Source organism: Chenopodium quinoa, unplaced genomic scaffold (assembly GCF_001683475.1).
Source record: "Chenopodium quinoa cultivar QQ74 unplaced genomic scaffold, ASM168347v1, whole genome shotgun sequence".
Taxonomy (NCBI): Eukaryota; Viridiplantae; Streptophyta; class Magnoliopsida; order Caryophyllales; family Amaranthaceae; genus Chenopodium; species Chenopodium quinoa.
In genome coordinates, this window is record NW_018742931.1 from 97,474 (window position 1) to 166,608 (window position 69,135).

General features: G+C 35.5%; 4 protein-coding genes and 1 non-coding gene across 8 annotated transcripts; 2 read left to right on the forward strand and 3 right to left on the reverse strand.

Annotated features, from left to right (window-relative positions):
* Positions 1-12,100: 12,100 nt before the first annotated feature.
* LOC110728353 (transcription factor Sox-1-like) lies at positions 12,101-12,973 on the forward strand. The gene has a single exon (XM_021908002.1). The coding sequence runs from the start codon at positions 12,101-12,103 to the stop codon at positions 12,971-12,973; it is 873 nt and encodes a 290-aa protein (XP_021763694.1).
* Positions 12,974-32,422: 19,449 nt separating this feature from the next.
* Positions 32,423-35,373, reverse strand: LOC110728370 (disease resistance protein RPP13-like). Its single transcript, XM_021908015.1, is given in 2 exon segments — positions 32,423-32,836; positions 32,868-35,373. Coding segments are annotated over 2 exon segments (2,601 nt in total). The 5' UTR covers positions 35,268-35,373; the 3' UTR covers positions 32,423-32,635.
* Positions 35,374-37,475: 2,102 nt separating this feature from the next.
* Positions 37,476-39,501, reverse strand: LOC110728371 (protein OPI10 homolog). 4 transcript variants are annotated; one of them, XM_021908017.1, is made up of 3 exons: positions 39,278-39,501; positions 38,206-38,330; positions 37,476-38,112 (listed from the first exon to the last, which is right to left on the reverse strand). In XM_021908017.1, the coding sequence occupies exons 2-3, from the start codon at positions 38,306-38,308 to the stop codon at positions 37,649-37,651; spliced, it is 567 nt and encodes a 188-aa protein (XP_021763709.1). In that variant the 5' UTR covers positions 38,309-38,330; positions 39,278-39,501; the 3' UTR covers positions 37,476-37,648. The 4 variants fall into 4 exon arrangements, with proteins under 4 accessions (XP_021763709.1, XP_021763711.1, XP_021763712.1 ...); XM_021908019.1 differs by having other exon boundaries at positions 38,206-38,510; XM_021908020.1 differs by having other exon boundaries at positions 38,206-38,668.
* Positions 39,502-45,156: 5,655 nt separating this feature from the next.
* Positions 45,157-45,229, reverse strand: TRNAF-GAA. The gene has a single exon. It is a non-coding gene; the product is annotated as a tRNA-Phe (tRNA).
* A 9,779-nt stretch (positions 45,230-55,008) lies between these two features.
* On the forward strand, positions 55,009-56,908 carry LOC110728372. The gene has a single exon (XM_021908021.1). It carries the CDS (start codon positions 55,513-55,515, stop codon positions 56,353-56,355), a length of 843 nt encoding a protein of 280 aa, XP_021763713.1. The 5' UTR covers positions 55,009-55,512; the 3' UTR covers positions 56,356-56,908.
* Positions 56,909-69,135: the final 12,227 nt, after the last annotated feature.

A 69,135-nucleotide genomic window follows, 5' to 3' on the forward strand; every position in this document is an offset into this window, starting at 1 on the left:
AGATTCTCCGATCAGCCGGTTGTCCGTTGGTGGAGCGTACGCAGCATTCTCACCGTCTGTTTCTGGTGCAGATAACTCACCACGCTCGCCGGACGCTGCTCAATACGCCCGGGCCATGCTAAAAGCCGTCCCCCGGGACGAGAAGGAGGCAATTCCTGGAATCAATACCTTCAATGCCGACCGGGTTATGGTCGACCTAGCCGATGTAAGTAACTGAGTGCCCACCCGGCATATAATTTGTTATATACCCATCCGGTCTTTCAACTAATACCGGTCGTGTTGTTGTTGCAGGCACTGCTCCGCGTGGAGGGGCTTAAGAGGGCCTACATCCGCAAAAAGGAAGAGGTAAGAAGAGCCAAACGTTCTGCGGATGACGTGCATAGCGTTGCTCACTATTCCATGATTGTGCATGACTTAGAAACTAAAGCTATAATCATGCAACAGGCGGATCAGGTCAAGTCCCTCCAACGGGCCCTCTCAGAGCAAAGGACCAAAATGGACAACCTCCAGGAGGCCCTGGACAACGCTGAAAATGAGCTGAAAAAGCATGAAGAGCCCCTCAAGCGGCTCGACCAGGCGGAAAAGGACAGCAAACGGCTGCAATTAGAGAATGACCGCCTGGTCAAGGAGGCTGCCGCTGCTCAGCGTAATTTCCAGTCCACCCTAGAGGCTGATCAGAGCTGGCTCATAGAGGAGAATGAGCAGGACTGCCAAAACCGAATGAAGAGGGCGTTCTCCATCATCCACCCGGGTGCAGACTACAACGTCTGGGAGCTCGCCTATAAATATGCAGACCTGGCCATTCTGGTTGAAGAGGAGGGTCAGCCGGGGTCCGACCGTACGAGCAGTGGGTGGACGCCGAGTTCCAGCGTATGCAGGCGGAAGCGGCTGCTTTGGAGGCGCAGTCGAGGATGAGGATCCCGGCTCCGTCCCCAACACCGACACAGCTCATGCGGAAGGGAGCCAAGCTCAGGGCGACCGGGTTACAGTGAATGTAAAGTAGCAACGACCTCCCGGCCTGCGCGCCGTTCATTATCTTGTAATAGCGCCGGAAGGGTCGGACTACTCTGCTATTGTCTTCTACTTTGAGCATTAACATTTTCACCGGTTGTGCCGGTTTATCTTTTTTGTAAACAATTTTAACATTTTCACCGGCTATGCCGGCTATTTCTGCTATAATTCGACCAGTTGGTCCGGTTTTTGAATGAATTTGCTTCTTTTCCTTTCTGCTGTTTTGAATGTTTTGAATGTCGCTTCTTTCTTGCTTTGATAATTTTACAAGGGTAGCCAAGAAAACCCAGCCGGCATAACCGCCGTCTGTGTCTTCGCAAGCTAGGCAAAGAAATTTGTGAAGATAGGCAAAGAAATTTGCGAGGGTAGACAAGAGAACCCAGGCGGTACAATTATCGTCTGAATCTTCGCAAGCTAGGTAAAGAAATTTGTGAAGGTAAGCAAAGAAATTTGCGAGGGTAGAAAAAAGAACCCAGGCGGTACAATTACCATCTGAGTCTTCGCAAGCAACTCTATTTCAAGTAACTATTTTTTGCCTTGCATGTTTTTTGAATGAATGTGTTTCCGCATGACTTGTTGGGATTAGGGTAGGTAATTTCCCCTGGATAGGAGACTGGTATAAACAAAATGGTGCCAAGCAGCTATCCATATGCTATAGCGCAAATGCTAAGGTTTTAGCTAAATGCCAAGTATCAACCGTTTGTAACGGTTGCCGGTTGGGTTTTCGCAAGAACACCCTTCATAAATTCTTGGCCAAACCCAGATGCTTGTCCGCCTGCCTTCTCTTAGTCGATTAGGTGGGACATTAGGTACCGGCTGTCTGTTTTGAGACCAGCCTTAAATGGTACTCGATCCAATGAGGGGGCCGGATGCATGTTTGGGAATGCTAACCCGCAATTCTTTGGTGCCATGGATCAATCAGGCGGTCAGGGCCGCCTGATTTTTGATCACTAGAACAATTTTCCACCCAAATGGGAGATGTTCTCTTCGATGAATTCACCCGATTGGGCGTCACCGGTTGATTCATCAAATTTCCAGGCCTACTTGTGTTGGGCACAAGACAGGGCGCATGGGAAATAAGTAAAGGGTGCCGCTTATGTTAAGCACAAGACATGGCGCATGTAAGCACTATATGTAGTAAATTTTTCTCATTAATTATATAGAAATATACAAAAACTATACAATTTCTAGAAGTAGTACTTTTTGAGATTATCTACATTCCAAGTTCTAGGCAGCTTTCTACCGTCTGGGGTTTCCAGGCGGTATGTGCCGTCTCGTACTTCTTCAAAGATCCGGTAGGGTCCCTCCCAATTTGGGGTCAGTTTTCCTTGTTCATTGGCCCTACCGGTTGCTTCCATTTTGCGAAGCACAAAATCTCCTACTTTCAGGGGCCGTTTGTGAACCCGCTTGTTGTAGGCTCGTGTCATTCTCAGGCGGTAAATCTCATGGCGTAAAGCTGCGTTGCCCCTTCGCTCTGGGAGGGCATCCAATGCAAGCCGCATGGCTTCCCAGTTGGTTGCCTCATCATATAGCATGATGCGAAGCGTTGGCTCATAATGTTCGATGGGGAGCACCGCCTCTGTGCCGTATGTCATGAGAAATGGGGTTTCACCGGTTACCCCTTTTTCAGTAGTCTGGATGGCCCAAAGGACATGAGGTAGTTCCTCTGCCCATAGTCCACTGGCTCTTTCCACCTTCTTCTTTATACCGTCCGAGATCAGTTTATTGAAGGCCTCAACTTGGCCGTTTGCCTGAGGACGGCCAACGGATGCAAAACAATGGGAGATTCCTTGATCTCCCAACCAGCTCTTGAGGACAGGCGTTTCGAATTGAGGTCCATTATCAAAGACCATAGATATTGGAACCCCAAACCGGGTGATGACATTTCTCCAAATGAAGGAGATCACGTCTTTTGTTTTTATGCCTTTGACCGCCTCTGCTTCAACCCATTTGGTGAAGTAATCTACTGCCACCAAAATGTATCGACGACCGCCTGATGCAGGCGTACACGGACCCAAAATGTCCATGCCCCATTTTGCGAACGGAACCGGGCTATGGATGGCTGTGAAGTCAATTGTCGGTCGATGTATCAACCGGGCGAACTTTTGACATTTGTCACACCGTTTCACTAAATCCATGGCGTCTGCCTCAAGAGTGGGCCAAAAATAACCCTGCCATCTGGTTCTTCTTGCCAAGGACCTGTCGCCTATGTGTGAGGCACAAAAACCCGCGTGCAGATCCTCTACAACCTCTCTTCCCCTTTCAGGGGTTACGCACTTTAGAAACGGTTGTAGATAACCCTTCCGGAGAAGTTTTCCATGATGCATAGCAAAACTCAGAGCACGCTTCTTGAGCGCCATTTCTTCAGAAGGGTCATCCGGTAAGGTACCGTCTGCCAAGTAAGCCCGGATGGGGTCCATCCAGGTGGCGCTTCGATCCAGGATACCTATGGGGTCATGATCGATGCTTCTTTTCTCAATGACTTCCCAAAAAACCGTTATAGGTGCATCGCAGGAGGCAGATGATGCCAACTTGGAAAGAGCATCCGCCTGATTATTCTCGGACCCGGGCACCTGACTTAGATGAAATTCGTCAAGCGATACAGCCTCTTCTCTTACCGCCTGCAGATATTTGATCATAGCCGGATGGGTGGCCTCTTAGTCACCATTGTATTGGCTAACAATCAATTGAGAGTCTGAGCAGGCGGCGATCTTTGTTGCCCCTGCTGCCTTACACATGCGCATACCGGCTAGCAGGGCTTCATACTCAGCCTCATTATTAGAGGCCTGGAACCGGAACCGTAGTGCATACTCAAACTTGTCCCCTTCCGGGGAATGACATATAACGCCTGCACCACAGCCGTTCACCGTAGAGCTACCGTCTACAAATAACTTCCAAACCTGATCAGGATTTTCCGGTTGCACCGGCCTAGTCATCTCGACAATGAAGTCGGCAAACGCCTGACCTTTCACTGCCCGCCTGGGTTCAAAAGTTATTTCAAGGCTTTGTATCTCAACAGCCCACTTGATCATTCTGTCGGATGACTCGATGGTGGTCATTGGGCGCTTAAGCGGTTGGTCTGTATATACAATCACTAGGTGAGCCAAAAAGTAGGGTTTCAACCGTTTGACTGCAACGAACAGAGCCAACCCAAATTTTTCGATCATGGGGTACCGGAGTTCAGCATTCTTAAGCACATGGCTGATGAAATACACCGGTAGCTGATTACCGTCTCTCTCAGCGAGGAGAACAGCACTAAGGGCATGATTAGAGACGGCGAGGTACATGTAAAGGACCTCCCGGGGCAGGGGGCTCACTAGCCTTGGCAATGAATGCAGATGTTGCTTTAGCTTTTGGAATGCCATTTCCGCCTCTTCACCCCACTTAAATCTGGTCCTCTTCCGGATGGCCTGGAAGAAGTAGAGGCACTTGTCACCTGACCGGCTGAGAAATCTTCCCAACGCCGCCAGGCAACCGGTCAATTTCTGGGCTTCTTTCACAGTGCGAGGAGACCGCATGTCTATGACCGCCTGCACTTTTTCCGGATTAGCCTCTATGCCCCTTTGATCGATCAAAAATCCGAGAAACTTCCCAGACTCAACACCAAATACACACTTCTTTGGGTTAAGCATGACCCGGTGCCGCCTGAGTGTGGTGAATGTTTCTCGGAGGTCCAGTAGGTGATCCGTCTGCAGCTTGGATTTGACTATCATGTCATCAATGTACGCCTCTACATTCCTGCCAATCTGATTGATGAAAACGGTGTTTATCATGCGCTGGAATGTAGCCGGCGCATTCTTTTACCCAAACGACATCACCTTGTAACAAAATAACCCCTGATCAGTGACGAAGGCCGTCTTCTCTTGATCTTTTTTCCATAGGGGTATTTGGTGGAAACCTGAGTAGGCATCCATGAAACTCATCAGAGCATGACCGGCTGTAGAGTCGACCAGATTGTCGATCTTTGGAAGCGGGTAACTGTCCTTTGGGCATGCTCTGTTTAGATCTGTGTAATCTACACACATCCACCAGGTACCATTCAGATTTTTCACGAGGACAACGTTTGCTACCCAATCCGGGTAGTAGCATTGCCGGATGAACCCAGCTTCCAACAACTTTTTGACCTCAGCCGCTGCCGCCTGAGATCTCTCTTCACTGTGATCCCTCTTTTTCTGCCTAACCGGCTTGTTTTTAGGATCCACGACAAGCTTGTGAACAACTAGATCCGGGCTGACGCCTGGAATCTCCTCCACTTCAAAGGCAAAGATGTCTTTGAATTCTCTTAAAAGTTGGAGCAGGTCTGCTCCCAACCGTTCATAAGCAACCGTCCCAACCTTGACAGTTCTATCAGGACGGCTGTCGTCGAGGACGACATCAATGTAGTCACCAGCCGACTGAGGTCGTTGATCATCTGACCTTTCCCCGGCTAGTGATTGCTATTTTTCTTGTTTGACGGGGTCCGTTTGGCCCGCCTTTCTTTTCTTACCGGCTTCCCTTGGAGCCGGGACTATTGCATCACAGTTATCAAGGTCCATGGGGTTGTCGTCGCCGGCTGCCCCCATAGTAGGTTTGACGTCAGAGAGATAGCACTCCCTAGCCGTCCTCTGGCCCCCCTTGAGGGAACCGACTGTACCATCGTCCTTTTCAAATTTGACAAGCATGAGGGAGGGAACGATGATAGCCTTTGATTCATTGAGGGTCGGACGGCCGAAAATCATGTTGTAGGCGGCAAGCTCTTCTACAACCAGGAATTTGATTACATGTGGCGTCCTTCCCCCTTTTCACCCAGCAGGATAGGAAGATCTATACTCCCTACCGGATGCACTACGCCTCCCCCAAAACCAACAAGCGGGTGGGGCGCCTGGTGCATGCTACTGGATTTGTACTTGAGCTTGGTCAAGCACTGATAGCTGATTATGTCAGACGAGCTCCCGGTATCTATAAGGATCCGGCCAACTCCCTGATTGGCAACCTTGCATTCGATGACTATGGGGTCATCGTGAGGCCGTCTGACCTTGCCCCGGTCCTTTTCAGAAATAAGGACCTCAGGAAATATGTCTTTCGACGCCTAGGTCTCCTCAACTGAGTTAACCACCTTCCTGATGTTGTCTTTGGTGCCCCGGATAGTGGGACCCCCACCGGAAAAGCCGCCTGCTATTGTGAAGATAGTCTCTTCATCCGTTTCTGAATTTGCAAGAACCGCTTTTGCCACCTGCCCTTTCTTGGCCAGGGTGTTGCCCTTGGCTTTTGGCAGGTAAGACTTTAGAGCCCCTTCGTCGGCCAGACGGTCTAATAGCCGCCTGAGGCTATAGCAACCATTAGTGTCATGGCCAACATCCTCATGGTACTGGCAGTATTTGCTTTTGTCCCGGCTGCCTACGGGGCTTTTCATCACAGCCGGCTTGTCGAGAGACATCCGGTCCTTGATCTCCATGAGGATGGAGGAGCAGTCCTTTGTGAACTCGTACTTGGGGACGTACGGTTCAGATTTCCGTCTGAGCTTCTGAGCCGGCTGACCAGATCGGTCTGCCGCCCAGACCTCCTTTCTCTTCTTTTCTTCCTTTTTTGCCGGCTGATGTTGTTGTTGCCGGCTGTCTCTTCTGTCGGATTTTTTGGAATCCGACGGCTGCTTTACAGCACAAAGCTCCGTCGCCTGTATGTAGGCTTCAGCTTCCATTAACGCCTCTTGGAGAGTGGCTACCCTTTTCCGGACGAGATCAAACTTGAAATTCGACCCATCCTTCAGACCTTTAAAGAAGTCTGTGTAAGCCACCTCATCAGACAGTCCTTGAATCTGAATTCTCATCAGATTGAACCGCCTGACATACGACCGGAGTCCTTCTCTGTCACCCTGCTGTATTGCCCCCAGATCGAGGCTTGTCTTTTTAGCCGGGATGTTCATTGAGAAGTTTGACGTAAACAAGTACGCCAAGGTCTTGAAGCTGTTGATGCAGTCGGCTGGTAAGTTACCAAACCACCGTTGGGCAATGCCCTTCAGGGTAGCCGGGAAGAATCGGCACCAGACAACATCATCCAACCCCTGTAGGTACATGAGGTTGGAATAGGCCATTAAATGATCTTCTGGGTTGGAGGTACCATCATAGGCCCCTACCAACACGTTTTTTATCTTGGCCGGTTGTGCCGCCTAGGTTATCTCAGGGGAGAACGCCGAGGGTTGTTCTCCCAAGTTTAGCAGGCGCTGCTGCCAGTCCATGAGTTGGAACGGTTGCTGCACATTTCTGCCAAACGGACCCGTTTGGGTAAAAGGGGATCCACCCAGCCCATTCGGCGAACCGAACAGACCAGGCTGGATCACTTTGGGTCCAGACCGGGCGGATGGTTCGCCCGTCTGACTTCCTAGTCTTGTTCCCGTACGCATGTTAGAGGTGTCACGGAAACTATCAGGAAAGGTCGACGTTGAAGCCGACGCAGACGCCAGACTTCTCTTCTCTTGGAGAAACGTCCGGGCGTCAGAAAACACCTTTTTGGAACCATCCGGCTGCAAGTGCCGGATGGGTTTTCTGGGCTCTGCTTGGGGGAACGATTTTGATCGAACCGAAGGCCTTCCCCCTCCTTCGGTATTGGATGAGGGGTAGGGACTCGGTCTTTAATAGCCTTCTTGCTAGAAGAAGGCTTCTTGGTCGGCTGGCTTCTCTTGGGAGTAGCTGACCGGATGAGGTTCTGGATCTCGCCCTTGAAACTATTCATGAAAGTCATGAGTTCGTTCCGAGTTACGGGAGCAGAATCCTCTGCCGCCTGGGCATCCCCAACCGTGTTGCCGGCTGGGTTGCTTGGAGCAACTTGGATGCTTTCCCGTTCCTTCTTATCCTTGGAACAGGTGTGCTTTGTTCTGAAGGACCCGTTTGGGGCCACATAGGTGTTGAGTTCGTACTCATCACCGCTTTCATGGTCCGTCTGGACCTCAGGCTCAGCCGATGGCCGCCTGTCCTGATCCGGTGGTACAGGGTTAGAAGCCATCTCAGAAGTACTCTCCCCACAGACGGCGCCAAATGTTTCGGGGTTTTTTTATGTGTCCTACGGGAGAGTTACAATTCCAAGAATGCCCTTCGACCGCCTGTACCTGCAAAACCACGAAGACTCCGGTTGGGTGGGCTCCGCCTCCGACGATCAAGTCAGTGATGTACGGGAGGAAGAAAGTGCGTAAGAAGGGTAATTACTTCTCGCATAATGGGAGAAATCCGCAATTAAGATTGCTCGGTTTTAGTGTAAAATGTATTTATGATAGTCTTGAATTGGAAGAAATTGAATGCCCCATTAATGAGGATTCTCCCACTATTTATAGTGGGGAGCATTGGTTCCCCAATTAGGGTTCCTAGGACACGTGTCAGCAGGGGATTGGAGCCCTGCTGACCAATGGCAAGATGCCACGTGTCGCATTGCCATTGGGCCACGTGGCTGGGGTTAAATTACCTCAAACAATATTCAAACAAACAAGTGGGTTGTGACATTGAGAAAAAAGCCTAAAAAATTCTCTGCTCTCTCTTCAAACCTAGCCACCATAGTAAAACTTAGGGGCTGTCATCGATTTTATCGATGGTAAGCCCCAAATATTTTTTCAATTTAATGTTTTTAGCCAATAAAGATCACCAACAACATGGTGATTATAGTCAGTTCCTCTATATAGGGTTTAGTCAGTTCCATAGTGGTGGGATTTTTAGTATTGTTCGTTTATTTGTTTTTCGTGTGTACAGTGATACAAGTTTGAAAGATTTGTCTTGCAAATTTGTGAAATTGCGGGTCTGTTGGTTTAGGGGTGCAGATTTAGAAGATTAGTCTTGCAAATTTGCCGATCTTGATGACCAATTAAGTTTTATCACTTTCGCGACTATTCATCAATGGAGCTCTGTCAAAAACGATGCAAAGATATATAAAATTATTCAATAGCAGTTCAGAAGCGATGTTAGTTTAGAGGTATTTAATACTTGTATTGAGATTTTAGATCTCTTAAGGGATGATTATAAGTGTCGAATGACTATTATTATTTAATAAAATCACCCCACCCTATTCCATTCAAAAAAAAATAAAAAGTCTTTGCACACATATATCCTTAAAAGCTTACCAAAGTCTTCATATAAGCACCCATTTAAGATAATAGTAAGAGATTTTTTTTTTCGTACTCAATTTTAACACACTTATCACGCATAATGGTTGTGCCTTATACTAAGAAAAACTTATGACATGCAATAATATGGAGCTTTGCGTGAATCATTCATTAGTTTTAGATTTGTAGACAGAAGGATTTTCTAATTTTCGATCTTATAACATGTGTAGATACAAAAAGTAAATGTGTACGTATCAAAGATTGACAATTAGCCCCAAGAATTTAATACACGTCATTTCAACACATCTATACTATCAAGTATTTTAGTGAAGGAACTCCTTAAAAACAAGGTGCATTTTATTGGTATGAATAGTGTATCAAGATTTTTTTTAGGTAAAGCAATGTATCACAATTCACAACGTTAAGTTAGCCTCCTCAAGAATAGTGGAGAAATGTTTTTGTTATATGTGAAGTTTAATGATGTTTAATGGTAAATAAGCCTCACTAAGTCACTATTTAGATTTTGCATTTTTTGAAAAAACAAATGAATAATACTTCTTATCAATCAATCAAAGAATTTTCATCAAGTACCCTAAGACTTCTTATATATTACTTACTTCCGTTTTTTTTTAATTGACACGTATTCCTTTTTAGCAAGTTTATTTTTAGTTGACATGTTTCTTTTTTGGGTAAGTTTTATACCTTGCTTTTTTAGTGTACCCTACTTGCTTTATCATTCTCTTTCATTCTCTCTCCTCTCCTTAATATGTGTGCCTAAATTGAACGTGTTAGTTAAATAGAAACGGAGGAAGTATTAGGTTAAGCCTTACATGTTTAAAGCTTAAATTAAAGAACATTCAAATGTTTTCTTTATCAATCAAGGTCAGGTTTATCATGTACCCTTAATTTATTTTCATACATGCACCTTGTACTCTTGTAGCCTTATTGACAATTAGACTTGCTAAATTATTACCACGTACATTTAATGACGTACTAATAAATAGTGAAACCTTGTTAACTAGCCCCCTTTCAATTAAAGCCAATGGGCCCTATTATTACCCCATTTCTCTCCCTATCCGTTACGAACACCACATTTATAAAGGTTATAATTTTTTTAGTTTGTAGTTCTTCCATTTTATTAATATTGTAACAAGGATAAAATTACGCATCTTAAAACACATTTTATATGTTAAATATGTATAATTGTATAAGAGTAAAAATTATAAAAAAGTTGATATTTTGTAAGTATTTTACGAGACGAATCTAACAAGATCTCATATGAATATATTTTACTTAATATATAAATCATGATATGTGGTCAAACAAGCATGATAAATAGTGCAAAAGTTCAGTTGTTGCAATATTACTAGAACGGAGGAAGTATATTACATTTAAATGATTCGTATTTGTATGGGTAATGAACTAATGACATCCTTCAAAAGAAAAGGGGTCATGAATAGGGATGTCAATGGGGTGGGTCAGGGCGGATGTTGGCTTTGCCATCCCCATCCCCACCTAAAATTTTATACTCATCCCCACCCCCGCGGGAGGTCCAAAACTCATTCCCATCCCCGCCCCGGTGGGAACAATTCCAAAACCATCCCCGCCCCGCCCCGCCCCACCCCCACTTGGATATCCACGTCCACCTAATTCCCACCCAAAACTCGCTTCACATATGCACAAATCCTACATAATTAATATAGAATACAATTTTTTTTTTTTTTTAAAAAAAAAAAATCAATGTCAATACTACACATTTTTTCTTTTGTTTATATATAAGTGTATTACAAAGTTTTATATTTACAAATTTATTTTACATAATTTTTTTATAAAATAGTACAAAAGTATATAATTTTGTTTAGATGTGGGTATGAGGTGAGGATGAGGCGGGTACGAAGTAGGGCGGTTGGGGCGGGGCGGTTATGAAGTGGGGCGGGTAGGGCGGGGTGGGGATGGGGCGGGTAGGGCGGGGTGGGGATGGGGCGGGTACAACCTAAAATCTACCCCACCCTATCACCCATGACGGGTATGGTTTTCATCCCCGCCTCACTAACATCCCTAGTCATGAACTCATGATATATTACAAATTTGAACATTTATAGAGTATATTTTAAGTTATTATAAAATAAAAATAAAAAAAACTTTGTTTAGTATTGGTTTAACACAAATTCTTAAATGTGGCCAGCCATTATCGAAGTTACTACGTTAGTGTTATATTGGTTACCCAGTCAGTGTTACAAGGGTTATTTGGTCAGTGTTAGGGGTTATTCGATCAATGTTATAGGGGTTATTCGATCAGTATCACCGATTTGCAGGAGTTACTCGATCAGTGTTGTAGGGATTACTTTGTTCTTTTACAAGCGGCCACATAATGCGGCCAATCGCACACAAAATGCGCCTGTAGTTTTATTCACGTATTTATCTATTCACGTAATTATCATAAATATTTTTTTTTGTTTGTTTGTTTGAAATGAGATATAAATAACGATTTAGGAGACCTTTCTCTAAAAAAAAAATATTTTTTTTTGTTTGTTTGTTTGAAATGAGATATAAATAACGATTTAGGAGACCTTTCTCTAAAAAAAAAAAAAAACAATAGCTAAGAAATCCCAATCAATAACTAACATTGCAAATAAAGAATCAGAATGAGTATAGATGAGGAGCTTTAATTATCAACATAACTTTATTATTTCCCTAAACAAACAATAATTTAAAATTTTTCTTTCTCCCATCCCCCCTTAATTTTTTCTTTTCCCCCCTTTTTCATCACTCTCTCGGTCTCTCCCCACCAATCAAATTTCATATGACAAAAAATTTTAATTCTTTTTTTTTTTTCCAAAAAAAGTATATACACCAACAAAATAATGGCAACTTTCAACCCACTCCACTTCACTCTATTCCATCCTCCCATCTTCTCTCAATCTTCTCACACCCTCAACTCCACAACCCCCTCTCTCTCATCACTTTCTCTCTCTAAAAACTAGTGTTAAGACAACCAAAAAAAACTACCAAAAAAAAAAAAAAAAAATGTTTGAAGAAGCAATATCCTTACTTTCAATTTGGGCTTCCATGAATAGTTGGTTAACACCAACTGTGCTATTCCTTCTCCTCAACCTCATGATCGGCACGATCGCCGTCACTTCCGGCTTCACTTCCCACAAACCCTCCCATCACCACCACTCCCACCACCTCCACCACCATCACAACCACCAATCACCACCGCATCAACCACCGCAACAAATTCAACCCCAATTATCCCGCTCTTCTTCCGTCCTTCAACGCCTTAAATCGATCAATTTCTACACCTACTACGCCCCGCCACCCACCACCCACTTCCAACAACCACCACCGGCGCCGTCACCGCCGCCACCATCTCCGCCGCAACAACAACCGGATCCCACTCCGGAACCCCACCAACCTACCGTCACAACCACTTTCTCCGCCGCCGACCTCGCCGGAGAAGAAGAAGACGATGAGAGACCCACTTTGGACGAAATCTACAGCAGAATCAAGAACGACAACTCAGTTTCTCACTACAATCGACAAAATTCCGACACTAAACCTTCCGGCGGTGAAATCCCAGTAAAATTATCGAAGAAGATGAAGAAATCTGCCAGTCATAAATCTGCTTTCAACCATTTTCATGTTGAACCAGAAAACCATGAAAATGCTCGTCACACGGCCGTGCCGACTACTGTTATGGAGGATTTTGAAGAGGAGAGAGAAAATGCACCACCCGTGCCGCTGTTTAGGGAGGAGAGAGAAAGAGAAGATTATGATAATGGTGTTGATGCAAAAGCAGACGATTTCATCAACAGATTTAAGAAACAGTTGCAAATGCAGAGGAATGATTCGATTGTTCGATATAAAGAAATGATTTCTAGAACTTCTGCTCAGTAAGCAACCTTGTTCTTAATTAATCAATCGAATTTTCTTCTACTTTTTCTTTTTTTTTTTTTAAGGAAAAAAATGTTAGTCTCCCCATTTTTTGGGTTATTAAGATTTTCCATTATGGTGTTGATTACGGAGTTAGTTTTTGGATCAATGAAGTATTGATTAAGTTAGTGAAGAAGATTAGTCGCAAAGACTCTGGATTAACGCAAATTCTTGTATTAGACGGTTTGGCGGTCAGATGAGGTATTAGTTCGATTTAACTTGATGTTGTGATGGTCAGACTAGGTGTTGACGTGTTGTTAGTCAAGTTCGGGTTGACGTAAATTCTTGTATCAGACAGTGTGAAAGTCAGACTGGGTATTAGTTCGATTTAACCCGAGGGAATTAGGTGGTTGTGTAAAACTGTAAAGTGGGTTTATGGTATTATTGGTGATGAATTATGATGATGATGATAATTATGAATGATGATGATCTGTTAGAATTTATACTATAATATGGTTGCTAATTATGGACCGTTTTTCGTTGCAAAATATTTTTAAAAAAGGGAATTAATATTACTGTATTATTTTGGCTAATTATTTATTTGGATGTTTATACTTTATGTAGAAAATTACTATATTAAGTGGTAGTTATGGTTTTGTCACATTATATTCTGCTGTGTGATCTGATCTGCTGCTCACCGACATGAATGGAAGAAGAACAAGGACAACTGCAGCTTTTTTCTTACTCTGAATTTTTTTTACCAGCCATATTTTGTGAAAAAGGGTAGTTTAGTCAATTACTCAATATGGCAAGTTTTTGTGATGGTGGTGACACTTCTGGTTTCCTAAATTGCGTTAAACTCTTTCGTCTTGATTTAGTTGTGACGAATGATTTCTGACACAAATTTTTTTAAGGGAGAATGACATAACAAATTTTGTGAGAGTGTAGAAGTAGACATAAAAGAGTGAGTGTAAAGCGTTATCCAAACTTTGTGAAAAATACAGATTTTGTTTAAACCAAATTGAATTTGAAATTGTTTTGTTTTGGTCTAAGTCGGCCACAACCGCCCAGTCGACCACAAGGGTATTAGTCATATTACAAACAGGGAATAAAATTTGAACCATTAAAGACCTGTATTATTCACTTTATTTTCATTTATTTTATATATAATAAGTCTAGTTAAGTTCAAATAAGATAAATTTAGGAAAAATTGTAATAAAAGTTACCCAAGTTCAAATACGAGTAAGTTCTAAATATGATAATATTGTAAGGTCAGGTAAGTGAAAAGCACGTGAACAAAACACGTCCTAAATTATACAAGGTCCGTCAATCTTTGTCATATCGAAACTTTATTTGCGAAAACTAAAGTAGGAATAAGATATAGTTGAATGGACAATGAGGATAATTGAGCCTTTATACATAATAAGGATGGTAGATATGGTGATGGACCTGATGGTTTATTGGTGTCTTTTATCTTTGGACCATATGAGTAATGTGACAAAGTGAGATGGAAAAACTCAAAAATTTGGAATTTAATTTGTTTAAATTTGTTATTGAGTACTAACAATAAAAATTGAGGAGAAAATGGATGGTTGGCAAAGCACGTGGGATGATATTTAAGGGCATGTGGGTGTGATGTGAGTGTTGATTACATCAAATTGGTAAGAAATCACAAATTGGTCACCTGGACAACCAAATAGTAACATGTAGGAAAATCAAATGAAAATATACTGTACTATACTAGGACTACTCAGTTTTTGTATAATTGTACCATTTGTATGTACAAACAATTGCCAATTGGCAACGTGGAGTGCCAGACGCCATATTCTTTGGTCGTTTCTTATGCCATATACTACCAAGTAAGCATGGAGATGGAGTCCTATTTTGGAGATTCTCTTTTTGCAAATATTGGATCAAATAAGTTAAAAAATACAATAAATTTAGATAAAATAAATAAATAAAAATCAAGTGAATAAAATACACGTTAAGTAGAAATGTTGAATATAATTAATCTATACATTAAAAATCAAGTGAATAAGCTTGTTGGTGAAGTTGGTAGGGAAATCTCATTGTGACATTGAGTTAGGTCACAACATCGAGCCCTATCAAATACATTTACTTGGGCGTATGGGGATAGGATTCTCTTACCTCTCCCTCTATTTTCAAACGTAGACCTGCGAACCTAAGCTGATTTAACTACTAAGGGATGCTGATTCAGTAGAGTTTTTTTAAAAAAAATTAAGTAGCAATATATGTTGAAAATTGTGGGGGGTAAAACTGACTATGTTCCCTTCATGTAATATGAAGTATGAGCTAATAAGGTATTGTAGTATGGATTTTTTTAGCCCTAAGTCCTAATCTTTTTTGTTTAATTTATTGTATAATTAAATTGTTATTCTTATAATTTGTCTAAAATATGTTGAATGGTTTAATATGACCAGATCTTAATAAAATAAGGTGAAGATGACAAAGCTTAACTACTTAAAAAAGACATATAAGATACTAAAAGGCATTAATAAATTATGTAGTTCGAAATTAGTATCAAACCTTAAAAGCGTCAATATGTTCATTTCTCCAAGCACAACAAAATAATTATATCTATGAGCTTGTAAATTGTAATCATCTTGAATAGGACAATAATCACATTAGGTGAAAAATCACATTGGCTTTATCTCACCCTCAGTCCCTCACTAAACAAACCAACCAAAAAAAACTGCACAAAATATAAATGGTTGTTACCATCAGCGTGAAAAATACACTAATAAAACAGTCAGATTTTTGTTGCTTTTAAAAACCTTTGAAAAGAAGGCAACTTATTACTGCATTAGCTAACTCAACCACGATAATCGACAGTTGTTCTTCTTGTTGGAGGGGCCCCCTTTTATAGTTATATTGCTGCATGCCAGCTATTTCCTACTAATCCCAGCCTCTTATCATTTTTGTTTTTTTAAGCTGTGAATGGATTCTCTTATCAGAATTATCGATCACCTTATTTAAATGATCATACGAGTATTAATTAATCACTATAACGAGGTATAACTGTACAAGACGGTTAACTCTCGGCGCATACTAGTTATGGATTTAGAAACATATAGGATGGCAATCTTGTAATTAGTTGGAACTTTGTAACATGTATGTGGGTCATTTAGCTGCCAAGTGTGTAACGATACAGTAAAGTGTAACGGGGAGTGAAAAATAGAAGCGGGAAAATGAAAATAATTCCCACTCCATCAAAAGCAAATTTTGTCCGTAAAAAGTGAAAAAGAAAAATGGAAGAAGCTCTTCAATGACGAAGACGAATGCTCAGTAAATCCATTATTTCGTCAGTGGTAAAGTCGAAATTACAATAAATTGATGAAGAAGTAGATTATAAGAATGACATTTTGGGGGTCGATTTAGCGGAAGCATTGCGGGAAGATGGCGAAGATGGGCATGGTTGCGCAAGGGAGTTGCGATTCAACTCTGAGAATGTAATTGTCTAATTTATTGCGTTGTGGTAGATGTGTTTGGTTAATTTGTTGGTTGGTAATGAAATACCATTACAGAAATATAAAATTAAAGGTTGGGTAAGAGATTAGGGTTTGTGACTCCGTAGTACACATTGTTGTAAATATGAGTACATGTTGAGTGTTTATAATTGATTAATTATATTGGGTAATTGGTAGTGTGTAATTCAGTAATTATTGTGTATATTGCTTGAATGGTGATTGTTATGTGGGTATTGTAATGTGATTAAATGAGTGGTTTAATTTGGGATAAGTCAGTTTTTGTATCTTTAAATTTTGTTTAGTTGTTGTTTCTGATTGATGCTTGGTGAATTTAGTTTGACAATTGATGGACATCTTGGGGTCTATTTAGTTATGGCAGTGGTTTTCAAATATTGGCTTAATGGTTTGTGTAGTCATTGAAAATGGGCATAATAAATGTTATGATAGATGTTGTTCTTTATACTGTGTTGTTATGTTGTGTTGTTTGTTATTGTTTGTGCTGGTTGTTGTTGGGTTATAATGATCTATTAGATTGAGTTGTGGATGTATATGTGTTGTAGGTGGGTGTTGGTGAGGCACTTGGAGAAGATAGTGAGGATGATGTATATGTTTATGAGGAGGGGTTAGAGAGTGGGGATGGATTTACAGAAGGAGATGAGGAGGAGGATGATGAGGGAGAAATACAGGGGTTAGATTTTGAGGAAGTAGAAGTTGAGGGTGGTGTTGAAGATGAAGGGGCAGAGGCAGGAGGTTCTTCATTCATAACACCAAAGAAGGGAAGGGTATTGGTGCACACTGTATTTGGTGTGGAAGAGGAAGTATCACCCCCAACTTTAGGCATGGTATTTGGTAGTTTGGATGAGGTAGATAGTTATTTCTGAAGCTATGCTAGGTAAAAGGGGTTTGGTATAGTGAGGGCTGCTGCTGGGTGGTTGAAGGTGAAGAAGGAATTGAGGAATGGAAAGTGTTGTAAGCAGCAAAGGAATGCTAAGTGGACATGTGATTGCTATGGAAGACCTTCTAGGAAGCGTAAAGTTGGTCCACTAAAGGAAGACTTGATGCAGGATGAGGAAACGGTTGTACAACGGAAGACCAAAAAGAGTGGATGCCCTGTGGAGTTGTATGCCAGTGTTAATGCGGAAGGGAGCTGGGTTGTTCGTAGGCTAAACTTGGAGCACGCTGGCCACATAGTTACACTGGGAAAGTCCAAGGATGTTTCCATGTACCAGAAGTATGATTTGGTTGGTAAAAATAAACACTTGGTGAAACAGATGGTTACGGCGAAGAAGTCAAGGGTGAAGGTTTCCCAGATGTACAATTGTTTTGCTCAAAGCGGAATGGAGTGGATCAGATGACATTTACTCAAAAAGACTTGGAGAATGCAGTGGCTGAGGTTGAGCAAAAGGGGGCTGGAGCTTACCGAGGGTGATGCAAATGGGATGATAGAGTACTTCAACAAAATGAGTGCTGATAATCAATTTTTTTTCCATCTTTATAGGTTCGGGAAGGACGGCGCATTACAAGATGTTGTATGGGTTGATGCGAGGAGTAGAGCTGCGTATGAGGAGTTTGGCAATGTTGTTTGTTTTGATAGTACGTACTTGACAAACAATTTTCACTTGCCCTTTGTTGTATTTATTAGTGTGAACCATCATGGACAGAGTATATTATTAGGGTGTGCATTGATCTCTCAAGAGACCGCGCACACGTACGAGTGGATGATGAGAACATGGCTACATTGCATGGGTGGTAAAGCTCCTATATCGATCCTAACGGATTAAGATCCGACAATTAGGAAAGCTTTGCATGTTACTATGAGTGAAACTTGCCATAAGTGGTGCATATGGCACATCCTTCAGAAGTTTGGGAGGTACGTTAAGCATGAGGAGTACGAAGTTGTACGTAAAGGATGACTTTGAGAACATCATTTACGGGAGTTTAGATCCTGATGAATTTGAAGATCGGTGGTGTGATGCAGTGGATCATTACAAACTACAGGAAAACAGTTGGCTTGAAGGTTAGCTTATTCCACTTCATGTTTTATATTTTAGCTTCTTTGTTTAAAGTAATGATTTTAGAAATACATTTGTGGAGTATGGAGTTGATGATGTTATTAGTTTTTGATAAAAAAGCATAGCCTTTGTTAGTATTTGTATTTGAAGTGGTTGAAAATTAGCGTTGGTGTCAATGTCCATGATCGCAATTAGGAAGTAGGTTGGCCTGTTGTGCAGTATGCAGGAAATGAGAAATGTTTGTACCAATGTGTCTGTCAGTAGCATTTATTAGAACAGTGTGGTATTTTTTTTGTACCACTAGACTTAATACGTGCAGGAAATAGAAGCATTTGTAGTTGTTTGTTTGTGTGAGTGGGGTTTATTAGTAGTTGTGTATTTTGGAAGGAAACTAATAATTGAAATAGGGTTGTATGAGGAAAGACATATGTAGATTCCAGCGTATTTGAAACATATATTCTAGGCCGGGGTGAAAACGACGCAACGTTCCGAGAGTTTCAATCATTTCTTCAAAGGGTATGTCGACAAATATACAACGTTGTTCGAGTTTGTGATTAGGTACTGCGATGCTATGCAAATAAGGGCCGAGGTATAAAGAATTGCTGAGTCGAACACGCTACGTTATGTCAGGCATTTAGTGACTGATTCCGAGCAGATGAGGTGTTCCAGAAGTGCTATACAGATGACTGATACTGTATCATCAGATGACTGAGATTCCTTACTGTCAACACCCAATGCATCTTCTGCTTACAAACCCTTCTCACTCAAAGAATTATCTACAGCTACTGCTACAACTCCTTGATCTTTGGTTGAAGGGTTCACCACTTCATGCATCTTATCAGTCCCACTCGCATTAACATCACCTTCTACTGTCTTCACAATTTCCTTGGGCAAGTTGGTTTTCTTGCACTTTTGGTTGTGTCAATACACATAGACAGAATCCCAAGGAACTTTTGGAAAACTTCATCAACCATGTTGTCTATAGCAGACATCAGCTTTGGAGTAATTGTATCAATCACCTAACAAGAAACACTAAAAAAAAGGGACAAGCAATCTCTCAATTTGCAATCACAGATGAAGGATTTTCTACAAAACACCTATCTAACAGTCATATCCCAACAACTGATACATAACAAACGTTTTAACTCATACCTGCTCGGTAACCTGCTTGACAACAGTACCATGCGATGAGACATCCCGAGGCTCCAGTGGATGATCTTCACCATAAGCAATATCAAGCGACTTCAAAACATGAAATCATAAAATCAACCTCAGTAAAACCTTGCACCTGGAATATTAAATCAAAACACTCATAAGATAGAACTCACCGAAAGCCGTCCATAGTCACCAGATTCTTTTTTGTCTTCAGCAACAGCTTCATTGATTTTTTCGTGACACCAAGCCTTCAACCTCGGTCTCACACCCCATGACAAAGGGCGCGACTAAGGTGATCAAGATAAAAAATCTGTATATCATAAACAGGTAAACAAGAATTCATTCAATTCATAACACAACCTTTTAGAAATGAAAACAAAATTACATTGGCAATTAAGGACTAAAACCTCAATTTAGATTACCCACAATACTTACGAAGACGAACAAAATGCATCCGCCTAATCCAGCAACAAATCCTTCTCGAGCAAATTTCTTTTGAAAATTCCGTGCCGCAGTACAAATCCACATATATACAAAAGTGCACCAATCATACTCCTCCGTTTCATCATACACGAGTAACGCCGGTATAAGCTTCACTCCAAGGTTACTTGTATTTGTCGTAGCACACAATATGTAACCCAGAGCCACTACAAGAAAAGCTACCTTGAAATTAGCCTTCTCTGCATCTGGCAGAGGCACCACATTTCCTTTTGCATCTTTCCGAATCAAAGTAGCCAGCGCATTAGCAAGTGAAACTCTATCTCCCTTGGCATACGGGCCTCGTATTCTCTTCGACTCCACTTTCTTCTCTAAATCATCCTCAGGAATACTAGTAGGCACTACCTTGGAATCCCAAGTACACATTGGATCTGAACAACACTCAAGGGTAACACATACTCATCTCTAAATGTGATGGAACCATCTCCCATCACCCTTGTCAACAACCAATACGCAAATTTACGGGGCAAATGTGTAAGTGGTATGCTTAACAAACCTCCAAAACCCATCTCTGTGACCACCTTTTGCCTTGAAGGGTCAAACAACTTTATCGCGCTACCAAAAGCCTTCACACCATTCAGGTTAGGGGCCTACACCAGTTCCGAAAAAAACAAGTAAGAAAATCACTAACAAAGAAAACCACACACATTTAGGATTAATATTTTATTCCATACATTTTACTGCAAATTTTTAAAAACCTTTTTTTTTCATCATAAAAAACACTCTCAACATCTTCACTACTTTATACATTCATGATAGTTTACCCATGAAAACAACCATTTCAAAATCAAAGCATACAATCAATTCAAAACAACCAGTAAGTACAACCATAGCATACTAGTTACCACACACATAAATTAAGATATTACCTTCTGCGTATTTCATGATTGGGTTTTAACCACAACCCTTTTCTTGATTGCCATCTCTCCCTTCGTCTTCTTATCTTGCTCATAACATAATATTACAGATTTTTATTCATAGATAAACTCAATATCTACAAATTTAGCTAAACTTAGAATGAACCAACTATGCATACCTTTTGCTTCTCCTTCCCTTTTGTTTTGACAGAAGGACCTCCTTCCGCTTTCCACTTCCAATTTTGTCTTGCAACAACCTCAGAAGCAAATCCTCCCACCCCTATTTCCCTGGTTCTCCCTCTTGTACCTCATTTGACTCATCCTCTTCACCATCATCTGACTCACCATCACCAGAACCACTCTCAGCAGAACTACCACCACCACCAGAAGCATTTTCAACAGACTCTTCATTCTATGAATCTACTAATTCCTCTTGCTCAAAATCAGGGTCAGCCTTCAGCTTCTTCTTCCCTTTAGGAATAACTTTCTTTTTAAAGCCATCATCCTCCTGAGTTTTTGCGGCTTTTCCCCTCACCTACACACATACAAGTTCTTGTTTAATTAATTAAACTACACTAACAATTTAATCATACTCTGTTTCATTTCACAAAATAACTCACCAATTCAGATCCCTTCTTCCTCTTCATTTCAGTGATTCCTACAATGTTCCCATAACCAACATGAATCAACTTCTCTTTAGAAACACAAACCAATATTCCAACCTACCCTTAAGTCAATGCATATACTATATCCACATTCACTACTAGAAAACAGGTCATTTTCGACGGAAAAATTCCGTCGAAATCACCCTGAAATCCGTTGAAAAACCCGTTTTCGACGGAATTTCCGTCGGAACCGGTTGTCGAAAGCCCTTTTGTAGGAAAAACAACCTTTTCCGACGGAATTGTTTCGTCGGAAGAGGAATTCCGGCACCGGAAAGTCTGCCGAAAACTTCTTTAAAAAAACAAAAAAAAAACGCCACCCACCACCAGCCTACACCACCTGCTTAACCAGACCCACCTAACCTGAACCCACCACCTTAACCAACCTAGAAACCACCCATATCTATAACAAACGGCCACCCACAACTACTACCCAGACCCACGCCACCAAACCTACGAAACCACCAAAACCCTAACTAACCCTAACCCACGCCACCAAACCCAACCAGACCACCCAGAAACCTGAAACCACCCAAAAATACCGGAAACCACCCCAAAAAACCCGAAACCACCTAGATCTAAAACAAACGGCCACCCACAACCACCACCCGGACCCACGCCACCAAACCCACGAAACCACCAAAACCCTAACCAAAACCCACGAAACCACCAAAACCCTAACCAACCCTAACCCACGCCAAAAACCACGAAACCACCCAAAAATTCACAAATCGCCACCCACCACCAGCCCACACATCACACACGCACACACAACAACTCAAAACCCAAAAAAACAAAGAAAAAAACTCAGAAAAGCGAAAAATTAAAACATAAAACATACCTTGAATTGAAATGGGTTTGAATTTCACCACGAAAACGGTTTAACAAGGCCAAATTCGGCAATGAAAAGTCTAGCTCTAGGCTTTTAAAGGTTCAAATTTGGCCTAAAAAACTTTCAAAATAATCAAAACAAAACTCATGGTGGTGGTGTTGATTGCGTAGTGGCGGTGGTGGTGTTGGTTGCGCAGCGACGGTGTTGGTGTGAGAAGGAGAAGGAGAAGAGAGGAGAACTGAGAAGGAGAAGAGAAATGAAGGAAGGAGAAGGAGAAGAAAAAGAAAGAGAGGGCGGAGGAGAGAGGAGAACTGAGAAAGAGAAGAGAGGAGAACTGAGAAGGAGAAGAGAAATGAAGGAAGGAGAAGGAGAAGAGAGAGCGGAGGAGAGAGAAGGAGGAAGAGGAGAGGAGAGAGAGAAAAGATCAGAGATGAAATGAAGGGGGGGGGGGGTTGGTTTCTTTTAAATAATTAAATTCAGACAGAATATTTCGTTGGAAATTTCCGACGGATTTTAATTCCGTCGGAAAATTAAATTTCCGACGGAATATTCTGTCGAAAATCCCATATATTCCGACGGAATAAAAATCAGTCGGAATTTCTGATTTTTCCTACGGAAACATGTGTTCATCGGAAACAGTCCGTCGGAAATCGACCTATTTCTAGTAGTGATTCAAAATAGATTACATGTATACATCATCGAGGAGGATAATAACCATTAAAAATAAAAGAGTATACTCTTACTTAGTGTAGACACCTGATTGTGTCTCCCCAAAAACCAAACCCGGTGATGAGTACCTTTCACGTCATTGATTATCGAGTAAGGTGAAATGTTGAAGAGTCTCGTGAATTTCCCTTTTTCTAAAATATTTTAATTCAAAATGATTCATTTCGTATTTCCAAAAATCATTCATTTCGTGTCCTGTTTATGAAAAACGTCCAAACCAGTTTATTTTGGTCCATAATTTGGGTCCAATAATTGTGTAGTTGGATGGATCTTGAAAAGAGCTTTCCAACGATATATTATAAGCCCAATTTTGAGTTATAACGAGGAAGTTATGGCCAAAATACTAAACTGGGCCTAAAATGAGCTTTATATGCTGACCCAATGATCATGTGGAGGGTCCATTAATATTAATTATATTTCTAAAACCATTAGGATTTATCTTAATCTCTTATATATATTTCAATATATACATGAGTTTTACGTAATTTGGTAATTGACGAATAAGTTTTATGTAATTTGTTCTGGAAGGTTCTAATTTATCCTATTTTTGAAAAGATAATGATTAAGAGTTTTATTTCGGATAATACAAGTGTTTTAAATAGATTTAATTCTGAGTTAATAAGGATAAGTATGGATATTCGACTAGCCCAATTTGATTGGAAGTCAGATTCCGTACAAATCTTATCTTTCGAAAATCATTGCGCAGCGATGGGAGTATCTCGACGCGATGATTCCATCTCCCCCGCGATGAAACCAATTTTGTTCCGAGTCGAATTCTGACTCTTTTTCTAATCTTTTCGGTCGTTTTTTTCTATACATAAGGGTCGATTTCCTTCGTTTTCATTCACCAACAATCATCATCTCTTCTCTCTCTCTCTAAGCTAAAGCTTATTCTTTTTCTCTCTCTCTTGATTTCCTAAACCTTTTCCTAAACACACACCATACGTCCTTCACGAGACTCTAATACACCTATCCAATCTCAAAGTTGCCTAGACCTCGACGTGAAAGGTTGATATTTCAGAGGGTTTGGTCCCAAATTCTTATTTCAATTATTATTTGATTTATTTGTTTTATCTTTCTTAAAGTTACTAACGTGTGTATTCTTTTGATAGAAAGAGGTACGAGGCATCAAAGTGAGTAATTTGATCTCCCTAATATTTATTCCTTTGATATAGAAATCATGTTAGGATGTTTTTTTTAATTCCTAATATCATGTTAGGATGCTTAATTAATATTTCTAATGTCATTATGCTTGCTAGTATCAGTTAGGATGCTTTTAGTAATCCTAATATCATGTTGTTTCTAGTATCATGTTTAGGCTAAAGCTTTGATCTTTATTATTTAGCGACATGCTAGGGTTTGATATTAATCAGTTTAGTATCATACCTAGGATCTTGCTAATATTATTTTGGAGATATTGCTTTGATTATGATGATGATTTGTTGTGTCAATTAATTATTATGTTGCTTGATTATTCAATATTTATTGTTATTGCTTGATCACGCCTTTCTTGCAGGTTTAAAGGAAATTTGTAATTGAAATCACGCCTAACAAGATAATTAATAATTTGATTTTAGGCTAATATGATTTTAATTCAAGTGATCGCCGATAATAGATTTATTTGTGCATTAATAATCAATCAATATAGATTAAACAAGTTTAGGGTTAACTTGTTGATTATATGTTGATCGGAAAGCGCACATGAATATGAGAAGAATAAAGTAAAGGCCTATTTATGGTGGGTTCAATCTCTTTTATGTTGGATTCGTACCATCATCCCCGAATATCCAGTCATGGTTCCGGACCACTATGGAGTTAGCGATCTCTGTGATTGTGAATGGGGTGTAATCTTCACACTTGTGGATAGTTTACAAGTTCCTAAAACTTGTTGGTGACTCTTTTGCTCTAGCTTCTTTCCCTTTGGACGCCACCATGGTTAAATGCATGATCACAGTGGGGGTCAAGTTGATGTTTGAAATATTCCCTACACTTAGTTAACTCAATCATTTTCACTTACTCATAGTTATACATGCACGGAATATAATGATTAAAATTTAAGGGACTATACTTATAATCAAACGTTATCAATTCCTTCAAAATCAAACTTTCATATGTTTAACAAAGCAGAACATAGTCACAAACCAACAACACTGATAATAACTGACTTTAACAAATCTAACTTTAGACAATCATTGACCACAGTTGCATTAACTCGTAACAACCCTCAAATACTTTAGACCACCCACACCTTTTCGAATTCCAAATCATACAGATCGAAATCATAAACCAAATACTCACTACATTCAACTCGCACAAAACCCTAACTTCAAAACACAAGCCAACAAAAATAATTCACTAAATTCAAGCCGCACACAACCGTAATTTCAATATACAACCCAAAATTCATAAATCCCACCCCGCACAAAACCCTGATTTCAATACATTTTGCAAAAACCCTAAATCGATTAAATTATACTTGCACATAACCCTAATTTACTTATACCTTCGCAATTTGATAAAATTTCACAATTATTAACCACAACATTTTCATCTACAAACACATATTAACCTTCGTCATTCAAGTAATAAAATTTGCTCATACCTTTCAACGAAACAATGCAAATAACTTCCGACTTAGGAATTTATTTGTCTGGAAACCATCGCACTAGGCTGCCGGCGAATTCTACACCTCCCGCCAACGATCAATGCGACAGACCCCCTTTGTGAGAACAGAGAAGATGAAATGATAGAGAGAGGAGATGAAGAGAGAGAAAATAATATTTGACCTAACTTAGTATAAACTATGAAAGAGAAAATAATTTACTTCAATATTGAAATTGCCAAAAACGAGGAACCGTTACAATTCAAAAAATAACAAGGTCACGTGCAAGTCAGCGACTTTATAATTCCAGCAAGGATTGATAATTTCCGTTTTTGCCCTCCTATATGCATAGCATGCATATAACAGCTATGCACCCAAATGGACTCGTATAAGACAGTGTTATACTATACAAGTATTTATCATTTTTCAAGCATGTTAATCATTTATAAATATATAATATGATATTTTAGTTGATGTTAGTTAAGCACTATGTATAATATATTGATATACTTCCTCCGTTTCTTTTTAGTTGACACGTTTCTTTAGTCACGTTTGTCAATGCACAATTCAACCATTAATATCTTTAATTATCGATAAGTAAAAATTATGAAAAGTTGATATTTTGAAAATATATATCATGACGAATCTAACAAGATCCCACACGACTATATTTTTCATTACGTATAAAGCACGAAACACAGTCAAAGGGGAGAGTGTAAATAGTGCTAAAGTCAAAACGTATCAACTAAAAAAAACGGAGGTAGTAAATATTAGTGTCTTAGTGAAGTATAATATTTGCTCCATTTATGGTAGCCATGGACAAATCTAAGTAATTAGTATATGCCTCATACCATTATGACAAAACATATATACACCCTTCAATAGTATAACAAGATAATCCTAAAAATGGATGAAAACTATACCACATCTGTTTCAAATTATTTGCAATGATTTGCCATAAAATGTAAGTAGAAAATGTTTAATCGTTGCAAATAAATTAAAACAGAAGTAGCAATAAGTGCAATCAATTGCGTTGTTTGTTGTGATGAATATGTTTCAAGTAACGTCAATGACAGTGTTAAGAGAGTGCAAAGTGGACAACTGTAGAGTACCCCTAGTTGGAAGGACCCAAACCAGATCGATATAGTTTCAATTTTTGGTATAACGACGAACACTATGGTCATGTTTAGCGGGTAGCGTTTAGCAGTCGAGTAGCGGGTAGCTGTCAATTACTAGTGGGTAGAGGTTAGATGTCAAAGTAACGGTTGATAATATGAGCGTTTGGCAAAAGTAGCGGTTGTAATAATATATCAAAATTCATATAAATATTATTTAAAAAATAATAAAAATTTGTCAAACGCTACCCGCTACTTCTAAACGCTACTATTTTGAACGTTTGAGAAAAGCTACCTAAACGCTACCTCTATCGCTAACCGCTAGTAGAACCGCTACCTTGCCAAACACTCTCAAATTTTTTCTAGTAGTGTTTTGACTGGTCAAAACGCTAACTGCTACCTCAAACGCTACCACCAAACAGGGCCTATATAGCAAAAGTAATACATATTGGGTTTGAATTCGAATTTTATTGACAATATTAAGGGGAAGCAAGTACCACCTATCCTCCTCCCATGTTCTAAAATCTTAGACCACTTATCAAATTAGTTCTTCTAAGCATTTCTTCTTAAAGGCTTAAAGCCCCAATGTGTTGGTAAGAATTGTACATGCCTTGAGATTAGGTATACTCCATTAGTATATATATATACTATTATTCATATAATCATGTTATTTGATGTCGATATATAGAACAGTAGAACTGTCACACTCTTACCTAATGAAAGCGTTCTTTCATGTTTTTTCTAAGCTGACTTTCAAGATTTATAGACGCAAAAGTCACATTTAGATTTAGTTTTATGCACTTCAAACCATACGTAACTAACCAACTTGCCAAATTTATTAATGTATATTTTGTATATTTCATACATACATTTCTTGTAATAGCAAAGATTGGTCCAAAATTCGGTTTGCTTAAGAATTAGTAGCTCTATGAGATCATTATATATCTGATCTCTCTATGAGATCATTATATATCTGATCTTCTCATGTTTGTTTCTGGAAGTCAACGTATGAATCTTTATGGATATGTTTATTTGATATCCAATTATCCAAATTGAGTAAATATTTGATTGACTAATAATCATCATATAACAAACTATGTTTAGTTTGTCTTATAATTTTGGAAAACTAAGAATACGTGACACGGTAGTAAAACAAATTGATCATGCACAATATAGTTAGTATTGTTAGTTTTTATTCTAAAATCCATTATTGTGTATGATTCAACTTTACGTTGGAGTTTGGTTGAGTCAAGACATACATATAGAATAACTTAATATTGAGAAATGATATATCTACTAAAATAATAATTATACGTGTTTTCATTTTCATTTGATGGTATGGAACATATGATATTATTCGAAAGTATGTTGAGACTCTTAAGAGGTAGTATAGAAATTCTAATAAGTTGATTCAAAGAACCTTTGCCAAGATATGATATTACTCTTTAATCTCCGTAAACCTTGCTCTATAAGCCTACTTCTCAACTGTATTTGCATTTTTCCTACTTAATCGTCTTGGTTATTAACTACATAGAAAATTTTGAAATTCAACAAAATTATTGGTCAATACATTCTCATAATTATATAAGAATACTGTTTTTATTTATATCAAAATGATGTTAATTCATAGGTAAAACCCTTTACATGTAGCTCTAAATCAAAGAAATGAAAATGGTAAAAATACTAACATAAAATATATATTGCCGGTAATGATTAATTAGCTATTATGTTGACTCATAAAACCTTAAGCTTGTATGAACTCATTAATTAGTCAAGCTTATATAAACTTTTTAATTTTAAACTCGACTTGAAGATCTAGGATTAGCCTTAGTATTTGAACTTGTGTTTATAATAAATCTATCAACTTATTAATACGTACTGGACTCTACTCCCATAACTTGTAGAGTACGGAGTATATATATTAATTAATGTATTATTTAATAAAATATTCTTAATTAGTCAGTTCATCAATTCATTATAACATGCTACCACGTACAATATTATTAATGTTCATGGGATATAGTCAACGTTTTATTTTCAATAATTTACTTAGCTTGCCAAATAGTCAACCATTCACAATTATCGAGGCTAGATGTAACTTGAGCATATTGTCAACTACTTCTAATGTCAACCATTCTCATCAGATTCAATTCAGTATGTGAACCCAAGTCGATCTTACTTTCTCTGACATTTTCTATTACACTCCATAGTATTGTGTTCACACTTTATTTTGTAATCATATGATGAGATATTTGTGCACGGAAAAGATAATATGGAGTAAGATCATATGAGATCTTGTTAGAATCATTTCGACATATGTAATAGAGGATATTTAAGGGTACACTCAGCTCGTACTCGTAATATGTAAAGTAATGTTACGATATTTATTACTCCTTATATGATTTTAGTAAATATTTTTGAAAAAAATATATTAGTGCGTAGTGACATACTTAAAACATCAAATGTTATAATAGATAACAAACGATTTGTATTATTTTATTTAATTTGTAGTCAAGAGAATAGCTTTTGGCATTTTAATTGACGACTAGCTAGTTGCCTATACTTCACAAGGGATTATGGATTATTATCATATCCCACGCCAATATATAATAGAGAAATTTTGATAAATTAGAATACATTTAAGACGTGATACCATGTAATATTACGTACAAGAAACCCCCTAAATTAAAATGTTTTCCATTGATCAATCTATACAAGTGTTATAAATTATAATAATGTAGACAATTTAATAGTGTTAGAAAACTTACTAATTTTAATATGATACGAAGTAACGTATTGCTCCGTATATAATTAAAAATCCTAAACTTATGAGAAGAATATTCGAATAATATTCTCAAATATACTCCGTAATATTAAATGGTTAATATAGCGGCTCTAAACTTCTAATCGATCAAGCTAAAATCTCAGCCAGCTAATGAAAAGGATTTGTCGGCGTAATTAAGATTTGCAATTAGAATTAATGGAATGACCGTAAAATACACTAAACATGAAGTGTGAAGATGTTCTTTATTAGCATGACATATTTCATGTTGATTCTCCCCATCTTTACGTATAGTTCTTTTCGCCCTTTATGAATACTTTTCAAATATTTGGTCTAAGGTCTATGAGATATTAATTTTTGTCGAGTCAATTTTTAATTAATTATTTAAAATAATTTTTGTAGTAGGCAATTGGATAAACAGTGTATTAGTAACCAATTGATTGCGTTAGACTATACACGTCTATTTAGTTGGAACTTAGTTGATATGATCCATCATTTTCGTATTAAAAATAGCTTTGTCATTTTATAGATGGAATTTTCTACATGATGCTTCTCCATGTTAGTTATTATAATGCATTGGATATTATCGAAAATCATAAATTATGAACTACTCGTATTAGCTACTTTAGTGCACCATGGACTTTTCGATAGCTACATATATGTCAAATTCTATGAGAGCGTATATGCAAATAATTAAGTACTTATGCTCCGTGCCAATAGGTTGATAGGCACAACACGACCCATATATCACATATGTATGTTATGGCGTGTGCCCATGTTATTCTTATACTTAAATTTCGTGACAACTTGCACCGAGTTATATCTCGTGTTGTGCTATAAACTTGTATAGACAATCCCCTCGTGTTGTGCTATAAACTTGTATAGACGATCTTACACACGACCTATAACCTAACGTGCATAGTACATTATGCCGTTGTTGAAACCCATTGTAATCCACTTGTGAGTGTCCTATATTGGAGAAAGAGAATAGGTAGTTTTACTTTATAAGGTAGAGGAGATACTCATATTATTGCCAATTGATTTTAGTATCGAAGTTCCTAAGCCTTGTTTGTGGACCAAACTCTCCTCCTCCTTATTTCGGGTTACCCAGGTCCATTTCATATAATCACGAAATTTAACAGCCGTCAATCGGGTTGTGTGATTGTGTCTAACTTGTGCCCATGAGTCATTCATGATGTGCTTCAATCATACATAATCTTGTAAGGTCGACCCTATGATGGTTAAAATCAATCCTTACCAACGAAAATTTAGTATAATCTTGTAAGGTCAATCAGTTACTTAATTTTATTACATATATTTTATTATTCCTTTTAATACAAACTCTTAAATGAACCTAGTTTACACTAATTTATTGTAGACCACTAATATTAGAGACACTATGGTTTTATTAATAAAATAAAAAAAAAAGATAAGATAAAATAAAATAAAATAAAATAAAATAAAATAAAATAAAAGTCACTATATTAAAATAAAGGTTATTATGTTGAAATAAAAGTCATTTTGGTATTATAAGGGCTATAAGTGGGGTTTTTTTTTTAATGAAATTTTTATATACTGGTCAATATGAATAATAAAGGTCAGTATGTTAAAATTAAGGTCACTATATTCAACGTAACGTCGTGTTTCAGGTTCACAATAATATTAAAAGTCACACGAGTTTTAATAAAAGTTACTATGTTAAAAATAAGGTTATTATGTTCAAATTAAGGTCCCTATATTTAATGTAATATTAGTTACGTGCGTATAAGTCTTAAATCCACAATAATATTATTGTGAACCAGGTCCACGCAAGATTTTTTCTCCTTTTAAACATATAATCCAACTACCTTATATCCATTTATTAGAACAAGCAATTCCAACCGACTTGTTACATTTAATGTCCATATTTCAAACATTAGGTTAATTGTTAAGAGTATATATTTATAAGTTAGGTTTGGTTGGTAAAGTGATAGTTCTCTATATAATTCATCTTGAATTCATGATATATTTCATCCTCTATAGTTCGAGTTCTAAAAGTCAAATAGATGGTGTATACGGAAACTGTACGTTTGATGGAAAAAATGAATAGTACGGACTAAGACTAAAATGTTTTGACCGTGGCAAATGATAAATCTTGACCACAAATAATGACGTGGTAGAGAGGTAGATACTAGATAGAGCCACCCAAAAAATGATTCATACATGGGGTAAGCTTAATTTAAGTTTATCTTTGGTTTTGTCTTTCTCCATATTCTAATCGACTCTTTCCATTTGAAAATAATAGTCACTTTTATATATTTTTCGATTGTAAAATAAAGTTATTTTAGTGATTCGCCGATACAATTTGCTTATATGACGATTAATTTAGGACGAATGGTGGAAGTTGTCAATAGACGCCAAGCCTATACGTCCTAACGCATATTGTTAAAGAGGATATTAAAGCCATTTATTATAATTAGTGATAGTATAGCCTTTGGAAGGATTAAGAGTCCAGTAGACCCATAATTAGCATGGCAGATCTTATCTCACTTTGGAGGCATGCTTCCAGGCCCAAATAGAGTGGATGGCCATTTAATCATTTATAATCTTATCAATCAATATATACGGAGTAGTTCATTTTCTAATACTAAGTATTATCAATAGAGCTGTCCAACATCTTGTAAGAAAAAAAATCCTTTGACCTGAAATGATCAAACTCAAAGAAACATGAACTCGAATTTGATCCACATAAACACATCAGCTCATGGTTATGAACCAAATTTAACCCGAACCTGATTTGGACACCCAATTTGAGAGTTGTAGCAACATTTCAATTTATAATACTCGTATTTTTAACACGGTTTCAAATTCTACCTAATATGTAACGACTTAAGAAAATTACATACTATCAGGGATACATATTATTTTGGTGATGTCGCCAACTGACAATTCCATGAACAAACAAACATTGCTGATTGTTATTCGCCTTTGTAGACTAGAAGCCTATAGTAAGGCTTATTTTTGTTTTCTTGTTTTACTTCCTCCAACTTTTGTGCCAAAGAAGGTTCTGGCCACAAAACTTCAACATCTCTAAGGCTAGGCAACATGAATAGATACTTGTCAAATATACAAGTACATCTTTTAACAAAAGAGATGGTGCAGTTGTGTACAGCCTAACTCTGCATGGCCATGAAGTGAAGGACGATGCACTGTCACTTTCCCTCCACGAAGATTGTCCAAATGGAGGGTATGAAGTCTTGGGAATGAACCTTCTCTTATAGTAAGGCCGGAATAATTCACATCTACTAGTTTGAGGATGCGAAGGTTGGGAAACTTTCCAAGCATATGTAAGACATCCTCTAACCATCCGGACAATTTCAATGTAATCTTGGTGAGGCATAATGGAAGTTCAGCTTCACTAACACCTTTGAATATAATTTTGTTATGAAAGGCATCTAAGAAGGATATTTTCAAAGACTGGAGATGATGTAAACTTGCTAGGAAGTTCTTTAATGACCATTCATGGTCTTTAGAACAACATACCGAGAGTTTTCTAAGATTTGGACAAAGTCCATTCATTATAGCACATTCGAAAACACTATCAGGGTAAATAGAAGTTAAGGCTCGGAGGCTATTGAGTTGCTTCTTGGGTAGCATAGTTGTTGGATTACCATATAGCCTAGTAATACTGTTTCCTAAGATGAGTTGCTGCAACTTTTGTAGCTCTAGTAGCAATCCCATAGAAATATTATGTGATGCATTACCCTCTACAAAAAGAATTTGAAGGTTTCGAAGATAATATATTGCATATGGAATGTTAAGATCGTCAAGAAAAAACCTTAAGTACCTCAAATTGAAGAGACGACTGATGTTGTCTGGCATAGTTTCAATTTTAATGGCTACTCCCAAGTCCAAGACTCTTAGCAGCTTGTACTCAGTGTACAACTTCTTCCAGAATGTTGAGCTCACATAAGTATTTTGGGATTCAAAGGATAAGAATGCTCGCATTGAAGAAGGCTCCCATTCTTTTGATAGGATTGTACGTGTTGTGTGGCGATGGACTGACAACCTTCTTGGCTTGCTCTTGTTTAAGACCGAGGAGGGATTACTGATCTTAGAAGCTGCCCACATGAAGTTTTCTCCTTTAGCTTCTCTAATGCAAAGATCTCGTATTAGATCATGAATGCGACAAGTCTTGAGTCCGCCATCTGCTCTCAAAGTTCCACCTTGGACCAAACTTCTATCAATAAGAGCATCTAGGTAACTCTCAGCCACCTCCTCCAAAGTCAGCTCTCCAAGTGGTTGTATGAACCCCTCAGCTAGCCATAAGGCAATCAACCTTCGAACAGACATCTCATGATCCTCAGGAAAGGCTGCAAAATAGAGAAAGCATGGTTTTAACTCTACCGGTAAATTATGGTAACTTAATGCCAGTATCTCCAGACATGCTTCATCTTTGCCAAGGTGAACACTCACATCCTGAAGTGTCCTTTCCCATATCCTTTCCGATTTCTCTTGGCTAGCTAACATACTCGCTATAACCACAATAGACAGGGGTAAACCCTTGCATCTCTCCAAGATGTTCATCCCTAAGGATTTGAGGTTAGGAGGAAAAGGATCCCCTCGAAACACATTCTTTTCAAAAAGTTCCCAACTCTCTTCCGGGGTGAAAAATCGGAGAAAATGAGGCTCCCTATGACTAGCATGCCTAGCCACTTGAGCTATACGGGTGGTGATGACAATCCTACTCCCATTTCTGTTGTTGGGGAAGTAAGCCTTTACTTCATCCCACATGCTTTGTTGCCATACATCATCCAAGAAGACTATGTACTTTTTGTCCTTGAGGCGGTCTCCTAGCATCTCCTTCAACTTGTCGTTTCCCAAATCCTCCAAGCCATTCATGTTGGGTGCCACTCTGTTGAGGATATCAGTGATGACCTGACTAGTGTTGTATTCTTCAGATACTGACACCCAAGCATGGCTCTTAAAATGGTCTTTGATGATCCTGTTGTTGAATAGCGTCTTGGCAATTGTCGTCTTCCCTAGGCCGCCCATCCCAACTATCGAAATGATTTCCAATCCAATTGATCCTTCTGTGAGCTGCTTTAATAAGGTGTTAGTCACGTCCTCAAACCCCACCATTTCTTCATCGACCTCCTTTCTTCGCCTTTGAAGGGTGGCCTCAAAGTGCGGATTCATACTTCCCTCGCCTATCTCAATCCCATACTTTTCCTTATTAGCATATATTCCACTGATATCCGCTTTGATAGCATCAATCCTTTTCGCCACTCCATGAAGCATCATTGCATACCCTGGGCCGTGTAAGACCCTCCCAAATGTTGTCCTTCCTCGTTGTGTCTCAACATTCAAGAGGAAAGTTTCAATTATATCCTCAGCCTCAAAAGCAACCTCTTTAATTTGATTTACCAACTCCTCCACTAATTCATGATCTTGTTGTTTTCCCTCGGAATTTCTTAAGAATTTCTTCATGAATCTCAACTCTTTTTCGAGAGACTTGAGATCATCTCCCACACCCTTTGACACTTTGTATTCTTCTAAAGCAAGGGCTCCTAGTTGTTGGGCTAGATTTGTGAGGATACTATCAGCCATTGGTAATAAGGCGACAAGGCGTATTCTCTCTCCCCTTTTTTCCCCTCTTCACCTATCAAATTTTTTCGATGTAAAGAAAACAACCACAAAGGAAAATAATGCTTTACCGGTGTGGTCTATGGATGAATATCACATGTTTTCGCTTGCTTATATAGTTATATATCTTCATATCCATTGGATCAAGCTATGTTTACTAATTCAATATTGTTTATACAAACAAATCGGTGTGGTTAGGATTAGTTGGTTGGTCATACTAACACTCCTTTGCATTTGCATTTCACACTTAAAATGTTGTGGAATTTTACACAGAAGATCAAATAAAACCTAGAAGCTTGAAACTGAAGGTTTCCTTTCATGTTCCTAAGTAAGTATAGTAATAAGTTATAACAATGAAGTCAATAACAAGGTGCAGTGTACTCTTTCATCAATGACTTCAAATACGATTGTTCTACACTTTTACAGTTTAATAATGTTAGTGGGTTGATTGTATCTTTTGCTAGATGAAATAGACTGACTTACATCTTATAAAATGGCTGGAAATAAATAATAAATGAGCAGAAATAGCTACAAAAGACAAAATTCTTCAATTTATATACTACCTCCGTTTCACATTATTTGTAACAATTGAATTTTTTTTATAGCTCACAATAAATACCCAATTATCGTACAATGTGAAACGGAGGTACTAAAAACATCCATAACAGCCTAAATACCATTTTAAAAAAAAATAAAAAATAAAAAAAATTGAATTGAATTAAATTAAATTAAATCTTTAACTCCTTTTATAGGTTGCATAAAGACGATATAGTTAACCAATTAGTTTTATAAGCACAACATCATATCAATATGCAATGCATTTAGGGTTTAAGGGGCATTTGCAATCTAGAAGCAATAGGCTGATGGTAAGGCAGTTATCTTTAAAATTTGTACGGCTTTGGAGCAAGTTATATGGTCGTTTGATAATTGATATACAGAAAAAACCTTTCGGGCAATTCTGTTTTAGGGAGAAAGGAGAATGGTTTATCTATCAATCCTTTAAAAATTGGTAGAAATGTTTTAATGACTAAAGATGTAAACAATTATGACACAACTTTTCTCTTGTTGAACATGAGATATGCATATCCATTAGCACGAGGAAGGGAAGATTTAAGATTTTGGCAATTACTCCAGGCATCTCTCTTGACCATGTTAAAAATATCAATGTAACCTTGGTGTGGCACTGCTAAGAAAGATAAGCTCCACCGATTCATCTGAATATATCCCAGGGATTTCCGGCTAATATCGGTGTTGGAGTGACATATCTTCATCAGGCAGCCGGCAAAGGTGTTCACCGACCAACTATGGTCGTATGAACCACACCGACAGTTTTTATTCCCAAATTAGGGCAGAGTCCATTCAAACTCACATCACCCAAAGACCTTTAAGATGCTTCTTAGGAAACGTACGAGTTATAAAATTACCCAAGAATTCGTCAAAAAAAAAATACCCAGGACTCAAAGAGTACTATCTTAACAAGTTGTTGCAAAATTCGCAGCTTTAGTACTATTCTCATTCTATTCTGGCCCACAGGAAAATTTAATGATCGCTTACTCTCTGGGAAAGGACGTACCTGAAGGTTCCAAAGATTATATACAGAGTTAAAATAGAATTTGAAGAAAGGAAGAATCTTAGATACCTCTTTTTGGCTAAGGAATTACAGAATAAATTTCGTCAGACAAGGATATCACTTAAAGGCAGTTCCTAGGTCCAAGAATCTTAGCATTCAGCTTCTACAAAGTATAAGAGTGTTCCAAAATGACGAGCTTCCATAAGTAAAATAACCTATCTAGAATTTGAAAGATAAAAAAGCTTGAGCTGAGGAAGGGTCTCTACCATTAAATAAGATGGTACGACTTTTGTGGTGATGGATACTAAGATGTCTATAACGACTATAAGCTCCCCAAAAGAGTTGTTTTATAGAAATCACGAGCACCATCATACAGATTACAAAAGACCATTCATATTCTATGTTCCAAGCCACCCTTATATTATGACAAATCTGTAAAGTCGCATAAGTCATTGAAAAAAAAAAAAAAAAAAAAAACCTGAAAAAAAGTGTTAAGTTTCTTCACTGCAAACAGGTTTTCTCACATCAAGACCATCAAAAAGCAAACTACCGAAAAGTCTAAAACTCCATATATGTTATTGCAGGATAAATCTAATATGGTATAACATGAATTGAGAACCTTTATAAATAAAAACATAGATAGAAGCCATAATTCCACATTAAAGATCAAAAGTTCATACAATCAAACAACACAAGAAACAACAACAAAGCAGAAACTCATACTATCATTAATGATAAACTCAATTCTACATCAGTACCTCAATGTTTAACTCAGCTACAAGGTAAAACCCTTCAAGTAATCAGGGTCACGCTTAGCACGTTCCTGGAACTTCTTGAACCACCGATCCAAGATATCCATGGGCACAATCAATTTGCTACCATCGACACCACAAAATGACTGCATGAAATTAAAGAGATTCTCCCCAACTTTGAGGGCGGTGTGCTCAATCTTCTTATCTGCAGCAATATCAAGAGAAGGGACTGTCGCCAAGTCTTGGACAGACACCCCAATCTTAGCAGAAAGCGGGGCAGTGTCCGCTGTAAGAAATTGGCCTTGGTTTCCAGGCTCCGGCCAGAGGAGAGAGAGAACAGCAGATGGACGGGCTACAGTAACAGCACCACAGTACACAAAAGCTGACCCAGGGGATTGAACATAAACAGCTAAGGCTTTGTCCGCCGGAAGGGTGAGATTGTTGAGCAAGAAAATACACATATCTTTGACTTGATCATATGCCTCTCCTGCCAGAGTAGTACAGTAATAACTGCGCTGAAGACTCCAAGAATATATATTAAGGAGGCAGAAAAGTTGAAAGTGAGAAAGAGAGAACTTACCGACAAAGTGGTTCATATCAAGAACCCAATGGAATGTGTCAATTTGTGTAAAGGTTGAGATGTCAAGCGGGAAACTTCGGTTTGGAAATACTACTCCAAACATTATTTACCTGCTTTTCTAGTATCTATAAAGCAGTATGTGAGTAATCAGTAGGTAAGCAAAAAAAAAGCAAATGCGGATCTTTATTACCACCGAAAACATGCTTATTTTTTGAAGCCACCAAGTTCTGATGCATAGATATCTGAAGTGCAGATCTTTGCTTGACAATCATTACACAAGGTCTCCAGTTTATTAAATCAGTTCACTGCTTTATCGAGAAAATTCGAAAGGTTTAAAATAGATTCAGAGCAAGATCTTCATATTGGCTAAATAGAAACTAGCCAAACAATGCGCCAATGATCATTCAATCACACTTTCTTCAAGTTTGCAATTTCAGTTCTTAATCATTTTCCAAGTAATGATCTATCCTAAGACCACAGCAACAAGACGACAAATCAGGATAGTTCAACAAAACAAAAAGCCTATGTAACCACAAATTTCTTCTGTCTTTCACGACAGACTTCACCTCAAACATTTAAAGCACAAATTGCAAATAATTCATGATTCAATTTTACAGTATCAAATTATATATTAATGCCTCAATTCTTAGATTATTAGACAGTAGCCTAACAAATGCAAGAATAAATCAATAATAAATTCCTCAACTTTCAATGATTTCAGCAATAATCGAAAACATTTCATTTTCTGCAAGGTAATTGATAAATAATCAGCTGCATATTAATCAAACAGTAGCCTAACAATTGCACAAATTCATCCAATTTCACACCAACATAGTCAATCAAATTGGACATAAGTTAAAATCAAAAAAATTTATGCAATTTCAATTTTAATCAAATTTCAATCAATTCGCGAGCTACCTAACTAGAAACATTGTAAATTAACCTAAATTTCATAAAATTCACAGATAAAACATTCAAACAAACATGAAAATCAATTATAATAACAATCCAAAAAATTAAAGTTCATAAATTGATTCAAAAACAATAAAAAATGAAAAATAAAAAACCTAACCTGTAATTCAATCGGAATTAAGGCTTACGAAATGATAGATGCTTTGTAATTGTACCTAAATTTCTCCGAAGTGTTACAAATTGCTTCTTTGAAAAGGTGAGAAGAACATTAGTGAAGAAAAAGAAAAGAGAAAGAGTAAGTTCTGGATTGTTCTGGATGTTTTATCTTTGGGTTTCTAGAATCATGGTGAAGTGCTCCGTATTGAACTACTCCTTTACATCCTTGCGTCTAGTTGCGTGTGGTAGGCCATGTTTAGTAAATATAGGTCTCGGCAAATGGCTGTTTGCAGTTGACTGATTTACTTAGCTTGTTTGATCAGCTGGAATGTTTAGCTGTTTATAATGGCTTTGAAATTGGCTTTTACGCTAGCTGTTTATAAAACTGTTTCGTAAATTTAGTTGTTGGCTGTCTATTAGATAATTTGTGGGCCAACAAAAAAAAACAACTCACAGAATCATAGCAGCTTTTTCATTTTGGCTTAAAAGCCAACTTTTACACTGACTAAAAAGCCAATTACCTTTTTTTGGCTGTTTAACCACATATAAAAGCCAAAAATCAAAAGCTAATCAAAAAGTCATTTCCAAACATGGCCATAATGAAATAATTAGTTCAGCAAAAATAATTTTTTCAATAAGGTCCCGTTGATTTCACCTTATTTTTGCTAAACTTAAATTATTTTTACTGAACTGAAATTAATTTTGCTGAACTGAAATTATTTTTACTAATTTTCTATTATTTTTATTGATTTTCTGTTATATTTTTTCTTTAAAGTAACTGATTTTTACTGAACTGAACTTATTTTTACTGAAATGAACTTATTTTTGCTGAACTGAAATTATTTTTACTGAACTAAAATTATTTTTACTAAATATTTTTTTTTTTAAGGTGAAGTGAACAGGGCCTAAAATAACTTTAGTTTGATAAAAATTACGGAGTAGTAACTCTGAAGAAGAACTATATTAGAAAATTAGCAAAAATAATTTCAGTTCAGTTAGTTAATTGTAGTTTAGTAAAAATAATTTCAGTTTAGTAAAAATAATTTAATTCCAGTAAAAATAAGGTGAAGTGAACATGGTCTAACACTTGAAAAAAATACGACAGTATTTGGTATGTGTAACACTGACAAACACGGAGATGATGGGGTGCACTTAGGCCTTGTTTAGTTTAACTTATTCAGAAAAAAAAGTTCAGATCAAATCAGATCAGAAAAAAAAAAAAAAAAAAAAAAAAAAAAAAAAAAAAAAAAAAGAAGTTCAGATCAGATTAGATCATTAAAAATGAGTTCAGATCATATCATCGTTTTATGTGCAGTTTTTTATTGCTAAATATCTTTAATTTCGTAATGAAAATTACATATTAATAAAATACACAAATCTAACAAGACTCCTACTTGATATATTTTTTCCTTATAGATTATCGTACATGCACTTAAGGTCAAAGTTTGATCAAATCTGACAATCAGATCAGACTAGACCAGACCAGATCAGATCAAACAAGTTCATATCAAACCAAACCAGATCAGAACTGTTCAGATCAAACCAGTTCAAATCGAACCAGTTTAAATAAGTAAAAATAAGATGAACTAAACAAACCCTTAGTAAGGTATGGTCGTGGTGCACTTAGTAACACTTTAAGAAATGTATACTTGAGTTTTTGTAACATTGAATTAATGGTATCACTATCTTACAATAATAATAATCAATAGTTCAATAAAGCTAGTTTTTGGGCTCAAGAGATATCCAGCGTTATTGCAAGAACAAACACGACTCTTTAATTTGTCATTATAAAATCATGTCTTTTTCATATTATTTGTCTATGATTCGTTTTGAAAAGATAATTACATGTAATAAGACATAGCTTAATAGTTTAGACTTTGATGTTTAAACTTGAGATTGCGAAATTGAATCTAGTATAATCCAAGTTCGTAAATATATGTCTTCTAGTTTTTTTTTTTTAAAAAATGCGACACTTTTAGGCATTTGTCTGTCATGTTTTTCAATATTCGTCATTGACTATCAATAACTCTTATTATCTATTTATAGAAAAATATATAAAATTTGATAATAATATGCATAATGCATTGATACTATTCCAATAACATTTTATATAATAATATTTACGTTTTGATACGGTAGTAAAAGAAACAAAAACGGTCAAAATTTTAGTGCATAATTGATGGCAATTAAATTTCACATTATTTTTCATTTTTGTTTTAAATTTTGAGAGTGAAAATAGACAAGCAAATTGTAATAATATGTATTCATAAATCGCAATCCCAAATTAGATTTAAAAAGAAAGGAAATTATAAAATACAATTGATGGTAATTTAATTCCACATTTAAACCATTTTTTGTAACTATAATTCATTGTTATATACAAAACTTCCATCACTAGCTATTAGAGCTATGCTACTATACACAATTGCTTCATGCCAAAAATCCCAGCAATATTAGGCTATTAGTCCGGTTGGTGCTAGAAAACTTGAAAGATCACCCGATCAGCAATTACTTTCATACCAAAAATCCCAAAGATTTGACATTTTTGTAAACACTATTGACATACACAAGATTTTGATGTTCATCATATCATCATTATAATGATCATGTGAACCCTCTTGTTGCTAGTAGTCCCATCATATTTCTACAAGTTTGCCTTAAAAACCAGTGGAAGTCCTGAGTGGCTGAGTCTCTCGAAAGTTTCTATTCTAGCCATGGTACACCATCTTGGTGCATCGTCGTCCCTTTAATATTGTGCTCCGCTTAACTGCCCAAAATGACTCGGCCAAATATGAAATTCTCCGTTCATATCCCCCTAGGAGCCTAGCAAATGTATAACAAGTGTAGTGTTAGATGAATCAATAATATTGATCAATTGGTCAATTTTTTTATATAAACTTTAGTGGGAATAGATTTTTCAATTATTTTTAAGTTGATGAATAATAGAATTGAATAAATTATGTCCCTCCCCTTCCTCTTCCGTACAAATGAACAAAATCGTACTACTACTTAAAATGTCAAATATCAGAAAAAGGCTATGAGTTTAGAATTATTTAAGTCACCAAAATGCTAGAGTGCACAACAAATTTCGTAATGCCGATGAAAAGCCAAATTACGAGTTGAAGGACCACCGTACCATAACCAAAAGTTTAAAAACTCACCTGGCCAATTTTCAGCTTTTGAATTTCTTGCAAATGATGTAAATAGAATCTATACTTATATACTAAAGTAATCCTCGTAATTATCCTCTAAGTACACATGGATGTCATCACTTCATAAAAACATTTCCCGCCTTTCCAACGGACATGTTTTTCCGTCGTAAATTCCGACGGACATGTTTTTTCCGTCATAAATTCCGACGGAAATTTACGACGGATCTCCTATAGACTACAAATCCGTCGGAATTTATGGGCTTTTCGACGGAATATTCCGTCGGAAACTTAATGTTTCGACGGAAATAAAATCCGCCGGAAATTTCCGACAGATTATTCCGTCGAAACATTAATTTTCCGACGGAAATAATAATAAAAAAAAAATCAGACCTAACAAACCCTAATAAACCCGGTTTTCCCCTCCCCCTATCATTTCTCTTTCTCTCTCCTCTCTCTCTATCCTCTCTTCTTTCCTCTTCTCTTCTCTTCTGATCTCTATTCTTCTCCATTTCGCCCTCTCTTTCTCTCTCTTCTCCTTCCTTATCCTTCTTCGTCCTCTCTGTTCTTCTTCGTCCCCTTCGTTCTTCTTCGTTCCCTTCATCCTTCTTCGTCCCCTTCGTCTTCTTCGACCACCACAACAAACGGTGACGCAACAACACCACCACCACAGCAACGACACCAGCAGCAACGACACCAACCTAACGGCGACACATTGTAGATTTAGGGTTTTTTTTTTTAATTTTTTTCGGATCTCTATTAATTTCAGAAGATAAATGTATATATATTTCTTTTTTTTTTTATTTCATTTGTTATTTTGAATTTTTTTCGGATCTCTATTGTATGATTTGGGTGTTATGAATTTTTTTTGTTTTTTTCGATTTGTTATTTTACGAATTGGTGGTTGTTACGAATTGGTGGCTGTTGGTGGTGGCTATACAGGGTGGGGGTCCGGTCAGGGTGGTGGGGGAGGTTTAGTTTGGACAGGTGGATGTGGGAGGTTTGGATGGGGGGTTTGGGTGGGGTGGGGTCTGTGGGGTGTGGGTTATTAGGTGGGTCTGGGTTTGGTTTGGTGGGTCTGGGTCTGGGTTTAGTGGGTCTGGGTTAGGCGGAGGTGGTAGGGTGGTGTGGGGTTAGGCGTGGTGTGGGTGTGGGTGGGTTGGAGGGTTGGTTAGGTGGGGAAGTGGTGGCTGGACAGGGCGGGGTAGGGTGGTTGGGGTGGTGCTGATTTATTTATTTATTTATTTTTTTATGCTGTTTTCGACAGAATTTCCGTCGGAAGTTTCCGGCGGATTTGTATCCCGTCGAAAATTTCCGACAGACTTTCCGGTGGCCGGAACTCCTCTTCCGATGAGAAAATTCCGTCGGAATTCCTTTCGGAAAACATTGTTCCGACGGAAAATGCCGTTTTTCCTACAAATTGGTTTACGACAACCTGTTCCGACGGAATTTCCGTCGGAAAACCCTTAGAAGTTTCCGACGGAATTTTTCTATCGGAAATGGCCTGTTTTCTAGTAGTGATTTAACCATCAAAACTCTAGAACTAGAGTTTTTATGGTTAAATTTGACCATAAAACCTTCAAATTTGTGGCAATGACGAAACAACAAGAAAAGGAAGAGAGAGAAAACAGAGGCGACCACAAGCAAGGGGACAGCGGCAGTGACTTCCGGTGACGGTGGCGGTTTCCATAGATTGTTGCGGTCGAATTGAGGGGAGATGAACAAAGAGAGAAATTTCTGGGTGATGAACAGAGATTGGAGATCGGTGGTAGTGGTGGTGGTGGTGGTTGCCAAAGAAGGTGATGATGAATTTAGATGGAAGGGGAATTATTTTGGTGGAAATGGTTAAGTTAATTAATTTTAAGGCTTAAGTTAATAAGATAAAATCAGTAGTTTAATTAGGGTGTTTAAAAAAAGTAAGGGTAATTTTGTAAAATCACACAAAAAAACTTACTATAAAAGGAAAAAAAAGTTTGTTGCGAGTAATGTGTAAGGGCCATTTTTAGTAATTGTTACGAGTAACATGTAACGGAGGGAGTATATGAATATAATGATCAAAATTACATTTATAACATTTTGCTTTGTACAAAAAAGAGTGGTATATTATATCTCGAGAATAATAAATCTTCTTGTCACTTCGATGTTATTAAATTCATGAAGTCGGATTTAATATAATATCTTTTTTTTATTAATTTTTTTTTATTTTTATATCATAAAAGTTGTTTCACAAATTTTATATGTAGTTGGTCACATTGTGTGGTCAGGGTTACTTCATTAGTGTTATAAGGGTTACTCAATTAGTGTTACAGGGGTTACTTCGTCAGAGTTATAAGAGTTATTCGGTCAGTGTTATAAAGATTACTTGGTTAATATTACAGGGATTACTCGATTAATGTTATACGACTTAATTTGTTATTAAACAAGTAGTCACGTGGTGTGACCAACCGCACACAAAACACGTTGCTGTTGTTTTATACATGAAAATTATTACGGAATAGTAACTTATTCAATTTTGCACATAACAATAACTTGCGTTTGCCAAACCTAGCTCAATTTGGACTTGCTATTTTGGGCTTTCTGATTGTACGGAGTATATGCATTTTCCATGAATAAGTCTCATCTAGTTCCACAACATGTTTATCTGGACGCTACAGTAAAAGTTCAGCCAAAAGCCCAAAATAGCCCAATTTGTAATTCATGTTAAATTTTTATCAAAAAGGAAACTTGCAAAAAATGCGGTGAGTGTGGATCGAACACGCGACCTTCAGATCTTCAGTCTGACGCTCTCCCAACTGAGCTATCCCCGCAATTGCTATTAAAATGCATTTTTTTGATATATATACGTAACATCTTACGAAACGTAATGGATACACGTGCTCATTTTTGTCCTATTCTTTTTTTTTTTTTTTTTTTTTTTTGACAGGCATTTTTGTCCTATTCTCATGGACCCCAATTTGCTGGTCTTTCTTTGGTCCGTTCAATTTCACTCCCTCATTAACAGTTTAACACACACAATTAATTACACAAATACACTCCGTAGATTTGATATACTAGTAATTTATATTGAATAAATTATGCCTTATTTTTCTTTTTTCATTTTTTTCGGGTAATTTACAATAACTCAATCCGGTCACAGGATATTTTGTGTTTTTTTTTTTTTTTTAAATTTATCTTTTGTTTTTTTAAACATCTTATTATTTGCTCAGTTAGGAAAAAGCTTTTCTTGGGATAAGATGAAGGATGGTAAAAAAAGAAAAAGTTAATATGATTTTTGTTTTTGTTTTTTTTTTCTTCTAATAATACATAGGGAATATTAAATAAATTCAACACTCTTTATTCTTTTGAATTGTAACATAAAAAATAGTAAAAAAAAAAAAAAAAAAAAACAAAACAAAAGAAAAAAGAAAAAAGAAAAATAAAGGATCAGTTCAATTCAGGTTTATTATTTGGGTTGACTTCGATTTAAATAGGTTAATGCAGGTCGCTCAATTAATTCTAGTTGTTAGGGCAATATTGGGTGACTTCTTTTTAAGTTAGCATTTGTTTTTATTTGAGTTATTTTGGGTTTTCAATTAAGGTTCATGTTATCGAATCAAATCCAATCAGGCCTCAAATAATGTATTTCGTTCAAATGATTAAATATGAGTCAGTTTGACAGGTTTGTACTATTCATTAAAAAATCGAATATATAAAAATACACATATTAGCTTCGTATGAAATTAAGAAAGTAAACTTTATTATTTGAGGTGTCAAAAGTAACCTCGGAGTTAAATTGTCCTTTCTTATAGGTAATTCATCACTATCGCTCTACATACTTCTAGTTCGTTGTTTCTTGGGGCTTTAATTGACCTTTCTCCAATATTCCTCTCCCAAAAGACACTGCCCACCCAAATATGATGAGTAGATTCCTCAAAATAGTCATTTTCCTAATCAAACAATAATGGACCAGCCTAAACTTTTGTAGTATTCTTTGTGAAGCAATGAAAATAGATACCTTTAAAACACGTTAAGTGTAATAGGTAACATGTTTTTGCAAATTGAAAGTTGTTTCTAGAGTTCAAATGATTAAGTGAACTTGATAAGACCACAATTATAATTTTATATAATACTATTTATAATCCAAAGTAATGGTACCTTCTTTTTAATAACCAAGTAATTGGGCTAATGATTTGAGTTTGAAGTGATAAACAAACACAAATTAATAATGAGTAGTCACATTTCACAACCAAAATTCTAGTGGTACAATTAAACATTGACAAATATACCAAAATGCATTCACATGTAATATTATGTAAAGTCATGTCAAATATTATTGGTATATTATGAATGAAATAGTGTGTCAATGTGTCATTAATTAATAATATAAATGTCCATGAATCTAGGGGGGTCTTAATTATATGGCTATCACATGCTTTTACATGTGCATCTAGATTGAACGTCTATTTTTCGTGAATAATTGCCAGCATAAACGTACATGATTCTTGCTTATTTTGAAAGGATAAACGAAAATTAAAGGTATACAGCAAACTAGAGGAGTGTATGTATATGCCTTTTCTTAAAATAAAAAGGAATTAAAGGTGCCAATTTTTTGAATAAATTTACTTGTGCTTTTGTTTTTTTATTCACCGTTATAGAGTTTTGTCATGTGAAATAATAGGCTATATTTATAATTGATAGTAATTTGTAAAAAAAAAAATGAGTTGAACAAGATAAATAGAGGGTCATTACTCATTAGGTGTTTGGGCCATTAGGTAATAGTAATATAGAGTAGTTTTTCCTTTTTTTTTTTCTTTTTTTTATATATAGAATATATTTTAGGGTCTCTATTCGGAATTAATTAAGGATAGTGTTTCATTTTTTTTTAACTATGATAAACCCGGCAAGTACAAGGCTCACGCGGTCACGTACGTCAGAGAAGAGTATGACTACATATAAGCTTAGTATGACTTCATTCTAAAACTAACTAGCTTTTGGGCCCGTTCTATGCACGGGCGGTATATAAGTTACTCCGTATTATTTATGCTACAAAAATCATTTATGAAAATAACTTTTACAATCTAATAACATTTAGCATGCATGGTAGTTATACAAAATCAAATAATTGAAGACCAAATGCTGGTTATAAATTTACATTTTATATCAAATATGAAATTAATATCTATTTCTAAAAGAGAACGTTTAATATCTTGAAAGTATGCATGGTCTTATAACATGCAAGCAATGTCATACAGCATGGGTTTTTTGAATATACTTACACACTCTCCTTTTCTTGCCATTCAACTTTTTCTTATTCGAGATTTAATTTATCTTCTTTCAATCACCATCTTCATCGTAACACATATTTTGCACAACATTTTTAGAGATATCTTTATGTCAATTTTATTAGGGGAATTTAGATGATGTAAAAAATGCTTAATTAGAAATTTATATTAGGAGATGAAATAGATAACGGGTCAATGAATCATATAACACATTCAATTAAATTGAATTTGAAAGATTAAGAGAGAAGAGGAAAAGATTAAGAAATTCAACATGTTGAATTAAAGAGGAGGTTACAAAATTATTAGAACTATTGATACATAAACAGGGAAGATGAAAAAGTTTTACAATAACTAATGACATATAAAGATGGCCAATAAAAGAAAAGGATTATAAAGAAATGTAAAAGAAAAGGACACGTGGCAAAATATTATAATGAAATGTAGAAAGAATGAAAGACATGTGGCAAATGGGGTTTGTGTTTTTAAATACTAAGTATAGATTGGTGATAGGTAAAGTAGTGGAGTAGTCTACCAATTTTATATTGTTAGTTATTTTCCTAGGACAATTATCCCCAATTCACATGTGGATTAATTACCTAACACTTCTCTTACATAGCACATTAGCATCTTTAATCTTGCAATCTTGATAAGTCACAAGCTTCTTTTCCCTCTTACATGAGGTTAAGTAGCCCCTACTTGGGACAATCACAATTCTATTGGCCTATTTGCTCTAAATATAACTTCAACTCTTTTTTTATCTTATACAAGTATTACTCAGATCACTGGGTCCTCCCTTCTTGGCTGTTGATAATGGCTCAGGTTAATCTGCAATATATGATGCCATGAGTAGAGAATGAAAATTTCTTGTGACACAGTCGAAATTAATGGAGGAAAAGCAAGCGCAATTCCTAACACGAACAAACAGATTTATAAGCGATAAATCTGTAAAAACTCCGGAATCCACCAGAAAAGAGTGAAACTCTTACGAATGTTATTAAAATGTCAAAACTGAATACTAATGACGTCTAAAACGTTTAAATAGTCTAAACAAAGCCCTAATACGAAAATAAAGCAAAATTAAAATCCGGAAAATGTTTAAACGTTGTTCTTGGGCCTTAATCGAACTCGGTTGACTTAAAAAGCCTATCGCGCACGACGTAGCTGTGACTTGGACTCGTTGGCCCGTTTTCAATTCTGAATATATATTTTATTAAGCAATCTGACTCCGGAAGCCCGACTATTAGAAATCATGACCCTTAAAAACTGAAATCAAGCTTTCTGATGCTGAACTTCTTCGTCGAACCGAGCAGTCAATCTCCCTACGTCACCTTAGTATGATCATACTTCATAGTAAGAGCACTGTCATATACAACCTAGAAATAGTTATACGTATGGGCTTAATTGATTAAAAGGCTAAACAATAGATAATACAAGCCAAACATAAATACCACTCCGCAAAGCCTAATACAAACATAAATACTAAAGCCTAATATAATGGACAACATAATATGCTATTAACATTATAAAATGGAGGTTGTATACGCGGAAAGAAAATATATGTATATAAATTAGGCAACAGAGACAGAGATGTAGCCAATACCTTTGCCTTTCCTGTAAAAGTCCCTTCTTTATTCCTATTCCATCCGTCTTCTTGTTTTTAATGAGCCAATCAAAAAGCTAAAATGGATTTTTGGTTTTTATGCTGTTAATATTATTATTATTTTTTTTTTTTATTTTTTTTTTTAAAAAAAGTAGGAACATAGCTAGTCAGTCAGAGTGCATCTAGGCGCATAGGTGGTATTTACATGAGTTATAAATAGGAGGGCAGAGACATAAATTCGCGTGGGTTGGGTTTAATGAAGGTGAGCTGACTTTTGTTGACCCTGTTTCATTTTTGAGTTATACGTACCATCAAATAGGTAAATAGTACTATTAAATGTTATAGTGGTATAAATTTTTGTCAAATGGTACTAATAAGTATGTAAAATTGTAAATTGTGCATCAAATAAAGTATCACTGTGAGATATAATAGTATTACTAAGACAATTTATAATCTAATGGTATAATATACAAGCACATGCATAATAGTACACAAAAAATACCATTGTAATTATAAAAAGTATCATTTTGGATATCAAATGTACCATTTCACTTTCCCGCTTTCTCCAAACTAGCCCCATTACTTTTTTGCCTCCATCGTAATACTTTGTACTCAATTACACTGCCAATTGTACATGGTCGCAGCAAATACATCAACTTATTTACAAACATTGCCATCCTATTTACAAACTATGTAAATACCGCCTATGCGCTAGTAGTTTTCCAGTCAAGCAAGGGATTAAATACACCACTATAGATTTATAGATCTACTCGTAGATTACTTGTTTTGTATTATTAGGGGGTAATAATAAACTTTTAGTCATCTATGTAAGAATATTTTGCGTACTTTTTTGATAGTTTTATTTTGAAGTGTAATCAACTGCACGTCTGCACCTATAAATTTGCCCAAATGAGAGGAAAGCATAAATATACATATTGTAAATTTAAAAAAGACCAGCAATAGAAATTTTTTTACATGGTAATACGAAGTATTATATTATCATATAATTTATAGGTCATTTTACAAATAATTAACTCTCACTTATATTGTCCAACTTAACTTTGGACTTGAAAATTATTGCTTAAATTGTCATTAAACTATATATTATTCTATAACACATGCGAAGTATATTTTTAAAAGTTTTTTTGAAAAAGTAAAAATAACAAATTAATGAGATATTCCATAATTTGATGAAAGAGACCATCTACAATTCTAAATTCATTATTTATAAGTTTTTAATTATTTATTGAAGGAAAATGCATTGATTTTTTAAGGCAACCTAAATGGATTAACCATTTTAGCCAATAAAAGTCCAAATACACGGGCCCATAAATTTTACAAAACTCTTAACATTTTAAATAAACATTAAACACCCCTGTATAATGTAAAAATAAAAGAACACGTTTTCTTCACGGTGAGAGCACCATTATCTACGCACACTCTCTCTAACTTAGGCGTTTCGCCTTTAATTATGGTGACACCCTAATGACATGAAGTTTATCTTGCAGCTATCACAAATGACCTAGAAATTAGGGTCAATACCATAAGTATCCGTACCATCAAGGTCAGCCCCAAAATGCCCAAACAACATCATTAATGTGAATTAACTATATGTGCATAATAAATTAAAATTATCAACTAAATATGATTTTAATACAAGAACTACTAGTAAACTCTCCTTTTCTCCATGTTTTGACAAGAATGTCCTCCTAATTGTGACCATTAAATAACACCTTAGCTTGCTTAGAGCGTCGGTGGCATAATTTTCACTCTTAAAAGGGCCCCTCCACCAATCCTCCATATCCTAAACCAACGGCCCACCTTTTCTGACTTGCAAGTCATTGCATTGCATATTTGCATTACCCTTTGTTATTTTATGCATCATGCATCTCACCGGCGCTTTATTATATGGACTCGTCTTTAAACCACGTGTTAAAGACAATCTAAGATATACTTATGCTATGACATCGACTCGTTAATCAAGATACTTACGCTGTCATTAATTAACTAATTATACACTTGGGTTTACAATGCTCGCAGGACTTTTACCAAAAATTTTACTTTCTTACATTTATAGACGCGATAGTGAGGGATAACTCAAATGGTTAGAGCTCCTTCCCTCTCAGTTCCAAGGATCTTGGAATTGATTCTTATCACTTGTCCTTGTGACTCTCTATCTAAACACCAAAAAAAAAAAAATAGACACGATGTGTATATTGACAAGTCCATTGCTCTTATAAACTATTGAACACCTATTTTTTTTTTTTTTTTTTAAAAAAAATCAAGCGTTGAATATTGGTTCCAACTCACATGTAGATGTTAAAAAAAAATTTGGCCCATAGTATGTTAAGGCCATTAAAAGTCTCAACCATTGGCATAGCTCTGATACCATAACAAGCTTAGGGTTAATGTTTAAAGCCTTCTTAGCTTGTCTATTACGTACTTATTGATAGACATTTATTACAAAATCTAATATAACGTAAAGATAGAAAACAATCGATCTTCATAAAAAATTTACTACCATAAACCTAAAGATAAGATTCACTGTATTATATCAATATTAATTAGCAAATCATAACCTAACATAAATAATCCTAAATAAAATATTCACTAACTATATCAATATTATTAGCAAATCATATTCTACCATAAATAATCTTAGGTATATGATTCATTGAATTATATCAATATTAATGAGCAAATCATATCTTAACATAAAGAACCTTACAGCTATTATTCTCCTAATATCAGATGACAAATATCTCATACAAACATAATTTTTTTATGTTAATTACGTATCATTTACTTGCTTCGTTTTTTTTAGTTGACATAGTTTTACTTTTGACACTATTCACAAACTTTATTTAAACCAGCTTTTGTGATTTATTTGTGTCAAAACAAAAGTTTTTATGGTTTATAGCTATGATAAAACATACTTCGTGGTAATGTATTTTCATTTATGATATCGGAAAATATAGTAATGTAGACTCTTGTTTAAACTGTCTCGGTGTAAATTCAACTTTTTATAATTTTTACATATTTTTATTTTTCACTAATATTATACGTCCTAAATGTAATAAAACAAACATGTCGGAGTGAAAAAGAAAGGTCGAAATACTAGCTAGCACTAGCACCCTCTTGCAAAACGTAACGGTAGCAAAAGAAAAGGTTATGGTCACTTTGTTACCTTCAAGACAGGACGACAATTCTAAAACATGTTAAAGTAAAAATGTAAAATGGATGCATGGGACAAAGAAATATGTAGGTCCAAAAATCTTAACATTTGCGGTATGAGGTAGTACGCACATTTATGGATGACGCATATAATTTTTTGTGAAAATTCATGAAGTTAACCACAGAACAAAATAAAATCAACCTTAGCATGGATCATGAACAGACACTACCTCTGATCGGTTTCTGACATTTAATTTATATTATCCACACTCGACAGTAGTACATGATGCTATATATATGTATCCCACTCGCTTTGATTTGGATGTTTTTTTTGTTTTATTAATTATTAGTTCGTTGGTTGATAAAATTAGGTTTGCAAATATAAGTTGCCTAAACAAATTTTTAAATTTCGAAGTTTATGTTATATTTCTATTGAAAGTGTTTAATGTATTCTATAATTTAATGTATATAGCTTAAGAATTAGTCGTCATTTTCAAAAGTTATTATCAATTAGGTAGCCTATACGAATCTTGATTGTACCTGTTAGTTGATGAGAAGGAGATTTGGATAACTTACAAGTTCAAGTTACTAAAAATTGTCTTAAACTAATTAGAAGAGTAGCTCTTAGAATTATACTATGAGAATAGTGGTTTGTTTCTCTTCATTCTTAAATGTACTACTATGATAGCACTTTCACTGATTGACTCACATATGAGTTGATCATGAGATTGATTAATGATTACAACAAATTTACTAACAATTTGTAGGAGTTTTCTACTTACGACTTTAATATATACGCTGTAAGTAATCAATATAGAAAACATAATGTAAGGACGCTTTTAGTCGTCATTGGCTTGGGAGTTGGATTAGTCTACGTCGAAGGTGATCGCCCGCATCCGCCATTATGGAGATAGCAATAACCGAACCCACTTATTATTTAGAGTACACTAATTATCTCATTACCTAAACAAAGCTAAAGTCCCTAATTCATACCTGAAAAGGTTGTCTATTTTGTACGCCATTACATTACTATGTAAATGCTAGTCTTATGTATTTAAGAAATTAACAATAAGAGCTGAGATTTGTAATTCGGAGTCCAAGAATAGGACGTACACTTCCTAGCTGTAAAATTTAATGGAGTTTCCTCAAATAACACCCTTAAGAACAAGTTTGCTCGTGAACTGTGATATATTACCAACCAATGGATGCAACTCAAACGTACAGAAATGTAATATAAGTAGGTCAAGATATCATTAAGTATAGTACTTATGTTTGGAAGTACAGTGAATAATATGTTAGCTAGCTAGTACAACTTTGCAATGGTACATACTCAATCAAGTTGCATGCATAGAATGCAATCGTTTGATAGGTCACATTCGATATAGGAAGATTGATAAGGTGATTAGCTTGTCTTGACTTATTTGATCAGCAGTAATAACCATTAGTACGCTATGATTAAGTTTATAAAAGAAGTGTATATGTAATTTATTTCCTAGCTATTAAATGCGACATTTTTTTTTAACAAACAATTATTTTGGGAATTAATGGATAAGCATGAAGTATTATTTGTCGTTCTTAGCAAACAGTCTTGATCTATGGAAATCCATCATTTACTGAGTAGCGAATGTACTAGAGGATTAGATAATTGGCATTGACGTAGAGAGTAGAGACGAAAGTGGTGGCGGCATCACGCTAACTAGGAACCAAGGAGCCAACTTGTAGGGTGTACTTTGGTTTGGAGGGTTGAGTTTTTTTTTTTTAATCAATTTATTATGCTTTGGATTTTTGGAATTGACATTGTATGGCTCTAAAATTTTGAATATATGCGTATTCTCCACCTCTTATTCCTCTTTCTTGTGTTTAATTTGAATTAAAATTATATTTATATATTTTTGGAAAGGAAAAACCCAAAGGTAATTCCAAGAAAGCATAAATATAGTCATATCTCATTTTTAGTGAATATAGAACAGGTGGAAACTTTTGATCCCTCGTTTATTCATTTTGATTGAACTATCATGTTACATCGACAAATCCTTGTAATGTATGTATATTGAAACATGAGTTTATAAGAGATCGAAAAATAAAATTTGAACTATCTTATCAAGTATTACTCAAGATGACCAACAAGTACGTACCTTGTAATTATGTATAGTAATCTCAATAATTCATCGACCATCGAATAGATCATTTATTTTACAAAGAAGGGTAGATAGTTAGAGATAATAAAATAACTCAAATGAGGAGCACATCCGGTTGAAAAATCTTGGAGATACGGTGAAAACTCGATAAATTAAAAGTCAAATTAAACTCATTTTCAAACAACCTTTTTCTATTTAAGTGTGACAAATAATCAATTGTCATCCTCATCATACAAGAAAACTCACTTGCTACTATTACTAAAATTGTAGTAGTAGTTGCTATCTAGCCATGTTGAAAACCCACCCACCAACTAATCTATGCACTACTAAATTAAAATTCAAGCACTTAGTATTATTATTATTATCTATACTTACCCAAATCTCATTAATTATCCCCACAACCATTTCCCAATGATGAGTGTTTTATAAGCTTAATTATTCTCAAAGTATGTTTTTCACTAGGTCAATTTTCACATTATTAGTCCCCCCCTCTTTTTTTATTTTTATTTTTTTTTATATCATATAGTTGTTGGTATAGGAAAATAATGTAACACCTATAATTATCAATTTATCATCAAACCTCCCCCACACTATTTCTTTGTCTCCACACCTCTAATATCATAAAATACACCCTCTCTCTCTTTCTCTCTCCACCCAAAGTGAACAACAATTTCTAGAGAGAGAAAGTTGTTCTAGTTCTAGAGAGAGAAAAGCAAAGAAAAAAAAAAAAAAAAAAACTACCCTCATAAGCTTAAGCTAGTAAGTGCAAGGAAGCCAACTTTGAAAGAGATTCCCTACTTCCATTAATCAATCCATTCCCCCCACTTTCATACACCATTCTTTTCTTTACTTCTCTCTTTTCTTTCCCTTCCTATCGAATCGGAACCTCTCATATAATTCCCCATCCTTAGAACAAGATGACTGATAGAGTCTACCCCGCCGCGAAGCCGAACCCGCCACCAGCGGCAATAAACGGAGGCGGCGGGGGAGTCAACGGAACCGCCGTAAACGGAGCTGGACCGGCTAAAACCGGTAAACTCTACAACCCGAACCGCCCTCGGCCAGTCGGCTACCGCCCACCACAAAACCGCCGGTCAAGACGCTCATGCTCGTGCCGAAAATGCTGCTGCCTTACATTCATATACACACTCATAGCCTTACTCACACTCCTCCTAATCGCGGCAATCGCTGCGTGCATCTTTTACGTGTTGTACCACCCGAAGCACCCGACCTTCTCGGTGTCCACAATCCGGATCTCCCGATTCAATCTAACCTCGGCCGATCCATCTGGTTTCGCTCACCTCAACTCTCGCCTCGACTTCACACTCACTGCCAAGAACCCCAACAAGAAGAAGATCACCTTCGTTTACGACCCCATGTCGGTGGAATTCTCCGGCGCCGGCGTTGACGCCGGCAACGCCACTCTCCCGGCGTTCACCCACGTCAACGGAAACACCACCATCCTGAAAGCCACCGTTATAAGCGACCCGACCCGAGATCTTGACTCGGACACTATAAAACAACTTAAATCCGATCTAACTAAGAAGAGCGGATTCCCAGTAACAGCTGAGTTGAACACAATGGTTCAAGTTCAATTGGGAAAAATCAAGACTAAGAAGATTGGAATCAGAGTTATATGTGATGGGATTAAAGGATTTCAGCCTAAAAATGCAACGTCGAAAACACCGACACCTGGAACGACGTCGGATGCTAAATGTAAGGTTGATCTTAGAATTAAGATCTGGAAATTTACTTTTTGATTATTTTTTAATTTTTTTTTTTTGGGTTGATGATATGACTTTTGTTGTTTGTTTACAGTACTACTACAATTTTTTTTACATATATTTTTATATAAATGAGGTTTATAAGTTTCGATCTTTATAAATCTGGGCTTGTAAACTTTTTTTTTTATTTTTTTTTATTTTAGTTTATTTGTTTTCTGCCCAAAATGGGTTGAGGAAATTTGAAAAAAATTGTGAAATGGAGAAAATTTGTGGCTAGCAAATTTTTAGAATGATACAGAAATGAAAATTGAATAATAATATAATACCAGTAGTAGTATAATTCTTTTTTTTTTTTTTTCCGCTTTATGTTGGCGGTGGCAATATTTTATTATACGAGTACTACGTACATACCAGTTGTAATTTTTTTTTTTTTTTGTTTTGGAAATTTACGCGGTTTGATGTAGTTCCAAAATTAAGAAATGAAAAAAAAAATAAAAAAAATACATGATATGTTTGAGGTATTAATTTCTATTATACAATTAGGTGTATAACTGTATTATTTATGAATTACGAGTATTTTTTAAAGAAATATATATACTCGGTTTGATACTGCTTCGGAAATAAGAAATGAGCATAAAAATGTGCGTGATATACCCGAGTGTATACGTTATATCCAAAGTGTAGACGTGTAGTAAAGTGGACATACTGATATGTGATTATGTCGCTATATGGTCCAACTGTTTGTTGTAATATTATTACAATGTCACAGTCACAGAATTATTTTTGATAAATACAATTTATGTGGATTTTTGTAGAAAAAAAATTCCTTGTATTACGGTTCAATTTCTTATAAATTCGTCAGAGTGAGTTGTTAATTGGTCCAATTGGGAATTAATTAGACTGCTAGTCAACGTTGTTAATTGGCTGATGATGTTAGTTGAGGATATATTAATTCTTGTAGCAATGATTTTGAACTTGTTTTGAGTCAACATCATTTGATTGCTGGTATAACTACGAGTTCAATTACACACACAATTAATTCATACTTCTATTCATTTGAAGTATTGCACTCACAAAATAAAAAATGAAGTCCATTAAGTGGTTAGATAATAGGACTACGGAGTATGAGAAGGGAGTACAGAGTATTACTTTATATTAAGTACGGAATAGTATACATTCAAAATGTATTAAATTTACGACAATTGAATTCGCATAATTTATTAAGTGTTGGAAATAATTGCAAGATTATTAACCAAGGGTTTTAAAACCTTTTTTTTTTTTTTTATGAAATAATAATAAGTGAAGGGTTTTTTTTGTTAAAAAAAATAAAAAATTATATGCCCAAGATATTATTTTTGGAGTAATTATTGAATATTTTAGAATAATGAAGTAAACATTTATGCAAAAATATGTGGATAAAAAAAGAAAGGAAAAAAAAAACAACAATAACAATAACGTAGGATTGACAAGGACTCTATTGATGAATATTATTGCTAGCTGAAGTGGAGTAGTGGAGCATCAATCTTGAAACATGTCAGAATTATCCCATGGAGGAATGCAAACAAATCCAAGTATCAAACTTATTCGTTCATTATGTAGATGGACAAACGTTGATTCAATTTGTAAACTAACCTAACTTGAACATCTTTATATATGACTCATATTTGGTCTTGTAACTTGTAAGCTCATTCGTGTTCATTTATGTATGACTCATATTTAGTCTTATATCTCATCCACATAACCGCATTTATTTATGACAAATTATACATGAATCAAGAACAGATTGAAGAATTTAAAAGTTATTTTGATCTTAAATTGATAATAACACATGTTGCTCGTAAGCAATACAAACATTATCCATATTTTTTTATTTTCTTAGATAAATGAAATTCAAATAAATCAAGCACACATTTTTTTTTTTTTTTTTTTGTGACAATAGCAAAGCACACCCTTTTGATGATTATAAATTCTTAATTACAATTTATACAACTTTTTATTTTTCGATCATCAAATCAACAAGTACATTGAGTAAAAACTTGAAACTCGAAGCTAGGGAATCATTTGTCATAAGATAATGAGCATTAGTCATGTAAGATGAAGAGTGATTATCTACTCCATTTCACTAACCATGATGATTAAAAGTAGATTAAAGAAATAATAAAAAGGCTATAAAGTAATAGTAGTAGTTAGCATAGGGTTCTGAAATCAAAGGGCGCATAATGCAAGTTTGTGATGAGAGAAGAGAAGGACACGAAATACGGATGCACTATCAATTTTAGTATAACGTTGAAAATTAAATAAAATAATGAGGTGAACTATACTGGAAGTTTCGTTTCTTTTATAGTCAGAAAAATGATTATGAAAGTGAAAGACGTTACCTATAATTTTCAATTTCCTGGGAAGTACAAATATTGGAGGAGTTATTATACTTCCCAACACTACTTCAAACTCCCAAGTTTGCTCTAAATGTTATGTGTCGGCTGGGTTGTTTGTGTTACGTTTCTGTCGGTGCGCCATCTGAGGGTTCAATATCACCAATTTGACTTGGGTTTGGGCTGCCACAGTGCCACTTATATAGTTTGATACTTTGGTTCGCGTCATCATGTTGGTGTAGGTTATCCTTTTTTTTTTTTTTTTTTTTTTTTTTTTTTTTTTTTTTTTTTTGCTTAACGCGTTCGGCTCTGTGTACTCTGGCAAATATGCTCTACTCTTATAGTTAGGATCGACCTGACTTATGACTAGCTAGCTCTAATTAATACGAGTATTGTAGAATCTTTGAGACACAATACCCTAGTTATGTTCTTTACATGTAAATTGGAGAGAAATTTACAATATTTTAGATTATTCCAAAATTGATAAAAAAAAAAATATTTTTCACAAACTTTGAGATAAGGCGGGTGTAAAATAAAAACTCATAAAATAACCAAATCTTACCTTTATACTATATATAAAATCTTCAGTTTTTTTAATTGCAACGTTTGGAATATTACACTATTTATAAACTTGAATGATCGTCTTTTGAATGTTATTATACGTTGGAAAAAAATATAATACTTTCATAATATCAACTTTTAAATCTGCGCCAAAAAAGAAGAAAAAAAAAACCCCCCTTTTAAATCATAAAATGTGAACTAGCAAGCGTGAAACCCCCAACATTGCGATTAAAAAAACCCTAAGAAAGTATATTTTAATTTTTACAAATAAAGTTGCTCTCTTTATAAAGGAAGTACCCTATAAAAACCAATGTTATTGTATAAAAGCAACCATATTACCTTATGTATAAATCAAGTTGCGTATGAGTGTGGTCAATATAAGAGTTAGTCATGCACGACACAAAAATGACCATGTTTGATAGCGAGAAGTGAGTCAAGGAAGCACGAATAAGATGTTTCTAGGCAACAATTAAGTCTTACAGGCCCTTTGGGAACTCCATGAAGCACCTCAAAGCCTAATATAACCGGTTATGATACATGATAAATATCGAACCATTCTATGATATTTAATTTCAAGGTTAGGTGTCGAAAACTCAAGTGATGATAGAGGAGGTTTCTTGGGGTCATATTATGTATGTCATATGGAACCACATACAACCACTAGTGGGTCACATAAATGTCAGCTAACCACCATGGGGTCTGTGGGAAGGTCCTCAACCTTTTTCCTATCCTAGTTCACACTTTTGGATCAATTTTGTGAAATATTTTTTCAATATTAAAGTGAATGGAATTGGATATCCCCCGGATCATAAAAGTTGGTTTGGATTTATAATGGACCCACTTATAAGTTTATAAAGTCCCGAAAATTGGTCAAAAGGCACAATAGATAGTTTCAATCAGCAACTACATTGTACATCCTATAGTCATATTAAGGTATCGAAAATCCTTCATTAGGTTATCAAATCCATTTTCACCCATTATTTACAAGTTTTTTTTTTGTAGGCAATCATCAAACAAGAATACCATAATTTATTGAATATGCCACAGCCACAGCCACAGCCACACTATACTTTTCTATTCAAAGCAACTGCCCTGGCTAGTATGTATCAGACTGCTATCAGTAGATTGACCTCAAAAAAGCTGTAGTCAAACAATCACTAAGTCAAATTTGACTTTTAAATCCAATATTGAACACCATTGACACATTAACCAATTTTTGTGCCTACAGTTTTATCACAATTTTCAAAGTTATACAAACAGAATCAAATTAAATTAACTGAAACTAAAACCAAGAACAAAATTTAAAATGGGTTGAAAAGCCAAAGCATGAGATCAAACAGTGAAGACAAAATATCACACCCTTTTCAAAACAATACCTATGTCATTTAAAGGAAAAAAAAATTAATCTCAAAAGTAATCCCCCGTCTTAATATAGAGTTCTCGTATCTGTAATATATATTAAATATATATATTTGTAGTTGTCCTAAAATATTGTTATGTATTAAATATATATTAGCCTTGTTCATAATAACTCTATTTTTATTTTAAATAATTATATCAAAATATATTAATTGTGTACATTTTGAGACGGAAGGAATACAATAACAATAACATGAAAGCATGAATTACAATTAAATAATGTACGATCGGACGAAACAAGAATCTATCTCTAGCGTTTAATACCACACCACAAAGAGATATAAATGAGGTATGAACAAATAACATTTTCTATCAAAAAAATTGGTACGGTGGTTTGGGTGAAAATGTAAATAGCGAGGAAATTAAATTCGAGTGCACGTGGTTTGGGTGATGTTAGTTTTTGGTCATATTTTGTTTTGTAAAGTATGGGCAGTTGGAATTTTGTCAGGCTGTTGATTGCTGAGTCTTAAGGATCGATCTCCTTTACGCCGAAAGATGCTGCAAAAGATTTCATATCATTTGTTTGTATTAATTTACACCATTTTCTTCCTACTTATTTTACCACGGGATCTTCTATGCCTTGCCTTCGTCTATCCGCCATCTCTTATTATATGTCTCTCTATCCTACAGTAATACTGCTATACGTGGGAATTTCAGATTTTGGGCAACCGAAAAATGAAAGTATTCCGTTGCACAAAACATTTTAGGCCACGAAAAATAAACTGGTAGCCTATACAATCATACTTGTTGCACAAAATACATTTTGGGCTACGAGATTTTATTTCGTCGCCGCCCAGTATACAGTTTGGGCAATGAGTTTTGATTAGAAGCCCTTTTGTGATTATTTGGGCTACGAACATACTCGCCCATCTAAATCCATTCGACGCCCAAATTAGAATTGCTTGTAGTGTATATATGGCGAATGAATTTGTTTTCCAATTACTATAATATATCCCATATTCACATCCCATCATATATCTCCGATTGTCACATCTAATTGACCTCCATGGGCTAATCGGGTGCTCTATATGACATAATTTTCATTATTTACAAAACTTATTTTTATAAATTAAACTTAATTAAAATTTATTATATTATTTTCTCTATTGACATGCATGTGGAATTTGTATGTACTATCTCTTAAAATATTACTCATATATAATTAGGATTATTTTGTAAAAGTAATAATAAATATTACTAAATACTATCTTAGTAGCCAGTAATATCTAAAATATGAAATCGAATTTTGCCTACATTATTAATTTATTATCTTGTATAAAAAATTATTTATGAAAACTTATTTTAATCTTATCTACCGAGATAATACGAGTACTAAATCACTAATGACGGTTGACTATTGGACTTACAACAATTTAGGAAATCATTATCCTCTTACAAAAATATCTTTTATGTAGGAAATCATATACTAGTAGAATTTTATTGGGTTAGTAATTTTTTCTCTAGCAACCGACTTTCCATAAAATTACGCGTAGTCCACTAGTCCAAATTTGTGTATAAATCGGCCAAATTATTTGCTTTAGAGTTTCATACACAATACTCGTTCTTTGTTTATTTCTTACGTAAACAAGTACTACTAATGGCTAAACTCAGTAATGTTCTTCATAGTATTATGAGCAAAATGGCATCATTAAGTTGTGTATCTCATCCTAAGAAATCAGAAAGCACCATCAAGAAGAAGATCAAAACCACGTCTTCACCAACAACTTCTTCTACTAAAGGTGTCGCGGCTAATCAAGGTGTTGCAACGATAACTCCAGTGAATCACCAAGGCAGCGACAACTCGCCGTGTCTTCCCAATCTCCCTGCTCGAGTTGTTATGCCCTCGTATTGTCACAAATTTAGTGCTCGGCTATTGACTAATGTGTATTAGCTTAGCATGCATGACTTTCTTGAAGTCATTAAGTGTAATTAACTAGTTTGGATAATGTTCTACATCGATCTCTTAAGCATTTATGTTGGTGTACGTACTTAGGAAAACATTTTGTAAGCAGATATTTGTTATTAATCAAACCTAACTTTTGAGTTATGACTTACTTAGTAGTTTTTCTTGATTTTTGGCTTAACAATCGAGTTGTTTGAATAATCAAGGTTTAAGTCAATTCAAGTCATATTTGATATTTAGACGTTTACGTTGATTTCGAGTCGAGTCATATTCGATTCAATTACCAAAACTATTCCCAAATTATAGTCTTATTATGATAGAATAATAATAATTATCAAATGTTGATTGCTTAAGTCAACATCAAATTCGAGTTACTTGATTTCAAGTAGAATTTTGGTATTAGGTCATGAATTTTAATTTAGTGTAATTGATTTTGAATTAGTTAAGTTTTGCTGGTGAGTCATATTTAGTTCAATTATCAATAGGCTTATTAAGCGGAATTAATAATTATTAGACATATATAGTGCTGGATCAGTGATCAAAACTAAGTAAAGTATGCATTAATAATTATTAGACATAAAGTCATAGTGTAGGTGTTGAGTCGAAGTTGTTTGCTCTAAAACAATAGTAATTAGATCCTAATAGAAAAAACGACACTATTATTAAAAATAAAAAAAATAAAATAAAAAAACACCATGAAATTATCAATACTATACAGTACTATCAGTTGTGCTATATCACAGTATTATTAAAAAATTCAAGTTTGTGATTTCAAGTAGAGTTTGTGTATTAGGTCATTTATTTTGGGTTAGTAATCAAGTACGAACTAAGTTTTACAAGTCACATTCAATTCTATTGTCAATAAGCTTATTAAGTTAAAACAAAAATTTTAGACACATTATTGTTGTAATGAGGCTAAATTTAGGTTATGTGATTTCGTATAGAGTACGGTTAAATCCATTATTGTTGTTCAAATCCAATTTTCTAGGTCTAAATAATGTTAATAAAATAAAACCACTACGTCTTCAACTCCGGCTTATTCTACTAATTAAGGTGTTTATGGCTAATCAAGGTGTTGTAAAAATTACTCCGGGGAATCACCGAAGCGACAACTCGTGTCTTCCCAATAATGTCCCTGCTCGAGTAGCTATGCCCTCTTATTGTCACAAATTTATTTAGTGCTAGGCTTTTGAATAATATGTATTAGCTTAGCATGCGTGCATGACTTTCTTTAAGTCATTAAGTGTAATTAACTAGTTTGAATAATGTTCTAATTCGATCTCTTAAGCATATGTTGGTGTACGTACTTAGGAAAATATTTTGTAAGCAGATATTTGTTATTAATCAATTCTAACTTTTGAGGTTTGACTTACTTTTGGATGCATGAGGTTTTTGTATTTCTTGATTTTTGGCTTAACAATAGAGTTGTTTGAATTATCAAGGTTTAAGACTTTAAGTACAAGTCATGTTTGGACGTTTAGGTTGATTTTTAGTTGAGTCAAATTTGATTTAATTACCAAAACTATTCCCAAATTATAGTCTTATTATGATAGAATAATAATAATAAATATCAAACGTTGATTGTTTAACTCAACATCAAATTCAAGTTACGTGATTTAAGTAGAATTTTGGTAATAGGTCATGAATTTTAGTTTAATGTAAATGTAATTGATTATGAATCAAGTTTTGCTTGTGAGTCATATTGAATTCGATTGTCAATAGGCTTATCTAGTGAAATTAATAATTATTAGACACATTATTTATTGTTGGATCAGTGAACAAAATTAAGTAAAGTCAATTCAGTGTATGTAACTTCATAATTTCATAGTGTAGGTGTTAAGTCAAAGTTGTTTGCTCTTTAACAATAGTAATTATTAGTTCCTAATAGGAAATACAACACTATTAGTAAAAATAAAACACGAAGAATTGATCAATACTATTAGTTGTGCTATATCACAATATTATTTAAAAAACAATTGAAGACTCCACCTTAATACTAGTTTTTATTATTTATTCTAACGATTATAATGATGGAAGTCAAACCCACTAAACCTTTAGTTATGTGCAAGTCAAGCCCAATATGCATGCTAGATTGGATTTGCTAAACTGGATTATTTTTTTGCATAAGTACTTTGGTGATAATGTTGGTGATAATGTTTCTGATTATTTTAATCAAGTTATTATTATTATAATTTAATCTTTTGTTTTGAATTTTTAATCTATATGTTATGATTAAGATAAATATATTTCTTAATCATATTTTTGAATAAAGTTTATCTTGTGTTACTTAACCATGTTTCAAGGAGTTAGTTAGTTTGTTGTTACACAGGATAAGGCTGACCGTTAAATCTCTTCAAAGATAAACGTAGAAACAGAATCAAACAGCTAGCAACGTTCAATTTTTCAAAAGGCCGAAAGTTTTGGATAAACAAAATTGAAGGAATTCTGTTGAAGTTTTTCAAACATTTGATATCAGCCCTACAACGTTTGAAATCAGCTTACAGCTCTATAAATAGCGTGAAGACTTGCTGGGAAAATATCATCGAAATATTCAGAAGTCTAGTGCTATCAAGAGTTGTTATTTCTGAGGGAAAAATCGTGAGTGTACACTTGTGCTAAACATTGTAAACTTGAGTGATACACTTCGTAGTAAAATTATAATACTCGAAGTTGTTTTTGAGTGATTGTTAGCTTTTATTTCTAGGAATTGAGTGTCTAAGGTGTAGCTGGGGTGCTATGGAGAGAAGATAGTGAGATCTTCTAGAGTGCTTTAGAACTCTAAAGGAGGAAATAAAAGTTGGTTTAAAATCCTACGGGTTTAACAACCCTAGGCAGAGACGTAGGCCTTTGTGCTGAACTTCGTAACAATTTGCCGTGTCTTTACTTTTGTTCTTTTTTTTCGTTTTTGTTCAAATATAATTAGCAAAATTCAAACAAATGCTTCTAACATTCTGATTAGCAATCGTTTTACTTTATAAACAGTTTTCAAAGTCTTGAATTTAAAACTGAGATTAGTTTATTCCGCCTTGAAACTAATCTCAAGACCTTGACATTTTGTGTTTTGCGAAAATTGCCCATACTCTATTCAACCCCCCTTCTAGAGTATTATTATGTTTATTTCATCACCATTGTGATCCTTTCAACAATATTTAAAAATATGTAGATTGTAAAAGGTTAAGAGAATGATAAATTCCTCAAGAGAATAAACACTTCTCAATCTTTAACCTTTTAGTACGTATTATACAAATCCATACTTAAATTAAATTTCATATATAACAACATTTATTTGTTTTCCACTTACTATAATATATCCCATATTTGCATCCCATCATATATCTCCTGTATTGCCACATTTAAGTGACCTGGCCTCCACGGGCTAATCGGGTGCTCTATGGCTTAATTTTCATTATTTATATAAACTTATTTTTTTCTAAATTAAATTATTTATAGTTAAAAATATTATTTTCTCTATTGACATGCATGTGGAATTTGTATGTACTATCTCTTACAAATATTACTTATAAATTATTAGGATTATTTTGTAAAAGTGATAATAAATATTATTAATACTACATATTTCATACTAGCTTAGTAGTAATATCTAAAATATGAAATCGAATTTTGCCTTGAAAAACAAAAAGTTAAATTATGAACACTTATTATTACTAATCTTATCTCTTACCAAGGCAACACTTCTGACGGTTGACTTATTGGATTTAAAACAATTTTTATAAATTAGGAAACTGATATTTATCCTCTTAAAAAATATCCTGTATTTTATTTTTTCTTAAGAAAAAAATATCCTTTATAATCATGTAGTAGAATTTTATTGGTTTAGTAATTTTTCTCTAACAACCGACTATCCATAGAATTAAGCGTAGTCCAAATTTGTGTATAAATAGGCCAGTTAATTTGCTCTAGATTTTCATACACAATACTCCTTCAGTCTTCTTTATTAATCCCCTTTTTTTTTCTTGGTGTTCTTACGTACAGAAATTATAATGGCTAAACTCAGCAAAATTCTTCATAGTATTATGAGTAAAATGGCATCATTAAGTTGTGTTTCTCATCCTAAGAAATCAGAAAGCAGCATCAAGAAGAAGCAGATCAAAACCACTACGTCTTCAACACCGGCTTCTTCTACTAATAACGGTGTCACGGCTAATCAAGGTGTCGCAACGATAACTCCGGTGAATCACAAAGGCAGTGACAACTGGCCGTGTCTTCCCAAACTCCTTGCTCCAGTTGTTATGCCCTCTTATTGTCACAAATTTAGTGCTCGGCTATTGAGTAATGTGTATTAGCTTAATTAGCATGCATGACTTTCTTGAAGTCATTATTATGTTGGTGTACGTACATAGGAAAATATTGTGTAAGCAGAAATTTGTTATTAATCAAATCTAACTTTGGAGTTATGACTTGGTAGTTTCTCTTGATTTTTGGCTTAACAATCGAGTTGTTTGAATAATCAAGGTTTACAAGTTTAGGTTGATATCGAGTTGAGCCATATTCAATTCAATTACCAAAACTATTACCAATTTATAAATTTATAAACGGCTTTTAATATATAGTATAAATGAGAGAATAATATTATCAAACATTGATTGCTTAGGTTAACATCAAATTCAAGTTACGTGGTTTTAAGTAGAATTTTGGTATTAGGTCATGAATTTTAATTTAATGTATGTAAGTGATTATGAATCAAGTTTTGCTGGAGAGCCATATTGAATTCAATCATCAATAGGCTTATTAACTGAAATTAATAATACTAGACATATTTATTGTTGGAAGTAAAATGAAATTTAGCTTATGTAATTTCATAGTGTAGGTGTTAAGTCGAAGTTGTTTGCTCTTTAGCAATAGTAATTAGTTCCTAATAGGAAAAACAACACTATTAGTAAAAAAAAAATAAAACACCGAGAATTGATCAATAGATTCAATACTATTAGTTGTGCTATATCACAATATTATTTACAAAAACCAATTGGTTGTTCGAGTAGTGGTGATTGGGGATACACTTGGTAGGGAGGACGTGTGTTCGATCCCCCGCAGCAATAATTGGGAGAAGACTGGAACCTAACCACCCAGAACTGATCATTGAATCCGAATTAGCCCAAAGGGTGAACCGGGTAGAACACCAAAAAAAAAAAACAATATTATTTAAAAAACAAATTTTAAAACTATGTAGATTGTAGGTCAAGAGAACGATAAATTCCTCAAGAGTATTTAAACACTGCTTAATCTTTAACCATGTCCTCAATTTTTTTTTTTTTTTTTTTGTTAAACTCTTAGTAAGTATTGTACAAATCCATACTTATAGTTGATTAAATTTCATAGTCCACATGACTAAAAAATTATGGAGTTTCTTGAGAACTAAACTATTCTTTATAATTATTAATTATTAGGTTTTTGCCTATGAGTTTTAACATTTCACTTGAAAGGATTTATAACCCCGACCATTCTTTCAGAAGTAAAAAAATGTGGCTTGGCCACAAGTGTTCATGAACTTATCTGAACGAGCATATCTATGTCCGTGCTCAAGCTCATTTATTAAACAAGCTTCAAAATTTGTTCAAGCCCGGCTCATTTATTAAATAAACGAACATGAACAAGCTTCACCCGAGCTCGAACCCAAGTACTTTATTGATCGGCTCGGTTCATTCACACGCCTTATGGTTTCTTATGCTAAGAGACCATTGAGATAGAAACCATACAATTGTTGGTTTCCTAGCCATTTTTTTGTAGTAGTGGAGTTCTGGTCGTTGTTGTTGCCGATATACTCCAGAGAAGAGGACATTTGGGTTTGTTAAATTTGGGAGTTCAAGGTGGAAGAAATGAGAAGAGAGAAAGGGAAGCCATTAATGGAGCTTAAACAATGGAAGAGAAGAAGAGAGGAAGAGAGAGAAAGTCAGTATATTATTTTGGTAGAATGAAAAGTTGCATACAAAAATATTACGGTATTACATTATTTTTATTCTACTAAACCTATACTAGTATACTACTATAGTTATGCTACTAAAACTATACAAGTATACAAAACTAATTATACAAGTATTTCGTATATTCCAACAGGGTTGCTTCCGTAGTCTAGGCTAGGCTGATCTCTGTCATTTTAATGAATTTAGAAAGCAATTAATAGTGTTATTAATTAATATCAAACATGTTGAGTCCCTTAGGTTTTGATTGATAGTTTTGAATGATGACAAACAGCTAAGGGAAACAGGTCTTTGAAAGTGTTCAATACAGTTGGGGGAACCAACTAAAATAGAACACTGTTTTCCTAGATAAGTTATTGATTATATGAGTTATCTATTGAACTAACTTATCTATATACAGGAAAAAGTTAGATGATAAATGTGCTATGTACTGGTGGGGAACCAGTATGAACCGTTTCCTTGACTGCTATGCGGAAAAAGCAGTCACATACTCTTTATTGTGCATTAACCATGTTACATGTGCAGTAGTTGAGTTGATTCCAAGACTTGGAGCATAGAAGCCTTTCGAAGATATTTCGAAGAAAGATTGTTTGCTCATAATAGAAGTATTCAAGGAAGATTCAAG

What these genes read in the sequence shown, in the direction of transcription:
- LOC110728353 (XM_021908002.1), top strand. Translation starts at nt 12,101, where the DNA reads ATGTTTGAAGAAGCAATATCCTTACTTTCAATTTGGGCTTCCATGAAT.
- LOC110728372 (XM_021908021.1), top strand. Translation starts at nt 55,513, where the DNA reads ATGACTGATAGAGTCTACCCCGCCGCGAAGCCGAACCCGCCACCAGCG.
- LOC110728371 (XM_021908017.1), bottom strand. Translation starts at nt 38,308, where the DNA reads ATGTTTGGAGTAGTATTTCCAAACCGAAGTTTCCCGCTTGACATCTCA. An exon ending in TGATATGAACCACTTTGTCG is followed by an intron (nt 38,113 to 38,205) that starts GTAAGTTCTCTC and finishes CTACTCTGGCAG; the next exon opens with GAGAGGCATATGATCAAGTC.